Source organism: Ovis canadensis, chromosome 3 (assembly GCF_042477335.2).
Source record: "Ovis canadensis isolate MfBH-ARS-UI-01 breed Bighorn chromosome 3, ARS-UI_OviCan_v2, whole genome shotgun sequence".
NCBI lineage: Eukaryota > Metazoa > Chordata > Mammalia > Artiodactyla > Bovidae > Ovis > Ovis canadensis.
Window position 1 is genome coordinate 217,468,275 of NC_091247.1, and position 70,702 is coordinate 217,538,976.

Here is a 70,702-nt window from a genome sequence, read left to right on the forward strand (position 1 = left end):
TTTTAAGAATCCACGTGGAAGAGATATCATATGGTATTTGTCCTTCTCTGTCTGGTTTACTTCACTTAGTATCATCATCTCTAGGTCCAACCATGTTGCTGCAGATGGCATTATTTCCTTCTTTTTCATAGGTGAGTGATATTCCATTGCATATATGCACCACGTCTTCTTTATCGATTCAGTGACTTTGAAAGAGACAAGAAACTAGAGCAAATGAATTTTCATAGCAACAGCAATGGGCATGACCCATCACTCTTGGGAAAGAGGCTAGTCTGAGTTTCTGAGGTCATGGAGCCACTGGCAATTCGTTTAAGTGTGGCCATTCCCACCCCTTTCCCAGGCTCTGCCTCACCACCCTTTCCTCCAAGACAGTGGTGGTGTAGTCCTCAAGGAAGGGATACAGAGAGAGAGAATCGGGAGTCAGGTAAGGGCCATGAAGAGCGGGAAGCAACCGGAAAAGATCCGGTGGTCTGGTTCTCCATGGACACGCCCCACCCAATCTAGAGATGGCTTCCCTGGTGGCTCAGTGGGTAAAGAATCCGCCTGCAGTGCAGGAGACCTAGGTTCCATCCCTAGGTTGGGACGATGCCCTGGAGACAGGAATGGCTACTCCAGTATTCTTGCCTGGAGAATCACATGGATGGAGGAGCCTGGCGGGCCACAGTCCATGGGGTCGCAAAGAGTCGGACATGCCTGAGCACACACACACAAACAATCTTGAGATGGCACCTCAGAAGCCAGAAGATGCTTGCTCAGAGCCAGGAGTGAAGAGCTGGCAATAGTCAGGGGATAGCGTCTGAGGTCAGTCATGATAGCAGTGACTGACGCACCTCTTGAAGGTGGTCTGAGGCTCCGGTTTTTCACAAGAGGGTTGCCTGGGTGATCCTTACGGGTTTTGTTTTGTTTTGTTTTTTTTAAAAAAGGCCATCAATGGCTTGTACCCAAGTGACACACCTAAATGACCCTTCAAGTTAGGATCCACATTTTACCCCAACACCAACTATGGCCAACAGAGTTCTGACCTGAGAAGGCTGTGCTCCACATTGAGGACTGCTAGTCTAAAAAATAAGTCAAAGAGCCAGAGACCTTAGGTCAAGGTGAGTTTATTGTCCAAATAGCATAATCTAATTGCATCCAGAACCATTTTCAAATCCATCTTTAAGCTAGTCAGAAAAACAGGTTATTATTTTTAAAAATCACTTAACACTGAAAAGATAGGACCTCAGAAAAGGCAGCTTGACTATACCATGCCACCATCATAGCCAATACAACATTTTTTTTCCCATACTTCCTAAAAACCTTCCATGTATACTGATCATGCTACTTTAGCACTTGCTCGCACGCCGACCAAATAAACACCCACACCTCTTATAGAGTACATGGTGAGAGATTAACATTAACTCGATATGGCATCACACTCGTTTAAAGCAAAAAAAAAAAATTATAATAATAATAAAAGAAAGTCCAAGATGAGCAACTGTAACTGAGAGAGAGAGATCTGAGGTACATGGTACAAGGGTAATGAACATAATGGAAAAAATCCAATGGCCCCGTGACACGCTGGGGATTTCAGAGGTGGTGAGCAGTAAGAAATAGAACCAACCAAGAAAGAAAAAAAGAAACATGAGAACTGTTTAAAAAAAGGATAGGCATCTGTGAAAATACACTGGCTACTGTAATGGCTACAGTCAGTAAGGCACTTTTTCCCCCCCAAAGAAGGCTGCAGGCAAAGGGATAAATGTGGCAGCAAGAGCGTGTGTGTATATGTCTGCCGAAGGCTTCCGGAAACTTAAGCCAAGAAACAGGTCTGAGGGTCCACGCAAGTCTAGAAGCAGAGACACCGGGGTGCAGAGCAGTGGTTCTGGAGGAAAGAGATTGTTCTGGGTTGTTTAGAATCCAGAACCAGGAAAAGCCGGGTGGGATGAAGAAGCCATAAACATCCTAACGAATTTCCCGCCTCGTTTCACACCAACGGGTGACGGGAACCACGCCGAGCCCACAGCTGAGGAGCCTGCGTTCGTTCTAAAGCTACAGGGCACGTGCTGGGTAAGGGACTTCACCGTCTCAGCACTGATTTCCCTTTTAAAGCTATTCTTGGGGTTGGACTGTCTCAAAGATAAACACGGAGGAACCCTTTTGGCTTAGAAGCCAGCTGGCTTACTCAAGATTTCCTGCCCATTCTTATCTCCCGTTCCCACTCTACCAATAATTCTCTCTTCTTGAACTAGAAAAATCAGTATATTTACATGACATAAGGTGCACATCTATTTCTTCTCCCAGCCCTGTCCCCCTGTGGCCCGTGGGGAGAACAGTTTGCTGCCCTCTTTGAGAAAAAGTCATCCAGTCCTGCCGCCATCCTCAGCGGGCAGTCCCAGGGCTCCTGGGGCCTTTGTGGGTGGATGGCAGGCTCCTCGGAAGGGAAGACCCCGATGCCTGCAGCCAAGGGCCGCCCCACCTGAGTCACACGTGCCCGACTCAGGTGAGGACAGGAGGCAGAATGGGGCCTCAGAACAGCCCACAGACCAAGGGGGACCTGGCTGGGGAACACTGGCTGCTCAGTGGGGTGGGGACAGTTCCAGAGGACAGCCTCCGTGGACAGAAGCCCCTTCTCTCAGCCTGGAAGTGGGGGGGTGCAGTCTGCTGAGGCACCCATCCCCTGCCCCCACCTGCAGGCTTCTCAGCTGTGATGAACAACCCACATGGAACTGACTTATGCTCAGCATATATTTTTGGCATACGAGGATTTTCACCCCCTAGGATTTGGCCAAAATACAGGAAGGAACAAAATTTGGCCGGTGAGGGGAACAATCAGTCCCCACTGATGGAGAAAAACACACAACCAAAAAAAAGAACAAAAAAACATAAAAGAGAATAAAGTAAAGGAGAAATACAACGACTACAAGGTAGGGAAAAAACAGAATAGGTTTGGAACCTCCTTCACGGGAGGGAAAAAAAAAACAATGCACCTGAACTCCTCTGGGACAGAAACTCCTACGGAGGAAACCAAGATCCAAGATCCGAGAAGAGGGCACAAGACAGTTCAACAATGCCTGGGGCCCGTCTTTTGTTTAAGGAAGGAGCAGGCAGGAAAGCAGAAACTACCTAGCACCCTTCCCACCTGCAACCCTGCACCTCCCATCACACTAGGCTAGAAGGTCCCAGGGACCCTCAGGGCTCCGGGGAAAGTGGAGGAGAGACTGCGGGGGGAGTCTGTTGGCCTGTCTCCTTCCTCGTTTCTCTCACTGGCTGCTTCTGTTTGAGCTGAGCAGCTGGTCACTGTTAGAGGGATCTGTACTTCCCTTTCTCCTTAGGTTCCAAGATTCTCAAGAACTCTAGGGCCCATGCTTTTCTCCACCACGCAGACTCCCCCCAACCCCGGGGCCCAGAAGAGTGGCCTACGCAGAATGGCCTCTTGATAAAACAGGCCGCTCGGCCTTTCTCCCCCAAACCTCAGAATTCACCACCCACTGGCCCACCAGGAATCCTGAGCATCTCAGGATCACATAACTCACCGAGTCCTGAACCCTTCTAACCCACGTCAGCGGAGCCTGACTCACCTGGGATTCCATCTCTGGACAGAAGCAGCCTGCCCACCTGCCTTCAACCACCGATCCGATACTCACCCCGACCCGTTTTCCCGATCATGCCAATTCAGCGCACGATTTAAAACCTGAAAACCATTCAGTGCCACTCAGCGAGGACCACGCCCTTGCCCCAGCATTTTGCCTGTCACAGGCCAGACAGGTGGGAGCAGTTCCCATGGCAACCTAGGAAACCCTCTGAGATGGTCCTGAAGGGGGGGCCCAAGGGGCTGCCAGCGTCCCGGAGAGAGAAACTTGCCAGAGAGAGAAACATGCCGAAAGAAGGGAAGCTTCCCAGGTGAAAGGAGAACCGGAAGCAGATGTGCTTTAGAAAGGCCCACCGGACGAGGCTCTCTGAGCAAACGGCCTGCTGGAAATGGCTGGCACCCACGTGCAGATGCTGCGTGCCCAGCACACGGCATCACTCAGCGCTGTGTGTCGGCCTTGCAGGGGGAGGGGAAATCCCTTGGTCCAATTGCATTTTTTCCATCATGATGAGGATACCGGAGTCAGAATGGAAGCCTGATGACCTTCACCACTGAAGAGGTCCCTGGGCATGAGACCCTGGGGTTAAGCCCCCCACCTTCCATTGGGGAGAGGCTGTGGGCCCCTCCCCCCTCCGCCTTCCCTAACTGATGGGCTCCCAAGCAGAAACTGTACGGTTGTGAGGTATTAATGAGAACAAAAATGTGAACCATTTTCTTTCGTAGCTATTGATTTTGTCCAGTAAACCTGAGGTAAAGAATACTCTGTCGTTGAAGGATGTGATCAGAGAGGGAAAAAAAAAAAACAAAAAACCATGAATATGCAACCAGAAGAAAACACACTATGTATGGAAGAGGGCTTTTCCAGTACGAAGAACTCCTATCTCAACCAACTACTTCAGGACTTGGAAATTTAAGCAGTAAAATAATATATTATAAAAATGTTTATATAATAGCAGCACACTCGGTGAAACATTACAGCTAGGTACTGTTAATGTGGATAACGATGAATGATCTTAGCTTCTTAGCAGCGCAAAAAAAAAATAATAAAAAACTGAACATAATAAAATGAAAAATAAGAGACCCTTAGATTTTTCTCCATCTTAAACCCTCAATACTATGAAACAAGGCAGAATCTGCGTATAAAATAATTCTTCAGAGTAGCCCTGTTCTGATCTTTTTTTTTTTTACTTAAAAAGGCAAATATTTTAATAGCTTCATTACCTGTCAATTATAATTGTGCAAAAAAAAAAAAAAAGTTGGTGCTTCAACCTCTCTGCTAACTGAATGCCTCTAAGACGTGGAGAGGAAAAAAAAGTTCAAGTACGCTGAATGCAACTTTGCAATGAAATCAACAACAAAAGAAACAAAACGGAAACGGGAACAAAATGCCACACGGATGACCCGCTGTCTGTCTTTGCACCAGCAATCATGTTTCTTTCCATGTCCAAAGGGGAAGTATAGAGGTGGGAATTAAGATCCTTGTGTGCCATCAAAATGGTTACAGATCTCTGCTTTTAGGAATGTTGTCATAGGGATTTCTGCGGAAGGGGATGTGTCTTTGAGTCCCCGGAGGGGAACCCAGAGAGTATCGGATACAGGACAGCAACCTGATTGGGGGGCAGGAGGGGAGGGGGCACAGGAGAAGGAAGGAGGCCTCTACTCTGTATGATTTGCATAAACCAATCCATCTACCCCCTCGGGAACAATTTTTCAAAGTGCTTTTCGAATGGAATGGTTTATACCAATGCTCACCTGTGGACCAGACATGCCAATCAGCACCAAAAAAAAAAATCACGTGTTTTTTTTTTCCTAATGAGGGATGCCAAGGTCACATTACTCTCTTGAACACCTCAGGAGAAAAAAAAAAAAAGTTCCAGATCCCACCCTGGGGCTCCGTCTGCCTCCATTTCACAGAGTTTGGGGGATGGCCCATAGCTAGATTGCCCCTTTAAGATAAAAATGGGGTGTGTCTGCAACGAACCGAGTTTGGAAGAAGAAGCAAGGTATAGAAAAACATGAAACCCAGGATCCAATCACCTGTGTCCAACGGGCAAAACAGAACATCTCTTTTAGGTAGCAGCTACGGCAGGCAGCAAGACTTGTCACTAGAGACCCAGCATCGCTTAGCAACAAACAGGTGGTTGGGAGTCAGGCGCTTCTCCACCCAAAATGGTTCGATTGCGCTGAGATCGTTTGTCACTCCCTCCCCATCCTGTCCCTCCTTGATTCCTAATTCCTTCTCAAGTTCATTGCTTCACAATCCAATCCTGCCATACGTGGCATCCGCAGTTCTTCCAAATTATCCAACAGGGGTATATACGTGCTAGTTCATAACATGAAAAAAAAAGAGTCTCTAATTTGTTCCCATAGTGCAGGCGTACATTTTTCTCTAGCTACTCTGCAGGTTTTCCTGTAAGCATATTACTATGACTTTTAACATCATCAAACAGTAACTTGGCATATATAAGGGATTCCCTTCTGTTGTACTTCAAATAGGCACCAAATGCTTGTAATGATTTTGTTTTTATAGGACCTTTATCTCTCACTTCTAAAAGATCTTTCAATAGGATCTAGGTGGGGGCAGAATTTTTTTTTTTTTTAAGTTTCATCCTAAAATGTAAGAGAACCAAATACAACCAGAGAGAAGGAGAGAGCGGATTGGACGCACCCCTCCCATTTGGCCCGCCCCACATCCTCACAGGTCGATATCCCGAACATCCGTAGGGGTGCTGGCTTGGTCCAGCTCATCCTCCGACTTGGATCCGTCGCCCTGGTCCTGACGGTACTGCTGCAGGCTGTTCAGCAGCACCACCTCAATCTGCTCCTGGCAGGCTTTGAGGCAATCCTAGAAGGGAGAAGCATCGAGACCAGGGCCGTTAGCAAGGGCACCGGGGCACAGCAATCAACAGAGAGCACGCACGATTCCAGCCCGCCTGACTCCACATGCCAGCAGGTGGTGGTGGTGTAGTTACTAGGTCATTTCCGCCTCTCGCGACCCCCTGGACTCCAGCCCGCCAGGCCCCTCTGTCCATGGGATCTCCCAGGCAAGAATCCTGGAGTGGGCTGCCATGTCCTTCTCTGCTTCCAGTAGAAAGAAAGTCAACATGGAAGGAGGTGCGTCTTCCTGGTGGCCAGGGAACCACTCCAAGCGGGGTCCACAGGCCAGCAGCATCTGCAGCATCCGCACCACCCGGCAGCTAGCTAGAAATGCGATTCTCAGCCCTCTCCGAACCAGCTGCATCTCAGGATGTGCATTTCATCAGAAGCCCGGGCAGCGCTGGCCAAGGCGAGGGGCCATTTGCGGCCATGCAGCACCTGGTAACTCAAGGGCCAGCGGGATGCTTCCTGCTTGGGGCCACTGCATGGAGAGTGCGAAAAGGGGAAGGTGAGCCCTCCAGACAGTGTGACAGAACTAGACGACCTGAGGGGCAGATATAAGCGAAAGGACTAAACTACACTGAGCCTCCCAGCCACTGCAACCGCACTCAGAAACAAGCAGATTCGCCTCTCCACTTGTTTACCATTTCCTTAACTCTCACAAAAAACACAACACAGAGTGTTTACAACGTTCTGGACACTTAAGCCGTCTAATTTGGGAGAAAGCAAAAAGAAAAAACTGCAGCACTGCTTTGAGATCAGTCTATATTTGGTAGGGAAGATTCAGGGTGTGTCAGCCCCACGCAGAAGCTCCTCTAAACTGGGCGACATTGACGCAGCAGGAATTCATGGGCGTCGTCAGGGTGGGACGGTGGCTGGCACTAGCAACCGGGGCGAGAGCTGAAGTAACTGCTCACAGCAGATACTGGGTAGGCCAAAGGTTCGTTCAGCTTTTCCTGTAAAATGTTGTGGAAAAATCTGAATGGACTTTTTGGCCAACTCAGCATCTCCCGACCTCTCTACTCATCAAGACTGGTTTCCTGGCACTCTCGTAAACGTATGGAAACTATGTGAACTCCACTCTGCCTGGGTCTTTTCAGAGTTTCATGTATGTTCCCCTTGTGTTTGCTCCACCACGCAATTTTCATTGCCCAGAGGTTGCAGTCTGCCAAGCACACAAGCATTATCTCTATTTTCCAAAGATCTAAAATAAAGTTGGAACTCCCAGGAAAGTTTCCATGCCCCCACATTTTCCTTTTGTATCTCTCGGCCACCGTACACTGTTAAACCACAGCTTTTTAGGAAAATTAACATCTGGACCAAGCGCTGAGAGCAGATACGAAATACCACTCAGAATGAGTGAAGAGGGACAGAGGGAGGTGGTATCTGCTGTCCCCACGAGCAGACCTGTGGGCACCACTGAGTTATTCTCCTTCTCTGTCCTTGGTTTCCCCATTTGTAACGTAAGACTCAGGAGACGCTCACAGAGGGAGGATCAGTTGAGATGTCCAAATGAAGCTCTAATCGTTCATCACAAAGTGGAAGTCTTGGAATCTGAACAAATTCCTGAGGTTTCTCTGAAATGAGGTACGAGTGAGCATTTGCTCAAGACAGGTGAGGGGCACAGAGGAACGCGCACCAGGGATGGAGCGTCCAGCAGGGATGCAGACTCTTTGCGAACCCACGGACTGCAGCACGCCAGGCTTCCCCGTCCTTCGCCATCTCCTGGAGTTTGCTCAAAGTCATGTCCATTGAGGTGGTGATGCCAACCAACCATCGCATCCTGTTGCCCCTTCCTCCTCCTGCCCTCAGTCTTTCCCAGCATCAGGGTCTTTTCCAATGAGTTCACTCTTTGCATCAGGTTAACAAGGCAAAAACTGACGACAGTCAACACTGCTCTGGCTGGTCCCCTACGAAGCTCTCCACCAACCCTGTCGACTTTCCTTCCTCCAAGACTCTGTTTCTGCGTCAACACAACTGCCACCCAACAATACGATGAACCCAGGATGCCATGACCATTTCTGCATTAGCCACACCAGCGGCTGAGATGGGTGGTCCTCTGAACATGGGGATGGGGCTCCAGAGAGCTAAGCAGCTTGATAGGGGGTCATGGACAGTCTCCCTGCAGGTCACCCAGGTGCCTGATCTTCCTGGTATTCAGGCTTCCCTCCCAACAGCCTGAGACCCTAAAAGGAAAGTTTTGAGAAAGTCCTTCGGGGCGGGCTGGTACACCGGGCAGTCACTTCTACAGGACTTCAAGATAACACAGGCATCGAACATCACAAGTACATAACTTGCAGCCACATCACAAGTACATAACTTGCAGCCCCAAACCTTCAAGCTTTCCTGAATAAAATGAAGAAAGATATCACACAAAACACAGACTCTCCTTCCTTCAGTCAATGTAAATCATTTTTGACAGTGACCAGCTCTTCCTCTTTGATACTTCTTGCTTTGAGAGAAAAGGAAGGACCGTAGCAGTTGCTGCAGAAATGAGGATGGAGCAGGAAGCAAAGGCTCTCAGCGGCCAATTTTCTCTCCCATTCCTGGGAAGCACTCTGAGGTCCAAGTCTAACCCTCCTCTGGTTCCACTGCTGACAGCATCCAAGTTTCAACTGTGGGATCTGTTGCTATTGGTGGGATGAAAACCTACCTGAGGGCAAGAGCTCATTTTGCATAAAGGATGCTTAAGTTCTCCTCTGCTGGAGGCACAAAGGTAAGAAATCAGCCTCCTTCTTCCTGGAGAACAGAGCTCATGCCTCACATTTCTTTCCTATAATTTTTTTTTGGCCATGCAGTATGTGGGATCTTAAGTTACCAGACTGAGGATAGAACTGGTGCTCTCCACAGTGGAAGTGCAGAGTCTTAACCACTGGACCTCCAGGGAATTCCCCACTCCCTGCATTTTAACACCTTCCTTCAGCATCGCAGGAGCCCTTCCCCTCTGTGGACTTCCTACGACTGTGAATTTCCTGTGAGCTGCTGGAAAGTGAGGCTGGAGGGAGGGTGGGCTGGTGCCCCTACCCGCAGCAGACCGGCACCCCCACCCAGGCCTGCCCAAAGGGCTCTCAATCTCCCCAGCAGGGACCAGGGTGGAGGGTGTGGCTCCGAGGCAGGTGGCGGCCAAGCCTATAGACGGAAACGAACAAATAGATGGGGGAGCAAGCTGTGGAGTCTGAAGGAACAAGAGGCAAAGCTGGGGAAGAGTGACGGCAGTGTGTCTTCAGGTGGGGTTCTTAGGTGGACACAGGTAAGTCCTTACAGAATCTGAGAATACGGGCTCTGGGGCGGGGGGAGCTGTAACAGCCAGTGGCCCTCACTTCCCAGCTTAGAGAACCGAACTAGAGCTGGCTCATCCCCCAGTCACATGTAGTCAGACGTTAACCCTGGTTTTCAGAGGGCAAGCTTCCTATTCCAGAACCCTCTTCCCTGTGCGACTCTCTGCTCCTTCCAGGCTCTAAGGAAAGACAGACCAGAGAATCTCCAGGAAAGGCAGACACAGCCCAGGAGCGGCCTGGAAACCGCCCCACCCCAACCCCACCGCAACAGCGCCTCGGATGCAAAGATGCCCCAGGGCCCTCTGCTCCTCGGCAGCCTCCAAAAGCACCAGCCATTGTGTCGAGATGCCCCAAATTAAGCTGATTAGAAGGAGAGCCATAATGCTCGTCTGTCAGCCTGGACAGGTGGCACTCCCCAGCGCTGGGGGTCGGGCAGGCCTCCAGCCCCACGAGGCTGGGCCCCCTCCCCCCCGCCAGCCCTGGCCCCCGGAGCCCTGACAGCGGCGTTTGTGATGCCGGGCTCCGTCCCCCGGGCCCCAGCTTCCTCCGCTTGCTGGCTCCAGCTCCGTGCCCTGCACCCTCTTCGGCCTCGGTGAATGGGCTGCGGAACTGTTACCATCGGCCCCCAGTGTCGCTGCATCAGGGCATTGTCACCACACACGCACTGCACTCAACGGGGGGACAAAGGGCTGAATGAGCCCCAGACCCGCGGCCAAATCAGGCACAGACAACTTAGGAAACTATCTCATTCTTCCTTTCTTCGCAGCCTGTTGGGCTTATTTCCTTGAATACCAAATGAGGCCCACAGTGAAAATCAGGCAGGCACGCGGGGAAGCGTCAGCTCCAACTCTGCTTCCTCTGCCGCCCCGCCCCCGCCTTCCCTTCCTCCAGCCACCCTTCGGGAGGCCCCTGACCATACAGACCGGGTCCTGTCCACGAAAGACAAGCCTGGGGAACACAGGGGTCTCCAGGAGAAGGTGTGCTTGTGAGGGCTCCGGGGACCAAGATGACATCAGTCGCGTCCAACTCTGCATGACCCCATGGAGTGTAGTATGCAGGCCCCTCTGTCCATGGAATTCTCCAGGCAAGAATACTGGAGTGGGGTAGCCACTTCCTCCTCCAGGAGAATCTTCCCGACATCTCCTGCATCGACTGCACTGGCGGTGGGATGCTTTAACACGGAGCCACCTGGGAAGCCCAGTCTTAATCGCATCTCCCCCGGCACTGCAGCTGCAGTTTTGTAACCGCCCACTGACAACAGGATTCTAATATGCCAGGACGACCCTAGGAGAGTGGTGTCCTGGAACTTCTCCGGGAGCTAGTTAAGACTGAGACAGAGGGGCTTCCCTGGTGGTCCAGTGGAACCAGAACTTTGAGACTGAGACTTTGCGTCTCAATTGATTGAGACTTTGCCTTCCAATTTAGGGGACCTAGTCCAGGAACTAAGAGCCCACATGCCTCACAGCCAAAAAAACCGAAACAGGAAACAGAAGCAATGTGGTGACAAACTCATGAAGATTTTAAAACTGGGCCACATTAAAAAAGAAAATCTTAAAAAAAGAATGCAACAGACTTTTGGTATAATCTAGGTACAACAGGGTATATACAATGACAAGATGACTTGAGTCTATACCTGTTCTGTTCACTATCTTCCGATAAATTCACATCTTCAAGGCCTGTGAGCCCCATTCTACTCGCTCACTAGGGATTTAGGAAACTGGTGTCACATGACAGCGAAATGACTCGCTCTAAGAGAAAGCCAGGGAAAACTCGAGGGACCCTGACATGCTAAGTCCTCTCTGCCTTTCCAAGAGACCTGAGGAGACCAGAGCAGGGGAGAAACACTTGACATCCACCTGCCAGCCCTTTGTTCCCTTCCCCTTCCTCCCCCCACCCCAGCATCATTCCCCGATGACTCTGCCAGGGGATACGGAGAGAAAGGATTGAGTCAAAGTTGGGTCTCGTTCAAGAGTCTATAGACAAGTGAACAAGGAGATAAAGGCAGGCGCCAAGCAGAGCAGGATGCCGAGGGGACGGAAGAGGAACCCCGATTCTGCCAGGGAAGTGGCCCAGTCGGTTCTCCCTTCGCAAGCAGACCCCTGGCAACGGAAGCCCCGGTGGACCGTCCCCCAACGCCAGCACGGCCTCTCTGGCTGGTGTCTGTTTTTAGCAACCCTCATGAGTGGAAGGAAAGACTACTTAAAATACACCACCCTCTGAGACTTTTATTCCCTGTAAAACCGTCAGCCTTCTCACTCAGCTTTCTCTTTGGCATGAAGCGTTCCGGTTTATTTTGGCAACCAGAGCGAGCAACAGAACACGGCTTTCTACGGCCGCGTGTGTCCCTCCTATCAAAGCTCACTGCCACCAGCCAAGGAGCCGGAGAGGTAGGTCTGCTATCCTGGGGTAGGGGAGTCAAGGAGACCCTCTTTCCGCAGCCTGATCCCTGACAGTCCATGGGGAGAGGATACCCTCAGCTGGTCCAGGATCTCCAGGTGCACAAGGCTGACACACAGCTTCAGGGACTCTGGAGTCAGAGGCCAGCGTACCCCGATTTCCTAGCTGTCTGAGCATCAGGGCCAGTGGGACACAAGGTGGTCGAACACCTGGCTTCCCTGTGGGAGGACTCAGTGCAAACCCTTGGGCCCTTCAGTGTGGTCCGAGGGTCTACAACTTTTTGTGAAGGCAAAACATTGGGTTGGCCAAAAATTTCACTCAGGTTTGTCCATACGCTCTTACAGAAAACCCTGAATGACCTTTCTTGGCCAACCCAGTATACACCACCTACCACTGACCATCTTCAACTCTTTTAAATGCAGTGTGTTAGCTTTAACTTCCTTCGCTGGGTTGTGTGACCATCATCCTCTCCAGATCTTTACATCAACAACCACTCTCCCCCGCCCCCGCCCCTCTGGTCCCTGGGAACCTCTATCCCACTTTCTGTGCTTATGGATTCGACTACTCTAGGTAAGTGGAATCACATTTGGTCTTTTTGGTATCTGGCTTATTTCACTTTACATGTCCAAGGCACATCCACGTTGTAGCACATGTAGGAATTTCATTTCTTTTTATGGGTGAACAATAGACCATGGCGTGTACACACCGTACTTTCTTTCTCCGTCCCAAGGGCATTTTCTATCATCAAGTGATGAAACTTGATGCTCTTCCCTGAGTTTCATGTTAGGCCCAGAGAGTCCTGCCTGCGGGCTGACTGCCCGCTGCGCCTCTAGCTCCTCACACCTGCTTAGTGCCCATTCGTTGGATCTTCATCTGCCGGGAGTTTAGGTGCTTCACTGTTGATTCTGCACACACTCGCTGAGTTCCCTGAAGACAGGAAGCTCATCTTTATTTTCCACGTGTCACCCACCCCCGGACGTCTCCCACGCTTGTCTCGGGTCTGTGCCTTGCTCATTCATGTTGCCTTGCTCACAAGGTGACAGCTTGCACCAAGGGCTCTCCAGATTATGACTCACAAGGTGAAACAAACAGCATTGTAAAAAAAAAAAAAAAAAAAGCTAAAGAAAACCCAGAGCTGATGATCTCAGTTTGCAACCTGGGATCGTGAGCGGGAGCCCTGAAAGCAGGAATCTAAAGCCTCACCCGTAGGGTGCAGGCTCCGCCTGGGACCCTTTCCCAGCTGGGACTCCAGACTGCAGTCACTCGGGACTCGTCAGTGCTCTTCAAGGCTGGATGTGGGTATCAGCCCAAGTAGCGGATGCATTTGCTGTTACTTCTCCCTACTGTTTCTATTTCTTTTAACGACTATACGTTGAAATTCCCTAGAGAGGGAAATGGCAACCCACCCCAGTATTCTTGCCTGGAGAATTCTGTGGACAGAGGAGCCTAGTGGGCTACAGCCCACGGGGTCGCAGAGAGTCAAACGCGACTGAGCAACTAATATTTGAATACTTAATACTGCAATTAAGTCAAATATCCTCTATTAAATATTGTTTTAAACAAGAGCCCTCCAGAGAATCGAGACTGATGGGAGAGAGGACTCAGTGCCCAAGGACGAACACACACAGCAGCTGAGGCACAGAAGACAGACACGGCCCAGGAGAGCGGGAGCCAGGCTCCGGGGATCCACGGTGAAGCTGGGAAATTCCTGAGGTCTCCATCAGCTCTCTGAAAACTTGGTCCACGCATGCTCGGGATTTCACATCAAACTGTTCCACCCCCAGACCCACCGGTGAGACTGAAGCACGCCATCTCCATCAACAGCTGCCGTTTTTAGAAGGAACCTTTAAGCTGGGGCTGTATTCAGTTGACGTGGTCTGAATGGCTTGGCTAAATAGTGTCTGAAAGAGGCCAGCAGCGTCTCTAGTATGAAGTGAGAGACTGGGTCGCCGGCACAGCCAGGCCCAGCTCACGAGCTCCAGTGACACCCTGGGAACAATCTGTCCATCTGAAGCCACTAAGGGGGTGACAGAGAGATGGGGGGAGAAGGCTGGAGACCCTGTGGGGCCATCAGACCGTCACTGACATGTTTTGTTTCTGGGGGTTGAGGAGGGGCTGCTCTGACGCTGGCTGGGAGTCCTTTCGGCAAGGCAGCCTTAATAGGAGACGTTCAGAAAAGGAAGGAAGTGTATCGTTTCTATAAAATCCTAATAAATTCTGTCTTAAGATTTGCCTCTAGAGGATTCGAAAAGCATTCTGCCTGGGAGGGTCTTTATGATCTACACCTCGGAAACCATGCTTCAAAACCCTGTTTGCCGTTTCTTCCTCCAGGGGATTTTCCTGACCCAGGGATCAAACCCTCATCTCCTGCATTGCAGGTGGATTCTTTTACCCACTTTGGCATAAATCACAATTCTGTAAAGCAACTATCCTTCAATAATAAAAAAAAAAAGCCTGTTTGGAGGCAGCATCTGAAAATCAAGCCTAGGAGAACCCCTTTCGGTGCCATTTCCGTGAGATGGTAATAAAGGGCCGGGCAAAATCTAAGGAGGGGCTGGGGGAGAGGGGAAGCAAGAGAACTTCAGCCTTTGCTGAGCTGACATTTACCCCTTCTGCCCAGCATTGCCAGAGGAGGCACCGGCCTCAGGCTGGTAAACCACATTCTCCCTTGTAACTCAATATATTCTCCCAGCAGGGCGCTCAGAATCCCCCTGACCATCCAGAGGGGGTCATCACGAAGTCCCCTGCATTCTTGAGCTTCTCCATGGTAACTCGAGAGGGCCTCGGAGCTGACACCCCTCTCCCGGGTTGCTTTAAGCCAAAGGCCTTTTTCAAACAAAAAGATCCCAGGAGTTGCAGCCAGGCAGGAATGCAGGGTTCCCAGGCCTGGGCGTCAGAGCCTCTGGGTTCCGGTCCCAGGCCAGTGACCCCGGCCTCTCCACCTCCCTGACCTTGTAGAATCACCCTGGCCTGGACCTTCTAAGGACTGTCATTTCCAACCAGCTGAATCAGAGCCTCCCTAGACCCTGGCTTCTCCTCTAAACCTCTTTCTTCTATGGAGCTTCAAATTCTGGCAACCAGAGTTACAGCCTCTGAACTGTCCACGGGGCACCCAGAATGGAAAAATCTATAGCTAATAATAGTTCCTTGCGTTTGCATGGCACTTAACTCTTTTTAAAGTGCTTTTTAATCCATCATCACAGTGAACTAAAGGGAAATGAGAGGCAGGCGCAAGGGCTTGAGAGGTCAGTGGAGGCGGACACCTCCTCACGGGAGTGGGGGGGCCCTCCTCTCCCACGCCCTATGTTGCAGGGGGGCCCCCCGCTCCGGCCCTGCCTGCCAGCCTCAGCGGGTGTGAGCAGGCGAGAAGGCTCCATGCTGGAGGAGAAGCAGGCTGGGGATTGTACATAAATGGAAACAAGCAACAAATCAGAGCCGCGGAGAAGCCCGGGCCATACAGGAAAAGCAGTAAGCGGCCTCCCTCCCGCCTCAGATCTGCCTGCTAAGTTCTCCCCTCTATCTTGAGGGCACACGGGCTGCTGAAACCTGAAGAGGCAGCCTCACCTGCTGAATTCTGTATGACGTTAGAGGCCGGGGTCTCGGCAAAGAGATGCCAGCCAGCACAAAGAACCTCTGACACATCACCATCCCACCAACTGTCTCTTTCCCGGAGCAGACAGACAGGATGCCTGGTCTCGGCCAGGAGGAGGGACAGGGGCCACCTACCACATCCGTGTTGGTGATCTTTGCCAGGAGATCCACCAGGGCGTCTCCAGTGAGCGAGCTCACGTCCTCATCCTGCTGAAGCCCACAGATGGCGGCCCCAACGCTTCCAGTTGCAATCATCGACGGCGGGTACATGGCAAACTTGAAGTCTGCGGGGACGAGAGGCGGGGAGGTCAGGAAAGGGTGGAGACGGGTGCTTTCCCGCTCGGTAGACGGATAGCACAAGTGCAGCCTGGTCCCTCGGAGGCATCAGAACCCGTGTGATTCACCACCCAAAAAGTGGAAGGCTAGGGTAGGGGCTGCTGGGGAGGGAGGACCTGCATCCCAATTCAAATCCCAGCACAGGGGACTTTCCTGGCGGTCCAGAGGCTAAGACTCTGCACTCTCAGTGCTGGGGACATGGGTTCGATCCCTGGTCGGGGTACTAGACTGCACCTTACTGCAACTAAGAGTTCACGTGCCACAATGAACACCAAGTGCAGCCAAATAAATATTAAAAAAAAACAAACAACACCCAACCAAAGCACTGAGCTGAAGCCACAGAAACAGTTTGATCTATGGCTTCTCCCTCTTGCTAGCATATCAACAGTGTCCATGGAGGCACTCTTATCGCTGACTCCAAGGTCTACATCGAGTCACGGGCGTCCTTAGAAACCATGCTGGGTGGCTCAACAAGGCACCCACTCCCCAGCCCTCCTGGCCGCATGCCTTGAGCACGGCAGGCCTGGCTGTCTGTCTTTCTCCTTGGCCTTCTTTTCTTAGCCTGTGCACCATCTCCACCTCCTGAGGGATGTACATTACAACATCCCACGCAGAGCCTGCTGTGCGTGGACTTGTGCAGAGCCTCCTCTGTCCCCTGGATGGTGACAAAGCCAGCCTCTCTCCCTCCTCTCTGCTGTAGGTCTCTTCACATGGGATCACAGCAGTGTTTCTCTGCCTAGAAACCTCGTTAGCTTCCCCCACCCCACCAGACATTCACAATGCACAGGAGGAAGCCAGCTCGTGGCCCTGGGCCCACGGGGGCTTGGGGTGGGAGCAGCTGGCAGGGAAAGGTTGGGCAGGAGGAGACCCCACCTCCTTCCCCCCGCCTCCCAGTGCCCAAGCCTCAGTCCAGAAGCACAGTCCACATACTGCTTATCTCTGCATCCCGCTACCTGTACACCCAACCCCTACTTCTAGCAAATTAACCAACTTCTGGAAGCCAGGGGGTGCGGGTGGATGGTCCAGGGGGCGCCCAGAGGACTGTACCTCCCTTGTTTAGGGGGGGAAATGCTGAGAGACATGTCCCCCTGCCCCGCCCCACCATCCCCTGACCCCCGCATGGCTGCACCTATGAAGCAAGGGAAGCCAGGCAGGCTCTGCTGAGCAGCAGGACTCTGAACAGCTGCTCACTCTCTTCTGGGTTAATCCAGTGGAGGCAACGTGAGTGCTGCAAAGCCAGGTTCAGCCCCCTGGGGGTCCTGGACCAGTCATGCCCTCCCTTCCACCCTGAAGTTTTTCTAACTTCCCTTGCAACTCAGTACCAGTCACCAAGTTCACTCCTGGGTCGCGACCTGCCTGTTCCGTTGCTGCTGTTGTGCGGAACAAAATAAAAGTGTCAGGAAGGAGGGCATGTGGTGGAGAGTCAACACTGTCTGCAGAAACTCTTGTATCGATTTGAGGTACCCTGATGAGGTGTCCCAAGTGGTGTTATAAAATGTATTTCTTCCTTTATGGTAGGTCAAAAGTTGAAAAGCAGCAGGCTGGTTCATCTCCCAGGGGCCCCTCCAGGTCTAACCCACTTTTACTTACAAAAAAATTAGAATGTAACTGCTTTACAGTGTTAAGTTTCTGCTGTGCAATGTAGCAAATCAGCTCTATATATACATGGATCCCCTCTCCTATGGAGAGCCTCCTTCCCACCCACTCCCATCCCACCCCTCTAGGTCATCACAGAGCAGACACCCTGGCTTCCACCAGGCAGCTAAGTCACAAGACATGTCTCTCCATCCGGCAGTTCTGCATGCCCTCAGGGGCTGCCCCAAGACTACACCCAGAGACACTCCTCTCTCTGCTGATAGGGGAAACGGCAGAGAGGAAAATACCTAATAAAACACCTGGTCTCTTCTTTGTCCTAGCTCCTGGTAGCTAACCTCCACTCAACCGTGGAAAGTTCCACCCAACCCATTCAGCCATTTCTGAAGACCTTAAACTTTCAGCTATGGAACTGGATGAAGAAATATTCACAATACCTACCTGGGTGAGGAAGGGGGCAAAAAAAAAAAAAAAAAAAGCCACACACCTATATGAGTGTGTGCTATGATCAAGATTACAACCACCCATAAATATATAAATAGAAAGGCATAAACGTGCATGCATATAGGAAAACTAGAAGATACAAAGATATATGTAAACTTCCCCACCACTGGGTGGGGAAAACTTCTTTTAGCAAAAGTTAAACATCACGAAACAATCTCCCCTGAATCTAAGTCTCTTGCTTAGAAATGCTGACAAGTTATATTCTGGTGCTGAAGGCATGATCAGGGAAAGCATCTCCCTCCACCCTCAGCTTCCTACCTGCAAAGGTAAGGTGTGTGTCACTTCCTGAGCAACCCGACCCTCAGCAGACTGAGAGGTAGTTAGCTGAGCAGGGACCCATTCGGATCATGTTCCCCCATGCCCCAGGCACCAGGGATGGTCCCCTGCCCCAAAAATATAGGACATAAAAATACAACGCAGGGGGTTTCTTCTAAAGATACATCTTTAAGGAAAGAGATGCCCCCACGTGGATAGGAGCGGCCACATGGAGCCACACAGGCCTCCCCTAGAAGGTGGGAAGGGTTTGGGCCACGCAGCCTCAAGCACTGGAAGGTAGAGGCCATGGAGGCTGGTAACCCACTGCTCACCAGCTGCCTGAAGGTCTCCAGGGCCAGTCACCCGACCGCTCTGAGACTCCGTTTTCTCACCTGCAAATGAGGATATACCCACCTCCTAGGGTAGTTCTGAGGCTTCAACCAAGAGAGCAGTGCCCTGCTCACAGTCAACAGTCCACATCAAGCGCCACCACCATCACCCCCATTATTCCTAACACTGGGACTTGCCATGGGATTGGGGCGGGCAGTACCCTTTTTTGGCCACACTGCATGGTTTGTGGGATCTTAGTTCCCCCTACCAGGGCTCGAACCTGTAACCCCTTGCGTTGTGGAAACACTTAATCTTAACCATTGGCCCGCCAGGGAAGCCCCTGGGGTGGGCAGTTCTGACTATCAGAGATTCTGTTCAGCATCTGCAGTGATTCAGGGGAAGGTGCATGGCGAGCCCAGAGAGAACGAGGAATCTGCTCTGGGCCTGGAGGCTCTTTCCCAATCGTGTGTGTGTGTGTGTGCACGCGTGTGTGTGTGTGTGTGTCACAGGAACTCGGCCTCATGGAGTCCCCACCACCTCCTGCTGCTCTGTCGGGGCAGAAGCTGAGAACCCATGGGGACGTGGGGATGGGGGGACAGAAAGACGATACAAGTGTACAAGCAATGAAAGGGAAGCTGGATGGACCATATTCATTCCTGCAAGAGGGGCACCCAGAGCCAAGGAACAGGCCCACAAACCTGCAGCCCCAACCTGACCTCCGCCCTCCCAGTGAAGCGGGGCAGGCAAAGGGTGCGTATTCACCGACCAGCCCTGATGGCGTTCCTACAGTTTGCTGACTTGGCCAAGTGTTAGCAAAAAACAAGGTAAAATTCACCTGTTTCAGGACACTGGCTTTTACGGGTGAATCAGTAAAATCTCCAGAGGTTAAGCGGCTTTGTCTAGCGTCTGCTGCTGGGTTTGCAGGCGCCTAGACTTGTCACCCAGTGTGCTGGAGAACTCCTCAGAAGGTAAAGAGAGCCTCAAAGGGACCCCCCCGCCCTCCAGCCCTACTGAGAACACAGGGTCGTCTCTCCCATCAGAAGCAGGAGAAATGCCCAGAGGAGGGAGCCTCAGCTTTGACGTCCAAGAGACAAGAACCCGTTCCATCCTCAGCCGTCCCCCCACCACCAGCCCTGCTCTTGCTCTGGGACCCTGCAGAGATCCTTGCCACGTCTGTCAAGGACCTCTGGGGGGGCCCCTTAACCCAGGCAAGGGCAAGAGAAGTGCTCCACGTTCATCAACTCAGGAAGATGTCACGGGAGGAAGCGTTCTGAGCTAAGCAGGTTTGCAACCACAGATTCCAGGGCCCTGGCTGGTCGCGTTATCCCTGTTGTTTAGACTACGGCGGTGGAGGCCTTGACCGGATAAGCATGACTGCTGTGCTTCTGTTCACCACTGGGGGGCGAGAGAGGCTCTCTCTGAGGTGTCAACCAAAAATGCCTTCCTCCATCTCTCCTGCAACCTGTTGTCAGTCCGTTGGGGGTTTAAAAGGCCAGGATGGGGGTGCTCACTGGCCACCGAATGATGTCACCGGCCGCCCCCAGAGTCGGCTCCCACCACGTCCTTGTGGGGGCCTCGATGCCAATTTAACTCCAGCAGCCTGGATGGGAGCAGGTGGCAGGAGGGCCCTCAGGCCGTTCCTCACAGCAAGATGGGAAGTGAGCCAGCCTTGCCAGGCTGCCTGAACCCACACAGGGAAGAAGGGAGACTCCAGGTCAACGGGCCACTCCCCCTGGGCCCCGCGACCTCAGCTCTTGGAGGACAGAAAGCGGTTTCCATTCTTCCTTCCACTTTCCAACCACCCAGGCAAACCTCCCTTCCTGGCTCAGGCGCCAAGTGGTAGATCCTCTCTGGGCCATCACTCTGCGTGTGTGTGTGTGTGTGTGTGTGTGTGTGTGTGTGTGTGTGTATGCGTGCGCACGCGTGCTCAGTCGTGTCCGATTCTTTGCAACTCCACGGACCGCAGCCCGCCAGGCTCCTCTGTCCACGGGTAGAAACCAACGCAACACTGTAAAGCAAGTATCCTCCAATTCAAAATGAAGGGAAAAGGGATACTGAAGCGGGTTGCTACCATGTCCTACTCCGGGGGATCTTCCCCACCAAGGGACTGAACCCACATCTCGCCTCTGCCTGCGCTGGCAGGCAGATTCTTTACCACGGGAGCCACCTGGGCCATCACTATCTGGCTATAACCTGGGGATGAACTGACACAGGAACACCTGGAGGCAAAGCCAGGAAGACAGTTGGAAGCACGGGGGGTGACACCATCACCCGGGCCCAGGCCTGGAAACTGGGGGGACACTCATGTGCAGGAGAGCTGAGGCAGCACCTTGGGGTGGGGAGCACCTAGGCAAAAAGAGGAGAGGCCGGGCGCCATGGGTAGGGAGGCTGAACACCTCCTCTCCCCACCCCCCGCGCCAAGTTCAACCTCAATGCCATTGGCTCTTCTAGACGTAACTGGAATCATCTGTTGAGCATGATATCATGCGTCAAGAATCTCCCATGCAGGCGTGCAATCCTGAGTCATCCCAGTGGTCCCCTTCCCCCTTGGCAGACCTGGGGGGGCTCTGCCATCAGGACCCGCCTGCTGCCTGGCAGCTAAAGCCCACAGGAGCCAGTAGCTATAAGGGCTCCCCTTGCCCCATGGCCTCCACCGACCAGGACCAGCCTGGGGGAGTCTCCGCCCCAGAGGCTGTTCGGGATTGAGCAGGGGAGGAAAGGGGGTACCTCTCCGTCTCACCATGTTATGCCTCGAGCCCCAGGAACACTGACACCCCCTACCCATCCTGCCTCCCATCTCTTCCCCTTTCACACACAGGCACTCTGCAGACAGTGGGACCGAGGCCAGCTCTTTCACAAGCAGCTTTCCCCCTTAACTGGCCACAGCGCCCCAGGGTCACTACTGCCGCCTCCAGACCCGCGGGGCCTCTGCAGGGGCCTCCGAGCCCCTGGCTGCCAGAGCTCAGAGACAGAACCGGCAGGATCCACATGAGGTGGGGGTGGGGAAACAGGACCTGAGCTCCTGGGACTTCCCACCTAACTGTCCCAGATACACACGGGGCCCCAGGGTGTGGAATCTCATCTAACCGGAAGGTGTTTCCTCCAAGAAAAGCAGCCCCAGGGCTCTTGATCCATCATGGACGTAAAGCCCCGGCCAGTGGGATGCCACGTGACGCAGCCTTGCAGACACATTCAAGGGCGGATGGGGCAAAGAAAAGCCTCTGGAGACAGGCTCCTTCCTTCAGGAGACACAGGAGACCCTCCCTGTGCTCTGAGCAGACCACACCTGCGGCTTACTGAGTACCCGACCAGAAGTCTTTTTTCTCCTATCCTTCCCCACCCCCTGCCCCGCACTAGCAAGGCAGTCTTCCCAACTTCCTCCACCTCCCCTCAGACCTCTGTCCTCAGTCCCTGAATCCCAGGCTCCCTACTCTGGCCCCAAACTTGGCAGCTGCCCCAAGGATCTGGCCAAGAAGGCCAGGAGTGGGGGATGGGATCCCCAATTTTAGAGAATGGGCCTTTAGAGAATGTGGAGACCTGTTCTAGGCCTGGGGGACTCCCCCCGCCCTCCTATCCGAGTCAGAGATCATCGAGGGGCGGGCAGACGGACCCAAAGGTACATCAGTTAAGAGACAAGGTCAGAGCAGCGCTCTGGCCATCAACAGCTGGGCAGTGCGGGAGCGCAGGGTCAGGGGTCAGCTGTCCGAAAGAGAAAAGGGCTGGCTGACCCCCTCCCCCAGTGACCCGCGACCACGGAGAAGAAGGGACAGGCGGGGCCTGGGAGACAAAGTGACAAGTCAATGAGGGGCTGACCTCGAGGGCTTAGGCCAGACAGCAGAAAGGGAAGCAGCTCAGAATGGCCACGGCCTGCAAGGTAGCAGGAATCAATGGCTAAGAGTGGCCCTCGGGGCCGCAGGAAGGGCACAGACTGCATCTGGGAAGCCCGGGGAGGGGAAGCTTGCCCTGGGAGGGGAAGCTTGCCCTGGGATCCACGGAGGGGGTGCCCGGACCCTGCATCTGAGCCAGCAAAGGCCGAGCATGGCGTCCTGCTGGACTCAGACGGCACAGCAGGGTCAGCGTGAAAGTCACTGTATCCGCCTTAGCTGGAAGAGTCAGCATCGGAATCACGTTCACAGTTAGTACCAGGGCCCATCACCTGTACCTTGCCTGCATGACAAAGGGCCTCCTCGCCCTTCATCTCTCTTGTGATGTCTGTTTTCCGAACCACCCTGAAAGGGTTGTAGGAATGTTGCGGGTCAGTGTTTTGCAGATGAAGAAGCTAAGGTTCAGACAAAACTTAAGCACCCGGAGGTCACCCAGTGATAAGTAGCAAAGTCTGACCTTTTGGCCGCAAACAGGGCACGGACTCTACTGCAACCAATGTGTTCATCCTTGGGCTCTAATATAATATGTAACAAGATACTGAAAGAAGTCAACCCCTAGGCCCACCTTTGCAATGCAAGTGCAGACTCCTGGCAACCCTGAACCACGCCCCCCCCACCCCACCCCCACCCCCCCGCCGGCAGGAGAAGATCTGCCCAAACAAGTTCTTTCCCTGACACTTCTGCTTGTGAAAATATGAACTCCTGACGCTCCACCCTAGATGATTGCGGGTCCGGAGTTTCTTCCACAGCCACTACCGTTGGAGGGCGGGAAGTGGGGATAATGTAGAAACTGGCCAAGGTTCAGTGTGATGAGACTGTATCAAACTGCTGCCTTTGGTGTATTAGTTAGTGGCACAGGGGCCAACAAGATTATGTACCAATTGTGGCATCAACAGGGTGGATGTAGTGCTTTTTAACATGAAAAGGCAGTTGCAACTTGCAGGCTGCAATCAAAACCTCAACACGTTGGGGGGGGTGGGGGGGCGGGTAGCAAAGCCCAGGCTTAGGAAGTGACTCCTGGCTGCAAAGCCCACAGGTCCACCCCCACCCTGCCAGAGGGAGCAGCCGGGAGGCAGTCAGTGCCTGGCAACCAGTAGAAATCCTGAGGCCTCTTCCCTTCCCAGTATCAGGGCACGCAGTATTTATCTTGACAGGGTTCCTTAACCTGTATTTGCCTCCACCCCCCAAATTTCCTCTTGGGCTTATCTCCAAGCCATCCTTTTCCCTCCAAAGATGAAAGATTTAAACACGACCAGAGAGCAGTATATATAATCTTCAAAAGAGCACTTTAGACACCATAAAGAATATTTTAACAGGCGCTATTTTTTTTTCTTCCCCTTACCACACCTGTCCTCATAAACCATTTATGAGTTTGGCAGAGAGAGAAAATATACCAGCTGAGATAAAGGAAGGAAAAAAATGCCCAGGAAGGAAACCTTGGATTCTAGAGACTACTTGGGACCCCTCCTGTAAACGCTCGAAGTTAGGGCTGTGGTCTGCCTCCTCTTGCAGCCCTCTCAAAGCCCTTCTCGGCACCCAGCCGCCACCACCCCTGTCCCCCAGGGCTCCAGCGGTTCCTACCAGTGGCGCACAGAGCGATGAAGGTCTGAGCGTGCTTGCGAATCAGCGACAGCTTCTCGCTGGGCTGAGGCAGCTTGCGGAGGATGTGTTCGATGAAGTCATGGGGGGTGACAGCTGCCAGGTTCCATTTCAACTTGCCCAGCACCACCAGCTCCCACTCCTGGGGAGGGAGGGAGGCAGAGAAGAGTATAAAACCCACACAGGCTAACCCAGTGTCCCGGACGGGAGGCTTGGGATCTAGACCAGCCTTTTGAGGATGTTCATTAGGACGAGGCTAGACTGCAAGGTGGGACCATTTATCAGAGTGGTCCTAAAGTTTTGAAGTGGATGATGGCTCTTAAGGCTTCAAATGTCAAGCTCCCCAGAAACCTGAGCACCCAGGTGGCCCCTGCCTCGATGGTCCTTTCTGCTATTTCTTCAGCCTCTCCAGCTGCACACCCCACCTCCCCACCCAACCCTGACTTCCAGAGGATGCTCTCGCCCACCCACCCAGGAGGTTGAATTCACAGTAAAATACCGCCAAGGTTGTGGTGGCCCTTTGGTAGGAATTTATTGTATATATCAGTGACTGGATTAATGAGTCTTTTTTTTTCATTCTCCTGGAAAAATGATGTACACAAAAAGAAGCTCAAATTTAGGTTTCTTGGCCTAAATTCTTGACAACCAATTAGCTCGTCTGCCGTCGATGCCAAAAAGTACCATTTTCCTCTCTGCTGCCAAGACTTTCCCCTGGACACACAAAGCAGAAGACCTCAGGAAATGACACCCAGACACAGCACACCCTTCCACATTACAGGTTTTCGCAGTTTTCTGTTACCATGACTAAAGGACCGGAGGGTCACTGGCCACCCCCAGCCCCCCACCCCGTTTTGCAGCTAGAGGGGATTCAGGAGAGGATTAAAGTGCTTGTTCGAGGTCATAGAGAAGAATGCAGCCCAAATCCTGGCACAAGGCTAACCCGGTGTCTGTGGGCCTCTCACCAGCAGCCCACCTACTGAAAAAACCTTGTTTCTTTTCCTCATGGAGGTACTTCAGGGGGAATTATGCTCAAGGGAAACATGTCAAAAAGAATGCCTTAAAAAAACGTGCAGTCAGAGGGAAAACAGGTCTACCGATAGATCATCGTCAGAGGAACGAGAGGCTGAGAGCAGCCTGCCAGTGCAGCTCGCTCCCACATTCACCCGGGGAAACTGACTCTCTTCCCCCCAGCCACCGGAGCCCCATTCTGCCCACGGCACCCACCGGCTGTGTGGTCTCCCCCAAAGCCCTCCCCTCCCTGGTCTTAGCTTCCTCATTGGTAAAATAGGAGGACCCCTCTAGAGCTCAACTTCTGGGATAAAGAGACTAGGAACAGACACGTGTGTCTGCAGAAATACAAATTAGCTTGGCAGACCCTCCAAAAACTTGGGGTGCTCTAAAAGATCTGAGCCCCCCATCATGATGAAACAGTGATGCAAAAGGAAGATTATTTTTCCTGGTCTTCCTTGGGGAAAACAAATAATAACTGGATCTTAATTCTACCCATTTGTTTGTCTTTACTGGCTTTAATGTCGGCCTTTGCTTTTTTCCGGAGGTTGGGGGTAAAAACACAGATAGCCTTCTAAACAATCAGGGTCTTCCAAGACGGCTTGAAATTCCAGCTCTCCTTCTCACCAGAGAATGTGAGTATAAACCACTCGACTTGTACCATTATTAAAGGAAGCAGATCTCCCAGAAGAAAGCACCTTTCTGGGCCTCTCCGACCAAACCAGAAGCAGCTGAAATCTGGCAGCTGTTCAAAGGTGAGGTCATTCATGCCCCTCTGCATTCTCGGAGATTCCTCCCCGTCCTTGCACATGTCTGCCGCTAGGTGGCAGCACAGCCTCAGGGAGGACGGCCTCTCACAAAGAACTCAGTTCAGGCAGCCAGTCCAGGCCCTCTGGACTTCGGCGCAGGCCTGGCCAGCAGCGAGGGAGGGTGGAGGTGGGGGGGCGCTCTTCCAAAAGAGTTGGGAGATGGGTGTGCAGATCACTGAAGGTGGGCCTCTGGGGCTACTCAGCCAATGCCACACTGCGGCTACATGGACGTCTTAAAGGTGAAGCTGCAGAGGCAAAGGGTCCTTTCTACTGGGTGGGGAAAAGGTTTGCTGGCAGAAAACCAGAGCCCAGACAAGATCCCCATGTCTGTACAGAGGTTACAGCCCCACCGAAGACGGGAATCCATGCCTCCGAATCCTCCCACAAAGGGCCAAACTTGACTCTGCTCAAAAGCCAGTGAGTTGGTGTTTAGTGAACAGCTGCTATGTCCAGGTATGCCAGAGAGACTGAGAGATTCCCTAGACGCTACCTTTGAACTCCTAGTTCTTAGGAGACACGTCACAACGCGTCTGGATCATGTTGAGGTTGACGACTGTCTCAGAAGTCAGTGATTGAAAACTGGGAATTTGATTAAAATATTATCACTGTGTTCTATACCTCCACTACACACACACTCTCTCTCTCTCTCTCTCTCTCTCTCTCTCTCTCTCTGCAAATGAGTGTCACCAACCCAAAACTCTGTGAAGGAGAATCTTATGCATGGGCGGAGCCTGAGTGCTTTGTATATACAGTCCAGCACACAGTAGGAACACAAGGAGTCTCAATAGGAAAAGTCAGAGTTCCCCAAAGGGTGGACATTTCACAGATGGGTAATTTGGGGTCCTAAGAGTTTGTTCTGGGAGCGGTGGGTCAAGGCGGATTAGGCCAGGGCAGAGCAGAAAGGCAGGCAGGCAGGAAGGAGGCAGGCATTACCAGCAGCTCCTGAGGCTTGATGGAGTTGTCGGTGTAAATGCACAACTTCTCAGCGGTCAGCGGGATGGTCTCTTTGAGCTTGGACGCCAGGAACATGCACACGGCCCCCAGCAGCTGCAGATGGGTCTTCGGAGTTGGGACTCCGGCCAAGAAGCGGTCCAGGTAATTGATGGCGAGAGGAAAGACCTCCTCTTCGCACTTCTGCTCCTCACAGACCTACGACATGAGTGGGAAGGGGTCGGGGTAGGGGGAGACCATCATATCAGGAAAGGAGGAAGAAAGGGAAATCGCATAATCCAGGGAAATGACAAAAATGTTGAATTTGGGGGGAGGGGAGGGGAGTAGAATAAGCGATAAGAATGAAGACGAGGAAACTGGGGGCAATTTACATGGCCATCCGCGCGGGGGTCCTCCCCGGGAACTTAAAATCTCAAAGGAGAGGGGGCTTAAGGACCCCGAAGCCGAGGGCGCAGCAGCGCCGGCCCCGCCGCCCCCGTGGGCCGCTCACTACTCCGGGCGCTCGCACTCACTCACTCTCTTTTTTGGATTTCGTCATCTTTTCAAAAAATCAATAAAAATATTCTGGAGGCTCCAGGGGTCTCGTTCTTGGTCTCATTCGGATCCCCAGACCCTGCTCTATCATTCCCGACAATTGAAAAAATTGTCTGGAGGGGTCCCCGCGGCCCAGGCGCCGCATTTGGGGGGGTGGGTGGGGAGAGGTGGGGAAGCGGGGGGAGGGCGGAGGGAGCGAGCGCCGCGCAGCCTGGGCGGCCGGAGTCGGAGCAGGGGAGACGGGTTCAAAAAATAATTAAAAATCGAGGAAATATCCCAGAAAAGCCCTTTCGCCGTGAAAACCCCGCAGAGGACCCAGGCTTCCCGCAGCGGAGGTTTGAGGCGCCGGGAAGGTCTGGAGCGCGACCCCTGGGGCTTCGGATCCCGAGGGGAAACTTGCAGGGGAGAGCGCGGCGGCGGGAGTGTCCGGCCGCGGCCCACAAGGGCAGAGGCCGGGGACGGTGGCGAAGAGCTGGGGGACGCTCGAGGACGGGGAGCCGCCGGGGAGAGGCGCGGGGGGCTCCGGCCTCTCCTTCGGGGGGGCCCCGCTATCCCCCCTGCACACACCTCCTCCCCCTCCCACCCCACCCAGATCTCCGCACCCAGGAAACTGAAGGCCGAACCGTAAGTAACCTTCACGAGGGGGCGGGGTGGGTGATGGGGGAGAGAGGGCGCCATCAGAAGTGGGGGGACCGGGGTCGTGGGGTGCGAGGGGGAGCAGGCGACGCGTCCAGCCGCTCCACCCCCGAGTTTACAAAGCAACATGGCGAAACCACGGCAGGTCCGGAGCCGTGCAGACGTGGGCACACGGCAAGGGTTCGGAGCAAGGGGAAAGAAGTGCTTCTTCTGGGTTCCCCGAAAACACACGTTTCTTCAGTGTGACTTCCGGGGCTCCTGAATTCCCCGTTTCTCTTCTCCCTCCGCCCTCTCCCTCCCCCCTTAAGTGCCAACGCGGAGTCCCGACCACATGCGGGGACCCGAGGCTAGGACCCATTTGCTCTGGCCTTTGCGCGGGAAGGGGGTGCAGCTGACTTTTTAACTTCGGGGTTCACCCTCCCATTCTCTTCTTCAAGGCACCGCAAGCAGCCTCGGCTTAGCAAAAGGTCGCGGCGGGGGTGGGTGCCGGTGGGAAGAGGTGGCAGCCGCATGCAGGCACACGCGCTCGGGATGCTCCCCCACCCCCAGCCCTGGGACAACCTCGCTGCTCTCCCCCTCCCCCCGCCCCGGGAATCTTGCACCCCCCGCAAGGAACCGAGAGGAAGCCACGCGTCTCGCCGAGGGCGCGGGGGTAAGCTCTGGCGCAGGAGTGGGGGGGCGGGCTCCCGAGGCTGCCCTCGCCCAGGTTCCGGGACCCGGCGCGGGCGCCGACGGAGCGCCTGCCTGCAGCCCTACCTCCAGCATCCAGGTGGCCACCATCCTGCGCATGTAGGGCTGAATGTCCTTCTGCACGCACTTGAAGTAGGAGCACTGGGGCAGGTAGCGCTCCTCGATGGTCAGCAAGTTCTGCAACACGCGGTCGTCGTGGAGCAGGTTGGCGTCCGGCACGGCCCTGCGGACCGGCTCCACCTCGCCGCACAGCAGCTCCATGGCCAGCTGGCTACTCACTCGTGCCCCTGCGATCTCCGGACTGGAAAAGTTGGGGTTTTTTTGGGAGGGGGAGGGGAGAGGATTCCCCGTACCTCCTTCCTTTGGCTAAATAAGGGTTTTTTTAGAGGGGTAGAGTTAAAGGCAGAGAGAGAGAGAGAGAGAAGCCGGGGAGGAAGAGTGGAAAGGGAAGGATGGGCGGTGGGAGAGGAGCGCCCCGGGGGCGGCTGACTCTCTCTGCCCTCCCCTTCAAACTTGTCTGCTCTCCCCAGCTCGCTCGGCTCTCTGCTCGCTGAGGCAGTGACGCAAACTGGCTGGGCAGTTACTTCTCCTCCCTCTCGCCTCACCCCCCTCTCCGGTTCCTCCTCCCCTTCCCTCCCCTCCCGGCCCTCCCCTCCTCCTTTCAGTCTCTCCCTCCTTTCCCCTCTTGTTATTAAGGAGAACAGCAGCTGGCCCGACCAAACTTCAAACGCGGTCCCCCGCGCCGCCCCCCACCCTCTCCCTTAGCTCTCCGAGGCCCTCTCCCTCCACCAAGCCAGGGGCCCAGGAGAGGGGAACCCACCAAAAAAACCACAAAACCCCACCGATCCCTACTTATTCCCTGTAATTGCAGCCCATTCTGTAGGTGCATCCCGCCAAAAATACGACCCTCCGACTCTGGTTTCCTCAAACATGATCGCTACACTCCAGCCCACGAATTTAAGATCCAGGAATGACGGGTGGGTGAGCTGAAGATGAGGTGGGCTCAAACGACTGAGAAATAAGATCCCTTATATGAGCCCGAAGGAGGGTGATTTTGGAAAACAGTTAACTTTGCATACCCAGAGGGAAAGGGTATGTATGGCCCTGAAATGTACGTTCTTAATCATTTTCAGCCTGTTTCCGAAACCCGATTATAGGGACCAAAATACACCCCCCCACTCCGCCCCATGCCACCGCCCCCCCCCACGCAGATGTGTGGGGAAAGGAAGAAGGCGGAGGGGTTGGTGTCCGGAGGGAGGGGGCGCTTCTTCGACGTGGGAGAATGTGACCTAGGAGCAGAAACCCTCCCGTTCTTGGGGCGCCGCAGGCGCCACTGGGAGACGCGGGGAGGCGCCCCGAGCCGCCGCAGGCCGGGGGCAGGGCTACCAGCGGTTCCGCCGCGGCCAGCGGCCACGCAGGAAAAACCCGCTTCCTCGCCCTGCATCTGCTGACAAGCCGCCCGAGGTGTCTGCGCCGAGCGTGGCCACACTGATACAGCTTTCTAGGAAATAGCCCGGGGCGGGGGGGGGGCGCCGGGAGGGGGGCGAGAAAGGGGGGTAGATTGGGCTCCCTGTCTCTCCCCCAGCGCCAACGACACCACTCCTTCGTTTCCTCCGAGGCCCAAGATCTCCCACCCCGGGTCCCTCGCCGGCACACTCGCGGACCCTCCGGGTTCACGCCTCCATCGCAGCCAGGGCTTTCTCCTCGAGAACTGGACTGCGGTGGAGACGCGGTCGGCTCCGACACGTGCTCCGACGCATCCTCCGGTCAAAGCAGCTTTGGGAGGGGATCCGGGGGCGTTTCCTCACCTCTTTCCTCCCGCCACCCCCCTCCCACCCTGCCCTCTGTGCTATTTCACTCCGAGGGGGAAAGGAGCGGGCCCTGCGTCCCGGGTGCTGGCCGAGCTGGCACGTGCGGCGAGCGCCGCGTGGGTCGGGCCTCTCGCGACACCCCGAGGTCAGCCCAGCACCTCCCTCCCGGAGCAAGGAGGGTCTCAGAACCGGGGCACGGAGGGCGAGCGTGGTCGGGGGGGTGCGGGATGGGTGAACCGGGCGAGCGGTTCCCTGAAAGGAGGGGGAGGTGAAAGGGAACGCGGGGAGCGCGCAGAAAACCAGAGGTGCGAGCGATTAACTCCGGCCCCGGGGCCAGCCCCTTTCCACGAGGGTGGGGCGGAAGGGGTGGGTGGGTGGGTGGGTGGGTGGAGGGGGCTATCGCTTTAAAAGGGTGAGTAAGAGTTTGGGGCGCCGTCTCCCCTCCCTCTATTTGCATAGCCAATAGCTCTGGGTCTCCTGCTACTGCGCGCTGATTGTTACCGGGCAGATTACTTTTTTTTTTTTTTTTTAGTAGGACGCGTTCCCCGCTACATCAAAAGGAAGCCAAGGAAGGGAGGGCGGAGGGAGAGCGGGGATGGGGCGGGCGGGGGCTGGTGAGAGGCCGGGGCGCCCGCGACCTTATCAATAGCCGCAGGAATTAGGATCCTATCGACTGTACGTAAAGAAAGGGGAGGGAAGGGGGCGGGCGAGGAGAATGTCTAATTACGGTGGAAGCCATTAGCTTTCGGGAAGAAAAAAAAAAGCTCGCTGAAAAACCCAAGTTGCAAACTCAAAATGAAACAGCCCCGCGCGGCGGGTGACACCCGGGGCCCAGGAGCGTGTTCCTAGGAAAAGATCGGGTCCCTAACAATCGCCTATTGATTTCAGTCAACGTGGACTTCCCGACTCAGGCCTTGAATCACTCCGGATAAATACGTTAACTTACATTTTAAGACCCCATAAAAGACCTACTCAAACTTCAGTTCAGCCACCTTTGAGCGGATCAAAGAAAGCCTGCAGGAGTTGAGGGTGGAGTGGGCTGGGGGCAGTGGGGGCGAGAGAGGTATTTTTAAAGTATAAATCTGCCCCGACAGGCAAGGACAGAAGCCGGCCAGGGCCCCCAGCCTCTTGACATCACTTGATAACTAACGCAGCACGGTCTTTTCTCCACCTCCCTGCAAAGAAAGCATCCTGAGCTCGGGGTCCCCTGAAGAGGGGCAGCGGGGGGCGGAGGGGGGGTGGGGAAGAGGCGGGTGGTCGTCCTCCGGGCCTCGCCCACCCTGGGGAGAAAGCCTGGGTGGCAGGGCCTCAAGTCTCCGGAGCGAGCCGAGGGGCCCCCTCGCCCCTTCCCTCCCCCCAACCCCAAACCCGTCTGGCTTTACTGAGAAATTCCGGCGGGGAGCGGGGCCGGGGGCGGAGGGGAGGCGGTCGTGAAGGGGAGGGGCGCAGGCGGGTGCCCCTCTCCCAGCCGCCCTCTCCGTCCACCCCGATCCGCCAGTGCGGGCGCTCCCCGCGCGGCAGGCTCGCTCCTTCCAGTTCCCCGTTGACTTCCCCTTCTGATCACGGACTCTATCCGAACTGCAACCTCGCGGCGAATCCATCCCCCAGTGGTTCGGGCTCCGAGGCTCGGGGTGGGGCGTGCGAGGGTGCGGAGGTTGGCAGGAATGTCTCCGGGAGGCTTGGACTGGAAACTGAGTTTTCCCTTTTCGTCGCCACTCGGACCATGTGTTAAAACCTTAATTTTACTTGTTAAAAAGCACACCGTCTCGCACGCGGGAAAAGGAACGTTGCCTTCTGGGCAAACCTGCGCATTTTCTTTGAATGTAGACGTAGGTTTAGAGGGGAAAGAAAAAAAAAAAACCAAACTTGTGCTCTAGCTTTTAAGTCAAAACTGGTCACTGTTGGGGGCGGGGGGTAAGGAGAATGTTGGCTCTTCCTTATTCCTTTTCCATGCCTCAAGGGGAAAAAAAAATTCCTACCCTTCGAGGGATCAGTGATAACCTTTAGCGAACTTCAGTTTTATTGGACTTTTATTCCCTCCCGGGCCGGCTCACCACCTCTCGCGTTGTGCAGTTTCGGTTGGAAAGTGTACAAAACCCTGTAGGTGTAGGGTGTTTATAGGCACATTTCTGCAGGAACCTGCAACGCTGAGCACACTTACGCCCCAGCTCACCTGGCGGACGCCGCCCAGCCAGGTGATCCCGCCGTCGACGGGAAGCTGCGTCCTCAGAGGGGCGCTCAGGCGGGGTGGGGGGAGGGGAGGGGAGCTCGGGCTCAGGCCCTCCCCCCAGCCCTTACTGCCCCCCCTAGAGCAGAGCTGTGTCGGGGTTTTCCCATTTAGGGATGGACAGGCAGTCAAAACCGAAAACCCGACGGTGGCTTGAAAGTAGATGGCCGAGGGTCCGAGCCCCGGCTCCGGGCGCCCGGGGTACCAGGGAGGAACCGGACGGGGTGCAGAAGCAGCGGCTGGAGTGGGAGAGTGGGGGGTAGCAACGAGTTAGAAAAATGTGCACCAGGAGAGGGACAGGTCAGGAACTGGAGAGCACGGGGACAGAGGGTGAGTGGGTGGGGATGAGCCGTCGGGAGCCCCACCCCACCCCAGGCCAGGCCCAGGGACACCAGGTGCGAGGGCGCTTCCGGGACTGGGCACGGCTGCCCCCTGCCCGCGGCGGCTCCGGGGCGCCTGGACCCTGCGGGGACAGAGCCGGGCGGGGGCTTGCGCTCTCCAGCCGCCCTGGCGAGGTCCGAGCTCGAACCCGGGCTGCGTGCCTGGGGCGGCAGATGTGACAGGCATGGGTCTGGAACGCCTGCCGTCCGTTCGCCCACCTCACATCTTCCTCTTCTCCCTTGGAAAAAAAATAAAAAGTAAAGAGACCCGAACTTTCCCCCTCTTCCTGTCTGATTCAGCTGCTGGACACGCCTTACGCGGCCGAAAATAGCCCTGGAAATGTATTCGCTTTATAAAAAAAAGTGACTTTTCCACTAAGATTTGGGGCGGGGGGCGTCTGGCCCGCGGCGTCGGCGGGCCCGGCCTCCGGGAGGAAAAGGAACCGGCCGGCTCACTGCTTCGCCCTCCCCCACCCAGGCGCCCGGGAGGGGCCCGCTGGGCGGCGGAATCGCGCCTCCGCTGGAGGAGCCACCACGCGGCTTTTTCGCGGAATTTTGACGTCACCCACACGTGGGGGAAGGGGCTGGGAGAGCGAGAGGAAGCGGCGGGGGAGGGGGCGGGCGGCGGCGGCGGCGTGGCCGGCACCTCGCGAGGGGCGCTCCTGCCGCGCGCCCCCGGCCGCCGCGGTCGCTGGGACCCGCCGTGCGCGCCCGCCCGGAGCCGAGCGGCGACCGGCTCCCGGGCCCTCCCCCCGCCCCCGCGCCCCCGCGCCCCCGCATCTTCCACCCGGAGGAGCTGATTTTCAGCCTTTGGAAGCCGCGAGTTGCTCCTAGCTCCGGGAAAAGCTGATTTCTTTGGGTTGCGGTCCAGTTGCGCTCGTTGGCGACATCAGATTGAATATCGCGAGTGCTGGTCGCGACGCGCCGCCACCCGGCTGTCCTCCGCCTCTCCAGTGATGGAGACGTGGGTGTGCTTTCTGTTCCCCGGCAGGGAGTTCGGCACATATTTTGACACCAGGAGTTTTTCACGCGTGACTTTTCCTCCCTGCCACCCCCACCCCCGTCACCCGCCCCATCCACTACTTCAATACCGACTGGCTGATGCCCTGAAAATGACATGTGACATCTGCGTAAAAGCAGCTTGGGACGAATTTTACTGTGTTAGGAGCAAATCCAGCTACAACTATATACTTTTCAAAAGAGTTCACAAATCGATGGGTGAAAGTGTAGGGCGACTCCCCTCCCACCCGCTGGGTACCCCCATGATGTCCGAGCTCCGGGAGAACCTCCTAGACTCCCAGAGCTAAACACAGCAGCTGCAGAGTGAGCCCAAGTGCCTTCCTTTTCCCCTACATTTGGGCAAAGTCTTTAATCTTTCCGTTTGGGGGGGTGATATCTGAACTGTGCCATTCCTGAAACCCAGGGTGATAATGCTGCGTTTCTGCTGAAAGTTACAAGGAGTTTGTGGGAATTTTGGGGAGAAAAATAGTCAAACGTGAACTAGCTTTTAACCTCAGTGAGGTATAGAGACTGTTGCAGGAATCAGATGTAGAAAGCTAGGGGCTTCTTAGAAAATGTGGATTGGAGGTGGAATTATTTGTTTCAAATGTAAAGGAGAAGCTTTCTGTTTGAATAAGATATGAAGTGTGGAACTGTTTCTTTTTGAAGATGTCAGACTTTGGTTATGAACCTTCTTCCTTCGTTTGAACACATTCCCTCTATTTTTAACTCATTATTTCTTTCTTTTTCGTTTAATGGTTGTTGCTGTGACCCAAGAGACTTTGTTTTGTTTCTTCTGAGGGGAAAAAAGAGTTAAAATTAATAAAAAATGTCAATACTTGCTGCTGAAGGTCAGTCTGAGTGAACTGTATTTGAGTTCCTGCTTTTTGGTGCCTGATTTGATGGGTGCTTGGTTTGTATGTACAAAGGTAGAAAAATAGAATAAATTATTGAAGAAAAAAAAAGGGAAGGAGCCAAAGAAGTGTTTAAGAAACCAAAAAAGACAAATGTCTTTTAACTTTTTCTCCTGCTTCTCTTTAGACATTTACGTTCTGGGAGGTCAGAGTAAGCATTTTGTACATTTAAATCCTTAGTGAAATATCAAAACTACCCTTACCAGAAATTTTCTTGGAGCAATGGTCATTTTTATTTGTTTTATAAACACTTCAATTCTGCCCAAGTTCAAATGTTCATTTGCCTTGAAAATGTCCACTTTTCTAGTATGATTGAATATTCTTTCGATTTCGTGGCTTTCTTTGGCTGTGTATTAGCTACAACCAAATTGAAGCAATATAAAATATTTCTAACAAATAGTGCTTATTTCATATTTTATTTTTCAATTTTTAAACACAAGGATTGTAAACATTTGTTAGTCTACTTTATAGCATAGCTGTACAACACCCTGAATTCACATTCTGCAAACTTTAAAAAAAAAAACACACAACTAATTAATATAAACCGGAGACATAGTTTTCTTGTTGAGGTTTTAGGTTTGGGGTTTTTTTCCCTAGTAGCAAAATTCAGGAGGCAGATTGAAAATTTTTCAAAAATTATTTTCTTGGTGGTCTTTTGTTGGCATTTTTAATTTGAAATGTGGAATAGAGCATGTTTTAAGTTTTATAATCTTCAAAATGTACACCTCTGGAGAGAGATGTTCTTTCTATTTTGGGATTGACTTGAAAGCAAGCAGTTTGCAGAAGTATGCTGGACAATCCCAGCTAGGATGGATTTACACTCCTACTTAAGTTAGGGCATTTGTTCTTATATGAACTCGAAACAAAGTCTGTGCCTATGCATTATATAAACAACTTTGAAAAGCACAAATTCAGAGGACAGGGGTTCATGTGGAAGGTGAAATTAGAACAGAAAGTCCTAATTTATTTCTGCTGTTAGCCCTCTCCAGTCACGCTTTCATTGTGATTCCATCAGCTGTAAACCAAATAATTTTTCTTTGTGACATACACAGGTATGTTCTTTCAAGCCCTATTTAATAATGATGATGATAAAAATAAATAATAATCCACCTATCTCCTCTTCCAGTGAATGTGTGTGAGCCTGCACTTTAATTTTCTATAAAAATTGTGAGCATGTTGCAAAGAAATGCATCCCAAAGTTAGGTTTTTTTCCTGGGAAATAATAGCAAAAGCACTCGATTTTGTGCTTTTGAAAATAAAAAGTCACCAAAATTTAGTAGTCATGTTGCTTAAGAGGTGGGGGGGAAAGGCACTGGATTAAAAATGAACAGGAAAAATCCTTTGCTTAATTTACAAATCCTTTCCTTCATCGTGCCCACGTATGTTTCCATTTTTGAGAGCAGCCAGGCAGTCCGTTAGGTAAATGCATCAGGACCTAAAGTCTTTTCCGGTGTCTAGGAAGATGTGCTAAAGTGAATGGTATGGTTTACAAGATGGTTTCGGATGAAATGTCTTACATCTGGCATCTCACAGGCACCAATTATTTCAGGATAATGAAATATGATTTTAAAGAAATATTTTGAGAGAGAGGGGACTCTAGCTCACGCATCACATGTGGGCAGGCCATTTTGTGTGTGGGGTCTTCCTAAAATCTATTAAACACAAGAAATTTAGTTGTTTCACATAGCAGCCCATGAACTCCCTTTTGTATAATTTCAATAAACTGGTAAATAGCCTTTTTTTTTTTACCCCCTACTTCTGAACATATATTCTTGTGATGTTTCTCTCTTTTTTAAATAAAATGGCAGACCTAATTATAAATTTCCCTAGCAGAATATAGACTAGGGCTTCAATTTACTTGCCTTTATACAAGGAGAGTTCAGATAATTACTCTTTGTAGTGTGATTACCAGCAATTTTATGTCATCTAGCAAATGATTTAAGTTAAGTCGGTAATCGAACTCCAGTGAAATCTGCTGCACTTGGGATGAAAACCATACTTTACCTTGAGAAATCGAGGTCTGACCCTCCATTGAGACACTTAAAGCTTTACGTTGGCTGTCTGTGTGTTTCACTCAGTGGAGCTCTTTAAGAAACCTGGCTCTCTGCTATAGATTAGATGTAGTCTTGCTTAGAAACAGGGGAACGGATGATGGACCCTCATGACATTTTGGCCGGTCATAGAATATGCCTTCTGTGTCTGCGAGTCTGCAGTTGAAATTCTATATAGTATTCATCAAGGTTATTCATGCTGAGCGATCACATATGTGTTAAACTGATAACATCGCAGGTCTGTGCACAAGTACAGCAGAGCATGTCGGAGGGCACGCTTCAGATTTGTAAGACAGAATTTAAGTGGTTTTAATGAAGGAGTCAGATATGCAGAGGTTTCTATGCTTAGGAAATTGCCTTTTGTGTTTTATTGTTTCATTTATTTGATACAAACTGAGTCCTTACCAGGGGTCAAACAATGTGCTAGAAATCAGGGATGTGGAGGGTATGAAGACTGGACACTGAATGAATGTTTTGTAAGATTTGCATGGAGAAAAAAGTATTGGATAACATAGTCCCTGTCCTTAACAAGCCCATTGTCTAGGGATCAAGCCTGGGAAAGAATTAACATCCCATACATGAACGCTTTAAGAAAGTAATAAAACCTAGAACAGAAGGCATAGAATGAGATGCTGTGTCTTACCTACCTTATGCCACCCACCTTAAGGCAGGGGCGTGGAGATTTATATTTTCTTTAAAATTCAGTCTACACAAGTACTTATTCCTTGGACTGCATAGTGTTTTAAAATTATTTTTCTTAAGTTATTCTTGAGCTGTGTTCTTAATTTGATAATACTCTATTGGAACTTGTTGGTTGGATATATGGGTTACGTGTCTGGGGTTTGATCAGTCCTTTTAAAGCACCCAGACTCCTTTCTTGGTCCATCGGTCTGCAAGCAGTCCTTTCTTGGAGTAGCTGCTTTTCCCAGACCATCTGTTTCTCGTCTCCATGAGCCTTCCCTGAATCAGAGTATTGATTAGCTTTTCACTCCTTTGGTTAGGGAAGTTGAGGTCAAAAGTAGATCATGTATTAATACTCATCCTGATTCATCCAGATGTTGAGAGAGCAGAGTGTAGACCTCTTATTATGAGCGCCGATGTCTCCTAAAATGCATAAAGGAAACATCTGTCCTTGGCACCATGTTGGTGAGATGGCACCAGCCTAGAAGTCAGAATTCTCATCTTCTGGTTCCAGCAGTGTAACCTGGGGATAGCTTAAGTGCTTCCATTTCTGATGTTCCTTTCTCATCTACAAAACTAGCTGGCTGGTGTAAAGGATCATGAAGTTCCCTTTCAGCCCTAAATTTCTCAAGTTCCTGTGGCTTTATCATCATCATCATCAAAATAGGAATTATATCTTACAGCGTCTTTTATGTATTTTATGTTTAACATTAAAAAAATCTTAAATTGTGAATTTGGATGGATGTATTCTCACTCCCTAGGTATCTGGGAGATATTAACTCCTCATAGATTGAAATCTTTTATTTACTTTTTATTTCTTAAAGAAATATTTGTTTCTATTTATTTGGCTGTTCTGGGTCTTCTTTGCAGCACAAGAACTCTTAGTTTCAGCATGTGGGATCTAGTTCCCTGACCAGGGATTGAACCCAGGACCCCTAGCACTGAGAGTGCAGAGTCTTAGCCACTGGACCTCCAGGGAAGTCCCTTGAAAGCTTTTAAATTCAGTACATTACATAGGCGAGCATTTGCTATGTGTTGTTAGCTGATGAAAAGACTACTTTCATTGGCCCAAGTCAACAGAAGAAGATGGCAGCCTTTAAACTTCACGGAGTGTAAAAATATATGGAATATAGGAGTGTTCTGGTGCTTAAGAAAATTCCAGCACAAAATTTAAACTCACCTAGTGTGTACTCCTGCATCCCGAACACAGCCCCATCACAGCATGTGTGGATGTAGAGTTTCGACTGGATCCTCACTCACAGACCCTTCTTTAGGTAGCCTGACTAAGTGACCGCTTAGAGCCTTGTGGGCCTCTTTTCAGCAAGGCTTATTCCGAACTCGATGGAACTCCCAGGGCATCAAGTGACTCCTTTGATTTCCAGCATTGCAGTCTTTAGACTGGACATTCCTCCTTGCATCCTAACAGCTAAGAGTAAGCAAGGAGAGCTTTCTGCTCTGTCCCACTTTTCATTGCTTTGAACATGTGAGAAATGTCATTCACTGAGCAAAATCCACTTAATGTAGGTTATTTACCATATAAAATTATGTATTTTTTAGACTATTTCCTTCTTAAAAGTGTGGCTACTGGGGAACTTCCCTCTGGCAGTCCAGTGATTAAGATACTGTCTATCAGTGCAGGGGTGCAGGTTCAGTCCCTGGTTGGGGAGCTAAGATTCCACACAATACTGTAACAAATTCAATTAAGACTTGGTCTTAATTGAAATGGTCCACAACAACAAAAGTCTTTAAAAAAAAAAAAAAAAAAGCCTGGCTGCTGAGAAGGAAAAATTTGTGGTCCTGATGCTGGCTAAGACTGAAGGCAAAAGGAGAAGAGGGCAGCAAAGGATGAGATGGCTAGAAAGCATCACTGACTCAATGGACATGAATCTGAACAAACTCCAGGAGACAGTGAAGGACAGGGAAGCCTGGGTGCTGCAGTCCATAGGGTTGCAAAGAGTCAGACACGACTTAGCAACTGAGCAACAAACAACAACAATAAGCAGTTACCTTTGGGAGAGTTTCTGGACGGTTCTATATCATTTTAAGGTATTTTTAAATTAACTAATTAATTAATTTGGTTAACTGTGCCACAGAGCATGCAGGATCCTAATTCCCCAACCAGGGATCAAACTCATGCCCCCTGCCATGGAATCGCACAGTCTCAACCACTGGCCAGCCAGGGAAGTCCCCTGTAGTTTTTTTAAACATGGTGTATGGTGTCATGAAGAAAGCACTAGGCTTGGGGTTATGAGAGGTGAGGTCAAGTCCCCATAATATAGTGGGGTGTCTCTACCCACTGTTTACACCACTATGGGTCAGTTACTCAGTGGCTTCTGCCAACATGGTTTAATCTCAAACAAGTCAGTTCTAAACATCCTGTTACTTCATCCTCAGAGAGACATGTACTCAGAGATAATCCTCCAACCTTCATAATCTTCCAACTTGTGCAAGGGACAAAGGAGAACACATTTACACAATCATAAAAGTGGAGAGATCCTTACATATCAAATCCACTGTTTACCAAAGTGAGGTAGTTGGTACATGGAGGAGCATTTTGTATTTAAATGCTTTGAGGTTTATTTTAATGAGTAGCAGAAAAAAAAAGCAACATATAGAACTCATAGTTACACAAATACTATAGTGGTATTTAAGTTTTAAAAAAGGATCCATTTTTTAAAAAATTAAGTTGAAGTAGTGATATAGAGATACAGTTTTTAAAAATCAGGAAAGTTGTATGCAAATTATTAAAATTTAGGAAACACACTCCAATTCTTCCTTAGAAAACTGAGGGAAAGCGTCTCGCATCTATAATCTCGCAGCCCCTCGGTGGTAGTCTAGGACTAAAATAGCACACTTCACTTCTGAAATTAAAGAAGTTAAGTCTTTGGATTAACTTTTCATTTAAACTGTATCGTTACAATTTACCCATTCTGCTTGTTTCTTCCTCAGTATTTTACTGTGACTCACAGATGGGTTGTGTTTTCTGAATGGCTTTAGATACTTCTTACTGTCCATTTCTGTTTTAATGATTTTCCCTACCTTTAACTTTTGGGCCAGGTGCCTTGCTTTTTTACCAGACCACTACTGCCTGTTACTTTTGCCTATCTAAGTAGGTTTTCCTTTTGTCCTGTCGCCCTTCCAAACTTATCTGCTTTTTTAAGGGTAGAGAAATGTCACTATTTGACTTATCTATCAGTTTTCTGAAATAGCTTCTTTCTCAAGGGTTTGTCATTATCTGACCTGACTCAGAGCTTGCTCGGTGAACAAGCTTATCCTCAGGGTGTTTGCCCAAAACAATCAGCGGTAATTGTTTAATATTTCAACCACCTGAGATGGTGCTACCCACTGGAGCTAACAAGAGGCTGGCTGAGAAAAGGAAAAGGAAATGCTGGAAAATGTGCTGTCCACATGGGCTTTGAGCAGTTCTGACATATTCTTGGGAATCTAGAAAGTCGCACTGCGTGTGCATGGCTTTCCATGTACACAGGCATGACCTGAGAAAGCCCTAATTACTCGCCACCAGCCGACCTTGAGCCTCTGTGCAAACAGAAAGTGAGAGTTAAGAGCTAAAAACTGTCTACTACTTGCTGAAGGCAGAATCTCCCAACACACACACCGGGTCTCTTGGTAAAGCTAAGAGACGTTGGTTCAGGGCATTTGTTGATAGGCTTATAATGCTTAAAGATGTAATGTGCGTGACAATAATAGCAGAAAGGAGTGAGAGGGAATAGTGTTGTAATAGAGTAAATTTTTTTACAAACTATTGAACTTTAAGTTGGTATTAATGCATTGTTTTAATTGTAATCCCCAGGACACCTACCAAGAAAAAAAAAATTTTTTTTAAGGAAGTAAAACAGGAGAATTTAAGTGGCACACTTAATAGTATTATTCAAGACAAAAGAATCTAGCAATGGAAAATAGAAGAACAAAAAAGACATAATATATACAGAAAACAAATAACAAAATGACAGATGTCCGTTCTAATTTAGTAATTACATTAGGCATAAATGAACTAAACAGCTCCGTCGAAGGAAGTGGTTGGCAGAATAAAAGAAAACATGATCCAACTATATGCCATCTGCAAGAGACACACTTTAGATGGAAAGACATAAATTTAAAGCAGAAAGATGAAAAAATATGTCTCATGCAAACACTAACCAAAAGAGAGCTAAGGTGGCTATTACCAACACTAGACAAAATAGACTTTAGGACAAAAGCTGCTGCTAGGGACGCAAAGAACAGCTGATAGAAGGGTTAGTTCATCTGGAAGATGTAATGATTATACACCTTATGCGGCCCTAATAAATGAGCCCGCGAGTATATGAACATAATCTTGTTTTGTATTGAGCAAGAATCTGTTACCAACGCGTTTACTCTGTGTGCTTATTTCTGCCTCTGGAGCCTCACAAAGGAAGTCTAACCCCTATGTGACCAGAGCGTTCTCCAAATATATGAAGCCAACTCTCGTGTCCCCTCCCACTTTCAATTTCTGTGTGACCTTTGCCTTATACAATTTTTCCCTAGAACTCAGTCATGATCTCGTATAAAGATATCCATTGCAATGTGAAGAGCAGAACCTACTTCCATAACATTTCAGAGTTGAAAGGAAACCGAGTTTATTTTTTTCCCCCAAATCTCTAATTTGACAGATGAGTCAACTGGGGCTCAGCTGGATAGGTCACTGAGCTGGTTAATGGCAGATCGACATCCATAATCTTGGCTTCCAAACTCCTTGTCTGGCGCTTGTTCCTATATTTTCTTTCTATGATAGCTTTCCCCCACTTTGGGTACTAAGGAGGGTTGCTGGCTTTGGGTGAAAGAGACTAACCCCTCACTTTAGCGATACCTGGCATCCTGCATCTTGAATTTGCCACAGAAGAAAAAAGCTAAGAAGAATGGAAGGCACTGCACTGGGCATTAAGAGATATGGATTCTCATCTTTTTTTGGTCACTAACCAATTTCTGATCCCTTGGATAAGTCACTTCAAAACATAATGAGAAATACTATTAATATCTATTGAGCACCCACCGTTTACCAGGCACCGTGCTAGGCACTTTGCCTACAAACCTCGATATGTGTTCAGATGTGTTTCTTTCGTATGTATAAGATAATCGGATTGTACCAAATGTTGTCCGTTGTCCCATCAAGGTCCAGAATTGTGTGGCTGTAAGGAGCTGTCTATTAGGATATCCTTATAGCTCCTGAGGGTTCATCTTGATCCCCTTCCTTCCTGTTTCCTGTTTCCCTGATGGCTTAGACTGTAAAGAATCTGCCTGCAATGTGGGAAGACCTCGGTTCGAAGCCTGGGTTGGGAAGATCCCCTGGAAAAGGGAGTGGCTACCCACTTCAGTATTCTTGCCTGGGAAATACCATGCAAAGAGGAGCCTGGTGGGCTACAGTCCATGGGATGTGAAAGAGTTGGACAAAACTGAGCAACTAACACTTTCACTTTCCTGTTTCCTAGCTGGCAGTGGTGGGGTTGCTATAGAATAATTGCTTTAGACTTGTCTCTACAGCAAGCCCATGAGTTGTGACATGGTACTTTGCCCTCCCAAGAGACTTTCCATTTTACGATTTGGCTGGACTCTTACTGGTTCCTTTCAGGGTTTCCGGGACTGTATTCTTTGCTCTCTTCTTTTTTAAAAATTTTATTTATGTGTTCATTTTTGGCTGTGCTGGGTCTTTGTTGCTGGGTGTGGGCTTTCTCTAGTTGTGCTGAGCAGGGGCAACTCTAGTTGCGGTGTGTGGCCTGCTTCTGCGGCGGTTTCTCTTGTTGTGGAGCAGTCTCTAGAGCACGTGGGCTTCAGTAGCTGTGAACCACCGGCTTAGCTGCCTCACAGCATGGGGAATCTTCCCAAACTAGGGATCAAACCGTGTCCCCTGCGCTGGCAGGCGGATTCTTAACCACTGGACCACCAAGGACGTCCCCCTTCTCTCTTGAGCTTCTCCCCATAGGTCTTTGATTTACCTGTAGGCTCAGAGAGTCAAAAGCAAAGTGTTAGTCGCTCAGTCACCTCCGACTCTTTGCAACCTCATGGACTGTAGCCCGCCAGGCTCCTCTGCCCGTGGGATTCTCCAGGCAAGAATACTGGAGCGGGCTGCCATTCCCTTCTCCAGGGGATCTTCAGAGGAGTCAAATAATTTTTAAAAGTTCACTCAGCTTGTATATAGATGGCAGACAGCAGCTGTCTGACCCAACTGCCTCTGTTATTCCTGGTATAACAGGATTCTTATCTCTGAAAGTTCACTGGATCTGATTTTCCCGCCTTTGCTTAAGACCTAGCTCAAGCCCTCCCTTCTCTACCAACTGAGCCTAGCCAGCAGTCATTCCTCTCAGTTTACCCAACAAGTGTCTGCAGTGCCCATCAGGCACCACCCTGGGGCTTGTGTTTTGGGAGACTCTAGGGCTTAGTGGTTATGAATGTGGGGCCTGGAGTCAGAAAGCCAAAGTAGGAATCCTGGCACTGCTGCTCCTGAGCTGTGCAACCTTGCGAAAACTACTTAACCTCTCTGGGCTGGGTTTTGCCACTATAAACTAGAGAGGCTACTAGTACTTACCTCCTAGGGTTGTTATGAAGATAAATGTGAATCCATTCCATCACCCTATCTAGGGGTAATCCCTGATTGGCCCAAGCCAACTGACATAATCCCGTCCTTCTTGCCGGAGGGATTGAGTTGGCCTTGGGTCCATGAGCTTGACTAGGCCAGCGCAACCTTCGGGACTGCAATTTGACAACATGGTCTCAGATGTGAGGTCTAGAATTGCTAGAGTCAGGTTTTTGTTTTTTTTTTTAAAACTAGCAGGAAGCCAGACTGAGAACAAAACTAACAGAGGGAGCAGGGCAGAGCTGAGAAAAACCAAAAAGAGATGGAGCTAGAAGTCAGATCAAGCATCTCCTGAAGTCCCTCCGACCCCCGGAACTTTCCATTGCAACTGAAAATACCTAATCGATACTTATTTGTTGTTGTTGAGTCGCTAAGTCGTGTCGGACTCTTTGTGACCCCCACGGACTACACCACACCAGGCTCCTCTGTCCTCCACTGTCCCCCGGACACTCGTGTCCATTGAGTCAGTTATTCTAACAGTCTCATCCTCATTATTATTGCCTTCCCATGTATATACGATGTTTTGTTATTAGATTGAGATGTCCCTTGGAGCAGAGACTAACTTGCTCAGCTCTCTGTTGCCACACCCCCTAGCACGGTTTTGTCACACATCATCTGTGCTTCATGCCACAGTCCTCACTGCCCCTGGGTATCTCTGGACTTTGAATATGTTCGAGGCAGAGAGAGAAGATGGCCAGAGTCCCAGGTAGAATGGTCCCCTGCTGGTTCTTCATCATCTTACTGTGCTAAGATAGTAGGAAAGTAAAATACCTCATAGATCAGCTAAACCTTATTGAGAACAAGACATTGAACAGAGAATCATCTTTTTTTTTTTTTTTCTCGGTTACTGATGGTTACTATTACCATGCCCTGTTTTGTACAGATGAGAAAAACAGGCTTACAGAGTTTACTCAACTTGTGCTGGACACGCAGCTTCTACATATCGTGATTTAGGGACCCGCACCCAAATGACTGCATTCTTGTCTCTAAGTTCTCCCTCTACTTCACAGAAAATGAAACTAGCAGTCACAGACAGTGCTTTCTGGGTGTGGCTTACCAGGAAAGATGATGGACCCATGCTGAAAAATCAGTGTTGTATTGACATCAAGAGTTTAGTAAATAGGCACTTCCCTGGTGGTCCAGTGGTTAAGACTCCACGCTTCCAATGTGGGGACATGGGCTCTCTCCCTGGTTGAGGAAGATCCCACATGCCGCGTGGCACACCCAAAAAGTAAAAATCAAAACAAAGCAACAATAAGCAAAACCACTAAAACCTTTAAAAAGATTAGTAAATAAAGGTACATCCACTTCAAATAAATGTTTCAGTTCAGTTCAGTTGTTCAATCGTGTCTGACTCTTTGCAACCCCATGAATCGCAGCACACCAGGGCTCCCTGTCCATCACCAACTCCCAGAGTTCACTCAGACTCACGTCCGTCGAGTCCGAGATGCCATCCAGCCACCTCATCCTCTGTCATCCCCTTCTCCTCCTGCCCCCAATCCCTCCCAGCATCAGGGTCTTTTCCAATGAGTCAGCTCTTCGTATCAGGTGACCAAAGTATTGGAGTTTCAGTTTCAGCATCAGTCCTTCCAGTGAACACCCAGGACTGATCTCCTTTAGAATGGACTGGTTGGATCTCCTTGCAGTCCAAGGGACTCTCAAGAGTCTTCTCCAACACCACAGTTCAAAAGCATCAGTTCTTCGGTGCTCAGCCTTCTTTATAGTCCAACTCACGCATCCATACATGACCACTGGAAAAACCATAGCCTTGACTAGATAGACTTTTGTTGGCAAAGTAATGTCTCTGCTTTTGAATATGCTCTCTAGGTTGGTCATAACTTTCTTTCCAAGGAGTAAGCGTCTTTTAATTTCTTGGCTGCAGTCACCATCTGCAGTGATTTCGGAGCCCCCCAAAATAAAGTCTGACACTGTTTCCACTGTTCCCCCATAATAAATGTTTAGGTATGTATAATTCATTTTTAAATGATATCTCATTTTCCTGACATCTTTAGATAACCCAATACCTTCCCAATCACAGCAGAGAGATTTTTCTTTTTTCTTTTTCCAAGCATTGAAATTGTGAAAACCCTAACTAGGATCACGCCAAACATACTGTCCTGCAGCTTTATTTTTTTCAGTGAACAGTTGGTATGGATCTGCTCCATTCATTGCAAGTGCAAAAGGTTTTTTAATAGTCGCTCAGTCACGTCCAACTCTTTGCAACACCATGGACTGAAGCTCTCCAGGCTCCTCTGTCCATGGGATTTCCAGGCAAGAGTACTGGAATGGGTTGCCATTCCCTTCTGCAGGGGGATCTTCCCAACCCAGGGATCAAACCATCGTCTCCTGCATTCACAGTTAGAATGTATCATAATTTAATCATTTCCTACAATTAATGGACGTGTGGGTGACTTCCCGAACCACTCTTTTTTGCTATTATAAATGATGTGCCATCATTGTGCTTTGTTTCTTTGTGCATTTCAGTGTCCGTGGGAGGAGAAAAGTCTTGAGACCTTAATGCTGCAACCTCAAAAGTGGTCCCAGATAGAAAACGAACATCTTGAAGTCCCTATTTTCAACAATTCCACAGTCTGTAGAGAACAAATGTGTTCACACATGACTTTCCCTTTAATATAAGAGCAAGGGAAATACTTTGGCCACCTCATGGGATGAGTTGATTCACTGGAAAAGACTCTGATGCTGGGAGGGATTGGGGGCAGGAGGAGAAGGGGACGACAGAGGATGAGGTGGCTGGATGGCATCACCGACTCGATGGACTTGAGTTTGAGTGAACTCTGGGAGTTGGTGATGGACAGGGAGGCCTGGAGTGCTGCAATTCATGGGGTCGCAAAGAGTCGGACACAACTGAGCGACTGAACTGACTGACTGACTGAAGGGAGATAAGGATCCCCTCAGTGTTACAGGAGTACAGGAAGAAGGAGATTGAGGGGCTCTGTTGAGTGAATAGCCAGGAAGGCTGCATGGAGGAGGTGGCATTTGAGTACAGCTGCAGAGGATGGGAAGGCCCTGATGCTTGGTCTGCCCATCTTCCTATCGTGGCCTGGCAATGTGTCTGTCATTTAGTTGGATTCTTTTTTAGGCCATTTGGTTGGATGACTAATGGTGAAGATGGATGGGGAGGATGCTTTGAGCAGAGGGGACATAGCCCTGGATCTAAAGTGAAGAAGTGTCCTGTTTCTCAGAGGGCCAAGAACTGGCTGCTGCGGCCAGGGCACTCAGCACAGGCCGCCTCTGAACAGCACGGGGATAGAAGGCTGTGGCGGGGGACAGGGTGTGGGAGTGGACTAAGAGACACCCAGGAGGCATTTTGATGAGTCTGGAAAATGATTTTTCTTTAATATGCATGCTGCAGGTCGGGCAGAAAGAGTAAGGCCAGAGCAGCCATCTGATGGGATGATGGGAGCCAGACAGATGGGTCAAAGTTCTTTATTTTATTATTACTATTATTTTTTTTAAACAACTGATTATCGATTTATGAAAAAAGGTTGATTTACATGAGTTCCCAATCCTGAACCCCCCTTCCACCTCTCTCCGCATATCATCTCTCTGGGTCATCCCAGTGCACCAGCCCCAAGCATCCTGTATCCTGTATCGAACCTAGACTTGCGATTCATTTCTTACATGATAGTATACATGTTTCAATGCCATTCTCCCAAATCATCCCACCCTCTCCCTCTCCCACAGAGTCCAAAAGTCTGTTCTATACATCTGTGTCTCTTTTGCTGTCTTGCACACAAGGTTATCGTTACCATCTTTCTAAATTCCATATATATGTGTTAGTATACTGTATTGGTGTTTTTCTTTCTGGCTTACTTCACTCTGTATAATCGGCTCCAGTTTCATCCACCTCATTAGAATGGATTCAAATGCCCTTTTAATGCCTGAGTAATACTCCATTGTGTATATGTACCACAGCTTTCTTATCCATTCGTCTGCTGATGGACATCTAGGTTGCTTCCATGTCCTGGCTATTATAAACAGTGCTGCGATGAACATTGGGGTACACGTGTCTCTTTCTATTCTGGTTTCCTTCGTGTGTATGCCCAGCAGTGGGATTGCTGGGTCATAAGGCAGCTCTATTTCCAGTTTTTTAAGGAATCTCCACACTGTTCTCCATAGTGGCTGTACTAGTTTGCATTCCCACTCAACGTTCTTTATACATGACCCCAAGCCCCAAGGTTTCCTGAGTCTGTTACTATGATGCCTCTCTGCTTCACTGTGTCTCTGCTTTGAATTCAAGTGAAATCGCCTTGTGGAAGACAAACTGCAAAGTTTTAGGGGGGAAAAGCCCCCCACCAACATTTAGCTGCTAATGGGTCTGTATCCTTAAAAATTCCCTCTGTGCTTCATGAATTTCAACATGTAGTTTATCTCTTTTGCTCCGTAAAACACGAGATGCGACTTTAATGGCCTAACCCCAAAAAGATAACCGCACAGCCATCAAACATTCAGCAGCATTCCAAATAACCTTTTGCTGCAGCCTGCCTTCTACGGGGCCGTGTGGATGTCAGACGCACAGAACCGGAGTCACGCTGACATAGCTGGCATGCCTGGACCGCAGTGGAATCTCGGGGGTACCAATCACAGGCCAGAGAGAAGCCATTGGCTAGAGGAAACAATGCCAGCGTGTTCACATCTCTACAGAAGGAGCGGTGTTGATGGTGACGGGATTGACAATTGCAGCCAGAGGGGGACCGTGACCCCGGGGCAGGATGAACACACACGTCAGCGGTGCTGGCACGAGGCAGAAGCCTTCTGGGGCTCAGGTCACGGCCCCATCCTTCTTCTCCTGATCCCCAACTGGAACAGTTAAGAAGACAGCAGATATGCCCTAAAAATACTTCCTGCCTGGAATGCTCTTCTCTCTTCAGGAGTTTGAGAAATCCAGAATGGATAATAATGAGCCAAATTCATTCAGCGCTTATATCTACCAGACAGTGTGTTGGGCGTTTAACAAATAATTCATTTACTTCTCCTTACTCCGTGGTTGGTAGAGTCTGCCTGAATGCAGGAGACACAAGAGACAGGTTCGATCCCTGGGTTGGAAAGGTCCCCTGGAGGAGAAAATAACAGCCCACTCCAGTATTCTTGCCTGGAAAATCCCATGGACAGAGGAGCTTGGCAGGCCACAGTCCCTGCGGTCACAAAGACTCTGATACAACTGAACAACTGAGCATGTACTCAGTGGTGAGGGGTGTGTGTGTGTGTGTGTGTGTGTCCAACTTTTGCAACCACATGGACTGTTGCCTCCCATGTTCTTCTGTTCATCAGATTCTCCAGGCAAAAATAACTGGAGTGGGTTGCCATCCCCTTCTCCACGGGATCTTCCCTACCCAGGGATCGAACCCTGATCTCCTGCATTGCAGGCAGATTCCTTGCCATCTGGGCCACCAGGGAAGCCTATGATGAGGTACTTTGCATAATCCCCACTTTAGGAAGGAGGGAACTGAGGCTAGGAAGGAGTAAGAAATTTACCCAAATTCCATAACCAGTAACTGGCAGAGTTGTGCACTTGAACCCAGTCTTTCAAAAGCAAAGCCCAAGCTCCTGACCCTGGCACCCAAAGCCACGTGGCAAGTCCACACATTCTGTGGCACCCATGAAAGCCACCCTCCCTGATGGAGGAGGTCTGTGTATTTATCGGGTGGAGAAAAATCCTTCAAGGGCTTCTTTTTCCTCCCCTGGGTTCCTGGGGGTCAAGCAGGCATGCTTCAATATGCTGTTGCTTGAACCCTGGTTTATTTCAGGACCCCTGGGTCAGCCTGGCAAGGGGTGCCATGGAGGGGGCCACTTCTGGGGTGAGGGGTGAGTTACAGACATTTTACATCTCTCTTGAGTTTGGTCATCGCGCTTCTATCCCTTGATCAGCCTTTCTTTTTTTCTTCCTTTCAAGATTCTTCTTCTTGGGACTTCCCTGGCGGTCCGGTGGTTAAGACTTCACCGTCCAGTGCAGGGGTGTGAGTTTGATCCCTGGTCAGGGGGCTAAGATCCCACGTGCCTCGGGGCCAAAAAACCAAAATATAAGACAGAAGCAATATTGTAACACATTCAACAAAGACTTTAGAAATGGTCCATATAAGAAATACTAAAGGAAAAAGGTTCTTTTTTTTTTTTAATGCTATAAACTTTAATGTAACTTCAGTTCAGTTCAGTCGCTCAGTTGTGTCCGATTCTTTGCAACCCCATGAATTGCAGCACGCCAGGCCTCCCTGTCCATCACCAACTCCCGGAGTTCACTCAGACTCACGTCCATCGAGTCTGTGATGTCATCCGGCCATCTCATCCTGTCATCCCCTTCTCCTCCTGCCCCAAATCCCTCCCAGCATCAGAGTCTTTTCCAATGAGTCAACTCTTCCCATGAGGTGGCCAAAGTACTGGAGGTTCAGCTTTAGCATCATTCCTTCCAAAGAAATCCCTGGGCTGATCTCCTTCAGAATGGACTGGTTGGATTTCCTTGCAGTCTAAGGGACTCTCAAGAGTCTTCTCCAACACCACAGTTCAAAAGCATCAATTCTTCAGCGCTCAGCCTTCTTCATAGTCCAACTCTTACAACCATACATGACCACAGGAAAAACCATAGCCTTGACTAGACGGACATGCCAATTACGGTGCTACCTCACTAACACAGACCCTTTAGCAGGCAGCATCTCCTATGGTTGTCCAGCACTTTAGGGAAGTAGGTGCTATGGTTATTCCTACTGTAAGAAGATGAAGAAACTGGAGCTCAGAGAGGTTAAATGGTGTCTCCAGGAGGCCTGATGCAGTCTCCCACCCTGTTAACCACCATCCCAACCAGACCCCACACTAACAGGGCCCTCACTCTGCACAAGGCACCATTCCATGCTTCCTTTATAGTGACCCCTCCAGCTCTCACTACCGCGCCATGTAGGGGCACTGTTATCCCCTTTTCACAGATGGGGAAACCGAGGCTCGGAATGCGCATGTCACTTGCCCAGGCTCACCCTGCTGGTGAGTGGTGGGGTGTGTGTTTCACTCCTGAGGTCTTGTGATGCAATAGGAAGATGTTCCTCTGTTTGGGTTTTGTTTCTCCCTGGAAATCTCCTGCGAGGGAGGGCCCAGGGTGGGATGCCAGGGTTCTGAGAATAGAGTCTCTGAGCTGAGCTGGGACGGGGTGCCAGGGACAGCCGCATCTCTGCAGCTCCGGAGATGGGGAGGGCGGAGGGGAGGGTGATGAGACAGCAGCCACAAGCCTGGGGTTGCGCCAGGGAAGGCCTCAGAGCCCACTGGTGGGTTGGCACCCCCGAGCTGGGCTGAGCGCCAAGTGTGGCTTCGAGGGGACCAGACGAACATGGTCCTTGGAAGAAGAGAAAGCCAGCGGGGTGGGCTGGCATGACCTCAGCCTTCAGATCTGAGAAGGGCTGTTCTGTGGATGAGGGGATGTAGGAAGAGGCTCTCCCAAGAGCCAAGCAAGAAAAAGTAGGTTTCTGTTTGGGCAGCAGCAGTGGGATTTCAGGGAGCAAGAGAGACATCCCCGACGGTGTACAATGCCTGACTGTGACAGAGGGTGGCGGTGGGACCTCACCCAGCGAAGTGGCCTCTAGACAGAGGAGATGGGCCACCCCAAAGCTGGCCTCTTCGTTGTCTCTGCCTCTAACCTTCTGAAACCCCATCCATTCTTTCAGGCCTCGGTTCCACTGCCACCTCCTCCATGGAGCCCTTCCTGACTGACCAGCACCCGCACACCCATAGAATTCACAGTTCTGTTCTGAGGGTACAAAGCCTAGGTTCTCTGAGGTCCAGGCCAGTCCACACTCCTTGAGGGCAGGGGTCCCCAGAGGGCTGAGGTTCAGACCAGGTGATAAAAGCCTCAGACACTCTGGAAGCCAGCCCAGTCAGTCCAGGGACCTGTCTCCCCATTAACCCCATTCTTATGGCAAACATACCCTCCCTAGTGTCCATCTGGCCTTGGGCATTGGAGTTCTTGCTGGTGCGATGTCTCCTGGCCATAGCAGCTTCTTACACTAACGCACCTCTCAGATGTTCGCAAGACACTTACAGAATACTTGGCATGAACCAGGCACCATTTCCAGGGATTAGCTGGTTTAATCCTCCCAACAACCCTACAAGTCTGTGTTACTATTACTGGCGCATTACATAATAGGGACTGGAGGCCCCAGTCCTCGGCAGCTAAGGACCCAGCTGGTACTGGATGGACCACAGTGTTGAAACCCCGGGCAGGTGTCAGAATCTGGGATTTGTCTCCGTCTTGTTCTCAACAAGACATTTTCAAGGACGTTCTTGTTCCTCTGTATCTCCTGTAGCACTTAGCAAATGTCCCTGCAGAGTAGTTGCTCAAGAAACATCGGCTTACTGATTGTTCCAAGACTCTTCTGGTCTGCTTTTCCAGTGATCTGTGAGTTTGGGTGCTTTTTATTTTTATTTGTTTTGGCCATGCTGTGTGATTTGTGCTCACTCTTAGCAATATAGCCTGGAGTCCTAACCACTGGACCACCAGGGAATTCCTGAGTTCAGATGCTTTTGAGAGGACAAAATAGTATTGAGTCCTTGCTGGACAAAAGCCAGGCACTTCTTGGGAGAAGTGAGAGACTTCCATGCATTTTATTCCAAGTCTTCAGGGTAACTGTGACACACACACACTATATACATGTATTTGGTCTTTGTCCCCAGTTCCCAACCCATAGCTTCTTATTTCCTTGGAATTTCCCAAGCGATAGGTGTGTCTTTTGTTCTCATGAGGCCACTCTCGGGGGGAGGGGGGTCCCTAGAGAACTTCAGGATGGGGCTAGTCACCAAAGAGACCAAGGTTAGAGGGTTGGAACTTTGGGTCCCATCCCCCCTCCTCCTGATGGGGAGAAGGCTGGGGATTGAGTTCATCACCCTTGGCCGATGACTTAATCAACCACGCCTGGGAAGGCAATGCAACCCAGCTCCATGGGGACAGAAGGTTCCATGCTTGGGACCCTTCCAGACCACACCCTCTGTACATCTTCATCTGGTTGTCTGTTTGGATCCTTTATCATATCTTTTATATACGTGCTAAATCACTTCAGTGGTGTCTGACTCTTTGCGACCCCCTGGCTCCTCTGTCCATGGGGTTCTCCGCGCGGGAATTCTGGAGTGGGTTGCCATGCCCTCCTGCAGGAGAGCTTCCCCATTCAGGGATCAAACTCAAATCTCTTAAGTCTCCTGCATTGGCAGTTGGGTTCTTTACCACTAGCGCCACCTGGGAAGCCCAGTATGGTTTATTAATAAACCAGTAATAGTGTGTAACTGGTTCCTGAGTTCTGTGAGCTGTTCTAGCAATGATCAAACCCCAAGAGGAGGCTGTGAGAACCACTGAATTTATGGCCAGTTGGTCAGGAGTCCAGATGGCACTTGAGCTGGGCAAGTCTTGCTGGCTGAGCTCTTCACTTCAGGGTCTGTGCTAAGACCCTGTGGTCCCTGTCAGAACTGAATTGACTTGTCGGACCCCCAGTTGGCATCAGGAGAGTTGGTTGGCGTGGGGGTAAAGCCTGCATATTTGGGGTCACAGTGAATGAACGCAGTCCGTCATGGCAGAGAAAAATGGGAAGACAGCCCACGTCAGTTGACTGATGGACTCAGCCAAACCAGAACATTGTGTTAATTGCTCTCCTGTCCTCCGCTTGTAGGAGGGTGAAACTGGCTCCTATGAGGATGGATGTTGGGCTTCACTCACCTTCCAGAAGATGCCCGGCAGACTGGACTTGATCTCTACCCGCTCTGCCTACATCTCCAGTCCGGGGCAGTCAGACCTGATGCTCGGCGGTGACCTGAAATGAGAAGAAACCTCTCGCCAAGCTCACCAAGAAGGTAGTATTTGTTCCTCCGTGGTGGTTAAGCTAGGAAAGCAGACGCCTGGCTTTGAGTGCTTTGTTTTGTTTTTGTAATGAGATTTGAAACCTAAAGGATTTTTTTTTTCAGATTATCCGTAAGCTCTTAGAAATGAAGTTTGGAAGGACTTATCCAGACTCTGTAGGTGTTGGTCAATGGACCTTAACACACAGATCGAAAAGCCAGGAGGAAATTGAGGCAGAAGGCACACCCTTCACCAAAATATTTGTTATACTGACCCAGACACTTTCCCGTGGTGATTCTTTAAATTGAGAGCTTTGCGGATACATTGTAAATGGCTTCGTTCACTTGAAAGTGAGATTCATGTGTTCCATTCAGAGAGCCTGGTGAAGTGTAATTGATTTTGAAATCCTCGAAGAGCGTAGCATGTTCAAGCTGAAAGGAGCATTTCAGGCTCCTGTCCCCCGTTTACAGGAGAAATGACACAGCAGCCCGAGATGTGGAGGGATGGTGGCTGCACAAAGCTTTGTCCTCTGCAGGCCATCCAGTTTCCAGCACCCGCCCGAAACTGGGTACCTTCTTTGCATCCCAGCTACCTGACTGTCCCGGTTAGGACTCTCTACATGGTCCTCAGCTGCCCTCATGGATGCTTAATCGTTGATCCCCTTCTGGAATTGTTTTTGGTATTGTTTTTATGGAAAGTTTTCAGACATAAAGGTAGAGAATACAATATAAATAACTCCCATGTGCCCTCACCCAGCTTCTACAATTATTAACATATGGCCAACCTTCTTTTATCTATACCCAGCTCCAGATTCCACTCCGGCAATGAAGATTTTTAAAGCAAATCCAAACATCGTGTGATATCATCTGTAAACACTCCACGTGCACCCATGGAAGAACTCTGTCATATGTACATACTTACAAATCTGGAATACAACGATTATAACTAATGAAATGAACAGTAACTCAGTATCCAATTTTCCCCACTGTTTTCCTGTCACTCTTTAGTGATGGATCTGTTAGAGTAAGGATGCAGTGGAAATTTGGGTCCCAGTACTCCTTCAAAGTTCTTGCATGAGGTTGTTTGTTGAACAAGAGGAAATAAATTACATAATAAAGACATGCACTCTGTCCTAAGTCGCTTTAGTCATGTCTGACCCTGTTGACTACAGCCTGCCAGGTTCCTCTGTTTGTGGGATTCTCCAGGCAAGAATACTGGAGTGGGTTGCTATGCCCTCCTGCAGGGGATCTCCCCATCCTAGGGATCAAACCCACGTCTCTTATATCTCCTGCATTGACAGGCGGGTTCTTTACCACTATCGCCACCTGGGAAGCCCTTAATAAAGATACTTTGTCATAATGATAGATCACAGTTACCTACGCCTTTAATTGCAGCCCACGCCAGTGTTCTTGCCTGGAGAATCCCAAAGACAGGGGAGTCTGGTGGGCTGCTGTCTATGGGGTCACACAGAGTTGGACACGACTGAAGCGACTTAGCAGCAGCAGCAGCAAGCTTCTCTGACCCCTGACCTTCGTGTCAGATGGAATAGATGAGTGTCATTTGCCTCTTGCAGAGATAACCAAGGCCTGGAGATGCTTCAGGATCCAATTAGTGGTCAAGCTTAGACTACCTGTTTCCTGATGACAACAAAGCCTTGTGATTACCTCCATCTCATTAAAATTTGAGCCTCTACTTTTAAAAGGGGAGGCTCAAGAGATTCTCACCCTCTTTGAAACACATTTTATGGAGAAGCTCCTGGAACCTTCACAGCAACCCTGTGATGTAAGGGCCTTCATTATCGTTCCACTGGAGAATCCCAGGCACAGAGAGGTTGAGACATTTCCTCAAGGTCACACAGCACCATCATTTAAACCTACCTCTGTCATTATCTAGTATGGGCTTCCCTGGTGGTTCAGATGGTAAAGAATCTGCCTGCAACTGCAGGGGACCCAGATATGATCCCTGAATCAGGAAGATCTCCTGGAGAAAGGAATCACTACCCACTCCAGTATTCTTGCCTAGAGAATTACGTGGACAGTCCATGGGGTCACAAAGAGTTAGACACAACTGAGTGACTAACACTTACTTTATTTTTAGTTGATTACAAGGCAACTGCAATTTTCAGTATTGAAAAGGCAACTCAATGAACTTTATCATTTTTCCCTTTTATTTTTTAAAAAATAAAAAAAAATATTGATTGATTGGCTGTGTTGAGATCTGTGTTGCATCTTAAAGACCTTTCTTTGTGGCACGTAGGCCCAGGAGTCACAGCCTGCAGGCCCCATTGCCCCGCGGCATGTGGGATCTTAGTTCCCAGTCCAGGGATTGAACCTGCGTCCTCTGCATTGCAAGGTAGAGTCTTAACCACTGGACCACCAGGAAAGTCCCTTTTTCCCTTTTAGAATGTGGCTTTGATTTATGAAATAAAGTGCCATTTAATGTGATGTCGACTGTTCGGACATTTCATCAACGCAGATATGATTTTTCCTTTATCCAAGTTTTATGCGACTCCCGACTCAATCATCAAGAGCTGAAAATAAATCCTAGACTGGGGACCTGTCTGCCCCCACCTTCTGCAGCCATTGGTAATGTTGCAGAGTCTCCACCATGGCCAGGCACGATTACTCTGTCCTGGGCCTTCAGGAGCAATCAAAGCCCTTTTTAGAAAATATTTCCTGGTCGTCTGTGGCCTTGGATGGACAGAGTTTTCCACTAGGCCTTTTTTTTTTTTTTCCAGCCACACTGGCCCTTAAGAAGATGTTACTCAAGACTCCACACCTACTTCAAACATTTTTAGGGGCCTTGGCTGGGGCTTCGGGTGCGGCTGCCAGGAACCCGACAGGGGGTGGAGCCCCGACTTGGGGCCTAGCCTCTGTCTCGGGACTCAGCGCCTGGGGGCCCACTGTCGCTGGGGGGACTTTCTCCCGGGGCCCCCACGCAGCTTATTCTGGTCAGGCAGCTGCCCTGGCTGCTTCTCCCGTGTTTCTGTCCCTGGTAGGATAAACCCCTCCTGCCCTTCCCCCCTTTTTAAGGGCTTTCTCCCCAAGTCTGTCTGTCAGGGAACAGCTGTGCTCTGATATTAGAATGTTTTCTGTGCTCACCGCGCGCCTAGGAACAAAAGGGTTTTAAGAACCCTGATAAATGAACAAGGTCCTTGGGAAGATGAAATGTTACCAGCATTGCGAACAATTACAATCCTTGTGCATCTCGGAGGCTTTGGCCTCTGCAAAGCTGAGGGCCAGCCGGGCATTTGGTGGTGGAGCCTTGGAGACTGGGAGTTTTTTTCAGCCCCGTCTGGACCCGACATGGGAAAGTTGCTCAGAAGGTGGCCTTTTCACTGGCATCAAAGCCCCCAGCTGCTTTCTCACCGCCGCTTGTCCGGGGCTGAGGCCCTACTGGGTGTGGAGCGGGGCAAATTCCAGGTATTCTGTGAGCACCGAGGCCATGGCTGGGCTCTCTGGTTTCTGAGATCTTCCAGGTGGAGGTGTTGGGTTCCTTTCCTGCCCTGAAGCGCGCCCAGCATCCCTGGTTACACGCTGCCCACCTGTAGGTACCAGGCTGAGCCCTGGGCGGTGGCCTGTTCCGTCAGCAGAGCAGCTGGTGACATCTGAGTCCCCGCCCTTGGCTTTCCAATGTGGAAAGTGAACCTTGGGGAAGTTAAAGGATTGACCCAAGGTCCCAGCAAGCAAGGGGCTTTTAAACACATATTTGGGGGATTCCAGAAAGGACAGGGAAGCCTGGTGTGCTGCAGTCCATGGGATCGCAAAGAATCAGACACGGCTTAGGCACTGAACAACAAAAGAGCCTTGGCTTCTTTGATAAAAGCGGCATTGCCGGGTGTCTGGCCAGGGCGGCTAGACGGGGAGGGGTTCCTAGGCTGTTCTGCGGTCTCATTTCCACAGAGGACTCCTCACTGGATCCTCTCCTTTCTTTCTTTTAAATTTAATTTTTCAAAGAAATGTTTGGCTGTACTGAGTCCTTGCTGCTTTGCACAGGTTTTTCCCTATCTGTGGCAAGCGAGTGCCGTTCCTCACTGCAGGCTTCTCATTGCAGTAGCTTCTCCTGTTGCAGAGCAGGGCTCTAGGGCACATGGGCTTCAGCAGTTGGGGTGCACAGGCTCCATTGCCCTGTGGCATGTGGGATCTTCCGGCCCAGGGATTGAACCCACGTCCCCTGCAGTGGCAGGCGGATTCTTAACCACTGGACCATTAGGGAAGCCCCTCTCCTCTCTTTAAACCTTTCTCTTCACCCCACCTGCCTCCATCCACAGCCCTGAAGGATGTATTCTGGTCCTTCACGCACCCTTTCAAGGTTATCTGACCCCAGTCTACTTGCTTAGGTTCATTTGCTCCCTAGTCCACGGCCCACCCCAGACACTCACTCCCCAGCCCAGGCTTCTTCCTGGTACCGCCCCACGTGGGAACAGAAAGGTCAAGGCATGAAGTAAAATGACAGATGGAGAGAAAAGCCGCTCCCAGCCTCTGAGCCCCATGAAATCCTTCATTATGGGATTTCCCTTGTCCGGGCTGCAAGGAGAAGCCCGAAGGCTCACGGCAAGAATCTGTAACTGATAAGGGCACCGTCCACATAGGCGCTGCTCATCACAGTGGGGCATCTGATAAGTTGCCCCACGGGTGGGGGCCAGCGAGGTGATGGACTAGGAGGAGGAGAGGGGAGAAGAAAGAAAAGAGGGAAACCATCAGCCTCCTGATTTCACTTCCTACCTGTTGGCATCCCGCCTGCTGTCTCTTCCACTGAGATTTGAAGGTCTTGTAAAACTGAAGCAGGAGGGATTTAGGCTAGACTCTAAGTAGAACCTGAGACTGGAGAATTGATCAAGGCACTCCCTTTTCTGGAAACATGCAAGACCAGGGTGCAGATTCACCACTGGCGGAATTTAGGACTGTGCTGGACCTGGTGACTTCAGTTCTGTGGATTCAGGAATGAGCCTGCTGCCTTGGAGGGGTCTCTTCTCAAGCCAGGTGGGGTCAAGTTAACAAGCACACGCGTGAAACTGCCAAGAGGTGGACGCATCGCAGGAGCAAGCCCTCACAACTGCTGTCTCCAGGCCCGCAAGGGCACATCTCTTCCTCCTCTGCCCTCTTCCTCCCCCAGTTCTCTTAATTTCCTTTACCCTCTGAAGCTTCCTGTTCCTCCTATGGAAAAACACAGGCAAAGCATCTTTCTTTGGGGGTTTATCACATTGATCAGGAGATTTGCCCAGGACACAGAGCACGTATTTCCAGCAAGTGGGGGAGGTGAGGGTGGGTCCTGGTGCCCAGACGTGGTGAGGTTGCCCGAGAGGAAGTGAATTATTGTCTCCCCACTGCCCTACCAGCTCCCTACATGGGGCACCTCCAGGGTCTTTTCTGCAAAAAGGAAGCTGTGAAAAATGCAAAAGACATTTTTGCTGTGACTTCTGGGAGTACACTGTGTCACCCAGAGAGGGTATGGGGCTAACGACATGGCCTGGGGAGGACTCCAGGGGTTCCCTGCCAGCGAGCCTAACGTGGGACCTTGGGCAAGTCATTTCACCCTCTTTGGTCTCACCTTCTCCTCTGACCAGACAGCATCAGTCTTAATTATTCTGGGAACCAATGGGGACCATGTGGAATAAAATTTTAGAAAGTTCTTTGAAACGTGGAAGTGGACCCTTTAAGGGTGATGGCTTGCTATTCGGGATTTCGGGGAGGAGGAAAAGGAACCAGCAGTAGGCCACCCACCCCTCGGGCCAGGATCTGCCAGGCCTCAGTCCAGGCAGTGGCCATGCCCGCCAGAAGTCGTGGGAGGAAAGGGGGTCCCGAAGCCAGCAGCCTTTGGAACCGCGGCCGCAGACACCGCCCACCTCCCTCCTTGCCGGGGCTGCTCCAAACCCCAGGAAAGTCAGAGTTTCTGTGGCAACTTAAGCCGTGCCTGCTGGACCAGACTGGGCTGGAGGTGGGGCTTCGCTCTGCCCAATGGTGGGCTTGGAGGGGGAGCGACAGCTGGAGGGTAGAGAGCCGTGTGGGGGTGTGGGGGCGGGCTGGAGCCCTTCTCCTGCCAGCCCTGCCAGGCCCAGGCACTGCTGCCTGCTCTCAGCACAACCCACTGGGTGGGGGGACGCTGGTGGGGGCAGGGTGGGGCTGCGGGAGCCTGAGTAGGGGATGGCAGAGCGATCTGGGGACTCCCCAGGTGTGCCTGCCTGCGGAGACCAAAGGGGCGGTGGAGTCCAGCCTGGCTGTCCTGGTGACTCCTTCCTCCAGTGGAAGATGCTTCTCGCTTGGCTAGAGTCCCACGAAAGACCGTGGACTCGCCTGCTGCTCCCGGTGTCTAAAGACCGCCCCCCTCCAGACACACACCCCCACACTCCCACTCCGGCCTCCCCAGTGCACATTCCCCCGCGGCTCCACTGTCTGGGGGTCACTCAGGGGAGAGGACTTTCCAGTTTGCCTGGTGGACACAAGCATGCTCTCTCTCTCTCCCCTCCACCCCCCCACCCGAGCCCCCATCCAAGCAGGAACCTCCCTGTGTCCCAATGACACGCATCACAGGGCAGGTCAGTGACGTGGAGGCCACAGAAATGTCTGCCCGAGATGTGACCACCGCCACTCAGGACTCTGGGCTCCCATGGCCAGCCGTCCAGACACAACTTTATCCTCCTAGACACTGGGGAACAGCGTTTAGATCCTGGCTCCTGACATCAACTGGCCTCTCATAATTTAAATGACACATACCGTGATTTTTAAGGCTTCCCTGGTGGCTCAAATGGTGAAGAATCTGCCTGCAATGTAGGAGACCCGAGTTTGATCCCTGGGTAGGGAAGATCCCCTGGAGAAAGGAATGGCAACCCACTCCAGTATTCTTGCCTGGGAAATCCCATGGACAGAGGAGCCTGGTGGGCTACAGTCCATGGAGTCACACAGAGTCAGACATGACTGAGCAACTATTGTCACAGAACAAGATAGTTTTATATTTAATCTTATTTTTAAGATAGTTTTTAAAACCCAGTAGATGGTAGCATCTACTTGGAGCCATTGAACCAAGGTCATTGGCTTCACGGGCCCAAGGAGTCCCCAGTACTTGTTTCAATTCCTCCGCTGGGCATTCCCACCCCAGCCCCACTCAGGGTCATGGCGGGGGGAGGATGGCTTTGCTTCTCTGAGCCTCAGGTTATTCACCCAGAAAAGAGGGAGATGGGCCGGTTTTCCATGACAAGAGGAATAATGATGCTAGGTCCATTGTGGTTGCTATGTACCCTGCATTTCTTTCCTTTAATACACACAAACACACACACACACACACACACACACACACACGCAGACGTATAATTTTTGTTGGTGAAGTCTTCACCTTAAATGCCTCTTGCCCATCACTCATCTTAAGTTTCACAAACTGTTCATTTTTCCTCCAAGACCCTCTCATCTGTTGACTTGCACCTTTCATTGGCATCCCTGCCCCCTGCCTCACCCACAGAGGATGAGATGGTTGGATGGCATCACCGACTCAACGGACATGAGTTTGAACAAACTCCAGGAGATAGTGGAGGACAGGGAAGCCTGGCGTGCTGCAGTCCCTGGGAGAGCAAAGAGTCAGACACAACTGAGCGACGGAACGGCAGCAACCCCTGCCATTAGTGGTTCAGCCCTTCTGGTGTTCTCCTGGAGGATTCTCATCTCCACCGTGGTGACCTTCACCCATATAGTTCTTTCTGAGGCCTTTTTCTCCTCCTTTGTGTGATACAAAGGACACCACAGCTGCCCCGTGCCCAGGCTACTAAGTGGGTGCCACTGCCAAACGATGGGTGATAATTATTGGGGGTGGTTGTCCTGTTCTCCTGCCTTTCTACAGATGAGGAAACTAAGACTCGGAGAGGTGGAGGTTCTTGCTTGTGCAGCTGGTCACAGATGGAGATGTGGGCAGAAGCCACGTCTTACTGGTGTCTTGCCCACTGCCTCTCCCTGCCCCCATTTGGTTGCTCATGCACTGTGGAGGCACTGTGATATTTATAGCCTCTGGTTTCTTACAAGATGTTCCTTGGGGCCAGCGAGATACCTGTCTTCCCAGGAAACGCCTATTCATGCTCCACGTTCTTGCTTAGGCATTTTCTCTTCTCCTCTGTGAAATCTCCCCAGACCACCTTCCACAGTTGGAGGTATTATCCCCCTGCCCGCGATTAACACTGTTCCTTTCAACCCTCTGTTATTCCATCCATTTCATCACACCGTCACCATTTAAAATTTTTTGGCTGCCCCACGTGGCATGTGAGATCTCAGTTCCCTGACCAGGGGCCAAACCACGAGCCTTACGTTGGAAGCGAGGTGTCCTAACCAGTGGACCACCAGGGAAGTCCCACACAGCCCTCACTGAATCTCCTGTCTGCCTCCTCTCTGCCTCTGTGAGCATTTGAGGATGGGGACCAGGTTTTGCTGGTCACTGGACCCCTAACCCCAGTGAGTACGTGCGTGCACACGTACTAAAGGTTTCCAAGTGCTGAGTGCTTTACATGGATTATCTTACTGAACTTATGCAATGACCTTAGTGGATATCGTTTCCTCCCTTTCACAGATGATGGAAACTGAGAATGAGGGAGCTGCAGTAGCTGCTGAAGTTTAATCATTTTAATTTACGGATGCAGGGGTACTGGGAGACTAGTCCTGAAGCTGAGTTTCAAAATACATTGTTTTCACTTTATACCTCGTGTGTTTGGGTGTGTGATAGAGTCTGCCTGACAACGCAGGAGACATAAGAGATGCAGGTTCGATTCTTGGGTGGGGAAGATTCCCTGGAGGAGGAAAAGGCAACCCACTCCAGTACTCCTGCCTGGGAAATCCCATGGACGGAGGAGCCTGGAAGGCTACAGTCCATGGGGTCGCAAAATAATCAGACGTGACGTAGCAACTGAGCACACAAACGCCCTTGGCAATTGTGAGGACTAAAGCCTTCCCTTGGTGCCACCTACAGACGAACTGAGCCCTGTGGCTGGAAAGTAGCAGGGTCAGGATCTGGTGGGAGCCAGAGACCCTCAGGATGGGTGCTGGGGGCCGTTAGTCGGGTGTTACTAGGCGATGAGGCGTTAGCATGTAGTTTACACGAAGAAACCCAAATGAATCAGTAGTTTTCTAGCTTATAGGTTAATAGGAGAAATAAGTCATTAAAATGTACATAATGACACACACACAAAGGACACACCCAGCAGGTGCATAAAAATAGCAGCTGAGCAGAAATCAGAGCGTGGAGCAAAGTTGCTGTTGGGTGAGGGGAGCTGGGCGAGTGGGTTGGTTTCTGGGTAAAAGGGCGTATGAGTCAAAGTTTTAAAGAGAAGGAGGAGGAGACGGGCTGTCCCGCTAGGCGGGCCCTACCTCCCTGTGGGTTCCGGCTTCCTCACACAGAGCGGGACTCAGGCAGTGGTCTCAAGACCCCTCCCAGTGTTGCTAATTTATGACTCTGGGTTGGTTTTCAAAGCGGAGAAGATAATGCGCACACACAGCACTCAGACTCTCCGGCGATTCCTGTGATTTTTAAAAGATTTCTTGGAGAACAACCGCTCAGACTTGCTCGTGGCCAGCTCTCCATGAGGAGCCAGTTTCCCTCCAGCCCTGTCCAGACGGTGCGTGGCTTTTAATATTCAATAGATTCGGGAAAGTCAGCTGCAGGAAAAGAACCACCAGTGCTCCCAAACCGGACAGAATGGGTCTGAGATCCCTCACATGTATACTGTGATCGGTGGTGTCCAACTCTGCGACCCCATGGACCGTAGCCCCGCCCCAGGCTCATGTGTTCATGGGATTTCCCAGGCAAGAATACTGGAGTGGGTTGCCACTTCCTTCTCCAGGGAGTCTTCCAAACTCAGGGATCGAACCCGCATTTCCTGCTTGGCAAGTGGATTCTTTCCCACTGAGCCTTGGGGAAGCTTGACATCCTTCGTGATTTTATGTCACTGGAGCCATTCTTCCTTAGGATGGTGGAGATCCTGCAGGACTTTGATGAGGGGTGATGGGCGGAAACCTGTGTGGTCCACGGGCATGAGCTTGGCCCTTCTCAGGAAAGCAGGGAGCACTTTGTCCCATGCTACTTCCTTGCTCTTGGCTGAGTGTCGCATGGATTACTGGGCAGTCTGGGGGCTTCCTAGAAGCCCACGCGCCCCGCCCACCTTTGACGGGTAAGAGGAAGATGAATTAGATGATTCTGGTTCCAAGCCCAAGGGTCATGGCTGCACTGGGGCGAAGGTTGCCAGCACTCAGCAGTCCAGAGGAGGAGCAGCAGCCTGGGGCCTTCCGTCGGAGGATCCCAGCGGGGTGTGTGGTTGGGGGAGGCAGAGAGGAAATGGGGGAGGGGTGCCATGAAGGATAGACACTGGAAAAGGTTGCTGCTGGGGACCAGCTGTGCTGCGCCTCTGGGCTCCGTGACTTTCTGGGGGCCACTGGGTGCTTCTCTGGATAAATTCTGAGGAGGGATGAGGTAGACGGTGGGGAGGTGGTGCCCCAAGCCCTGTCTGACAGAACTGCTCCCAAAATCAGAATCCTCCTGGCCTGCTGCAGGGAGACCCTTCCACAGTAGAAGCAGTTATAAACATTGATCAGACATATCCTCTGTTTGTACCGGTGGACAAAGGATACATATCAGGAATGAAAGTGTTAGTCACTCAGTCGTGCCTGACTCTTTGCAACCCCGTGGACTGTAGCCGGCCAGGCCCTTCTGTCCATTTGGAATTCTCCAGGCAAGAATACTGGAGTGGGTATTCCTTTCTTTCTCCAGGGGATCTTCCCACCCCAGGGATTGAGCCTGCGTCTCCTGCATTGCAGCCAGAGTCTTCACTATCTGAGCCAACCAGGGAAGCCCCGTATAAGGAATGGCGAATATTAAACGTGACTGAGCCATGGGTGTCTGGGGAGCTGGGTGAGTAGAGTCAGGATTAGAGTGAGAGTGCAGAATTTGGTAACGGAGAGACAGAAGGCTCCAGAAAAATGATGGAGGACTAACTTGACCCTAACGACTTTGGATTTTTATCCTCCAGGCACTGTGGCCCCACTGAGTGTTAAGGGTTTGAGCACTGCTGTCTGTCCCCAAGTGCACCTTCCCTTCTCCAAGGAGGCTGCCTGGAGCCAGGGCTGAGCCTGGTTGAAGCTAACCAGCCCAGGTGTTCAATGGCCTTGTGGCCACAGCTGTCTCTGTGAGCCACAAGTGCTCTTTAGCCCAGGTGAACCAGCAGAGGGACGGGTGTGGGTGTACTTGGGGTGGAGGAGCAAGGTGGCTGGCAGAACCAAAATGCAGCCACATCAAGGTCCAGAAGCAATTTGGTAACTTGGTACCATGAAAGGAATAGCAGGACCCAAGGCTCAGGGTCCCCAGGCCTTTCCTGGTTCTACAATAAATGACTGTAAGCGCGTTTGGATGGACAAATTGTCTGACACACGGACTGCGCACCAGGCCCTGAGCTGGACACGGAAATGCAGAGGGAAGGGACCCAGTCCCACCTCCAGGGATGCACACAGGTGATGACGTTGTTTAGGAGCCACACCGGTCATCCTTACGTCCCTACCTATCTGTGGTCTTGGTTTGTACCCGTGTCTATACCCCAGGCCTATGTGATGGCCAGGGCGCTCAGCCGCTGGGCACAAGTCCACGGGCTCGTGTCTGTCCAGATGGAGGGGACCCCAGGGGCTCTGCTTCTGGACCTCCTCCGGAAAGTCACGGAAAACCTGGGGATCAGAATGTGGACAGAAGCCGGCAGTGAGTGGGTGAGTACGGTATGTCGTGGGTGCATTCTGTGTACACGCGCCAGAAAGGACTTGATTTCCCCAGACAGCTCTTATCTCATGGCCTGAAGAGGGGAGTAGGGGGTCTTGCTACAATTTTCTTCTCCAAGATCGTGGCTGTCCTTCAGATATTGGGCTGGTCAAAACTTGTTTGTTCTTCTGTAAGCTGTTATAGGAAACCAGAACAAACATTTTGGCCAACCCAGTACCTGGACTCCCAAGGGTCAAGGAAAACCCTGCTGTTTTAACAGGGAACCAGTACACACAGGGGCTTCCCACAAGGTGCAGTGGTAAAGAACTGCCTGCCAATGCAAGAGATGCAGGTTCGATCCCTGGGTTGGGGAGATCCCCGGAGGAGGAAATGGCAACCTACTCCAGTATTCTTGCCTGGGAAATCCCATGAACAGAGGAGCCTGGGGCAGGGGGGTGGGGGGTGGGCTAGAGCCCATGAGGTCACAAAGAGTTGGACACAACTGAAGAAACTAAGCACAGCACAACACAGCACGGGACACAGAGTTCAGCAGAAGAAACAGAACCTTGGGCTCAAAAGAGTGCAGACAGGCTCTTAGAGCAGGAAAGTACCCAGGACCCGGGCCTGGAGTCCACCACCCACTGCCCTGACTCAGACCAGCTCTGTGTCACTTGCCCGGCCACGCTCCTCACGCGAACCAGGTTCTCCCTCACTGCCACCCCCTCTGCTCTGCTCCTGCCTCCCCTGGGGTCTGCACCGGAGCTGCTCTCCACCCTGGAAAAGCCACACCCTTCTCTCTGGCAGTCTCTGACCTCCCCAGCTAAACCCAGCTTCCAAGATGCTTTCTGGACTGATCCTTGGTGCTGCCAGTCACTCCATCTCTGCATATCTGCTCAGCATTCACACTCTTGACCTCCCTTCACCTGGTGTCCCCTCTTCGCCTCATTTCTGAGCTATCTGATGAGCAAGGGGACCTCCTAAACCAACGGTCACCACTAGGGCTACCAGACACAGGGGGTATGCCACAGGCATGGGGTTAGGAAGAAAAATAATAAGCTTCTATTTATTTCAAAAAACATCATTGTGGTCTATGGCAGTCCAGTGGTTAGGACGCTGAACTTCCACTGCATGGGGTGTGGGTTCAATCCCTGGTCAGGGAACTAAGTTGCTGAATGCCACACATGGTGTGACCAAAAACCCAACAAAACAAAACACAGTAAAGCAGGGGCTTTAAAATAATCATAACGAAATCAGTATTAGTTCATAAATTCCACTACTATGGAAGATGTTAACAACAAGGGAAAAATTATTTAATCACTGAGTCTTATCCAGTTCTTTGAAACCCCATGGACTGCAGCACGCTGGTTTTCCCTGTCCTTCACTATTTCCCAGAATTTGCTCAAACTCATGTCCATTGAGTCGGTGATGCCATCCAACCATCTCATCCTTTGTTGTCTCCTTTTCCTCCCGCCTTCAGTCTTTCCTAGCATCAGTCTTTTCCAATGAGTTGGCTCTTCACATCAGGTGGCCAAAGTATTAGAACTATATAGAAGTAGGTAGATACACTGGTTCCAAATAGGGAAAGGAGTACGTCAAGGCTGTATATTGTCACCCTGCTTGTTCAACTTACATGCAGAGTGCATCATGTGAAATGCCAAGCTGGATGAAGCACCAGCTGGAATCAAGATTGCTGGGAGAAATATCAATCACCTCAGATATGCGGATGACACCCCTTTATGGCAGAAAGCGAAGAGGAACTTAAGAGCCTCTTATGAAGACAAAAGAGTAGAGTGAAAAAGCTGGCTTAAAACTCAACAAATCAAAAAACTAAGATCATGGCATCCGGTCCCATCTCTTCATGGCAAATAGATGGGGAAGCAGCAGAAACAGTGACAGACTTTATTTTCTTGGGCTCCAAAATCACCGTAGATGGTGACTGCAACCATGAAATTAAAAGATGGTTGCTCCTTGGAAGAAAAGCTATGACAAACCTAGACAGCATATTAAAAAGTGGAGACATTACTTTGCCAACAAAGGCCCGTCTAGTCAAAGCTATGGTTTTTCCAGTGGTCATGTATGGATGTGAGAGCTGGACTATAAAGAAAGCTGAGCACTGAAGAATGGATGCTTTTGAACTGTGGTGTTGGAGAAGACTCTTGAGAGTCCCTTGGACTGCAAGGAGATCCAACCAGTCCATCCTAAAGGAAATCAGTCCTGAATGTTCATTGGGACTGATGCTGAAGCGAAAACTTCAATCCTTTGGCCACCTGATGCAAAGAACTGACTCATTGGAAAAGACCCTGATGGTGGGAAAGGTTGAAGGCAGGAAGCAAAGGGGACGACAGAGGATGAGATGGTTGGATGGCATCACCAACTTGATGGACATGAGTTTGAGCAAGCTCTGGGTATTGGTGATGCACAGGGAAGCCTGGTGTGCTGTGGTCCATGGAGTCGCAAAGAGACACATCTGAATGAATGAACTGAGTACTTAGACTGAGGCCGCTGCTCAATTTTCTAAATTAATCTTTATTGGAGTATAGTCACTTCAGAACGTTGTGTCAGTTTAACCACTGCTCAATTCTAAAAACTGGTCAGGGTGTGCAATCAAAACTGTTCGGGTCACCATCTAAGATGCTAGCGAGGCCGCAGTGTGCATCTCTGGCCCCGGCTTCTGGGACCCTGCCCATGACTTTGTTCCAAGGTCCAGTCAGGTCTGGTAAACACGGTGTAAGTTACTGCTGGTTAGTTTCAGATCCCAAAGCCCCCTGTCCTTTGGGTCTTCATACCAGCTCCCCTTGTGCGCTGGAAGCCAAGCTGCTTCTTAGGAAGATCCTTCCAGTCCACAAGGCTGAGGGAGTAAGGAGGAGGGGTGGGGAAGGACAAGGACAGCGTCTGAAAGAGGTGGGCAGACAGAGAAAGAAACAATGCCAGATAAAGGCGGAGGGCGATAAGGAGAAAGAAAGAGCCTAGGCGTTGGGCCTGGAGCCCAGGAGAGGGCAGCCGAGGAGGAGAGAGGTGGCCCCAAAGGAAGTGGACTTTTATCTGGGGACCGGTGAGGTCACCTACCCTCCAGAGGTGGGAAGGCGAGTGGTGTACGTGCTCTTTGCCAAGGTCGTCTGCCCTGGAGGTCATCTGAGAAGGCAAGAGGGAGGGGCGACTTTGAAGGTGAGCAGAGGGGATGGGTCACCCACATTCTGCTCACCCTTGGGGCAGACTGTGTGTAGGTCCTGCGTTTACTTGTGCAGGACAATTACTTTCTGGGTCTGTGCTTTTGTCTCCCAGGAGACCACGGATGCCCCCAGACACATCCCCCTCGAGCTTTTGAAGAACAAAGTTTCAAGACAGGTGAAATGGGGGTACGTAAGCGCCCGGGATAACTTTCACATGGGAGAACTGGGGAGGAATTCCTGGAGGGCTTCCCGGAGGGCTTCCCGGAGGAGGTGGCAGCCTTGAAGGACAGGAAGAGCAACTTAAACAAGTAGAGATTAGATGAGGAGGAAGGACACCCGGGTAGAGGGAACCCTGTGATCAAAGACAGGAAGCATGGAAGGAGGAAGGAAGAAAGTGGGAGGGAGGAGGGGCCTGGGGAGCTGCCGGCACTGGAAGCAAGAAAGCAACAAAGTGACTTCCCAGGAGTTACAGGCGATAAACGCAGCTCTGTGTTGCGTTTTCTGTCTACAGAAGATAGGTCGGGACCAGGTGTCTGGGCTCCTGGTCTGACAATGGGCAGCATTCTGCAGAGCCTCTGCCCCAGAGGCCCTGGGCGTGGGGAGTTCACATCTGCACGATGACACTTCTTTCTCGTCCTGAGGATGAGAGTTTCCTGAGTCCTGGACACCCAGGTCATCCTGGCTTCTGTGGGGCAGCTGTCCATTGTACAGATAGTCAACTGGCAAAGAGTGATTCCCCCCACCCACCCCACTCTTCCCATTGCTTTCTGCCTTCTTCCACTGTCATTGATTTCAGTCCACTCCTGTGTTACTTCTTCTGGACCCTTCCATCCCGTGGACTTGCGGGACACAGGCTCTGATTCTCTCCCACCCCCAGTGATGCTCTTCCTGTCTCACTGCTCACTTTCTCTCTCTAACTCTGTAACCACTGGCCTCCCCTTTGTTTTTTCTTCTCTCACACTCCTTGGCTTCATTGTCTGCTTTGTCATGGAGCTCTTTCTCTGCACAGGTGGTGTACTGGTTGAAACACTTAGTACAGCATGGATGGAGACCTTGACTCAAGGGGCTTAAGTAAAGACGACATTTATCACCACACGGTGAGGAGTCCTGAGCCTGTTTCTGTGGTTGGACAGTCTGACGGCCCAGTAGCATCAGAGAGCCAGCTTCTTTCCATCTTTCTGCTGTACCACCTTGTGTGTGTGTGTGGGGGGGGTGTGTATGTGTGCATGCAAACTCAGTTGTGTCCAGCTCTTTGTGACCCCATGGACTGTAGCCTGCCAGGCTCCTCTGTCCATGGGATTCTTCAAGCAAGAATACTGGAGTGGGGTGCCATTTCTTTCTCCAGGGGATCTTTCTGACCCAGGGGTCAACCCAGGGTCTCCTGCATTGGCAGATGAATTCTTTACAGTCTGAGCCACCAAGGAAGCCCTCTCTGCCATCCTAAGCATGTTGATTTTTGCCCTTAGGATTTCCCCCTCACGGTCACAAAGTGACTG

At 51.0% G+C, this 70,702-nt stretch overlaps 1 protein-coding gene and 1 long non-coding RNA gene across 3 annotated transcripts; one reads left to right on the forward strand and one right to left on the reverse strand.

Moving 5' to 3' along the window:
* Nucleotides 1-4,975: 4,975 nt before the first annotated feature.
* CCND2 (cyclin D2) lies at nucleotides 4,976-29,766 on the reverse strand. Its single transcript, XM_069581478.1, has 5 exons — nucleotides 28,907-29,766; nucleotides 26,963-27,178; nucleotides 24,195-24,354; nucleotides 15,847-15,995; nucleotides 4,976-6,413 (listed from the first exon to the last, which is right to left on the reverse strand). Exons 1-5 carry the CDS (start codon nucleotides 29,099-29,101, stop codon nucleotides 6,264-6,266), a joined length of 870 nt encoding a protein of 289 aa, XP_069437579.1. The 5' UTR covers nucleotides 29,102-29,766; the 3' UTR covers nucleotides 4,976-6,263.
* On the forward strand, nucleotides 27,687-55,451 carry LOC138436032 (uncharacterized). 2 transcript variants are annotated; one of them, XR_011255316.1, is made up of 3 exons: nucleotides 27,687-28,138; nucleotides 54,164-54,344; nucleotides 55,135-55,451. It is a non-coding gene; the product is annotated as an uncharacterized lncRNA (long non-coding RNA). The 2 variants fall into 2 exon arrangements; XR_011255317.1 differs by lacking the exon at nucleotides 27,687-28,138 and adding an exon at nucleotides 52,814-52,905.
* Nucleotides 55,452-70,702: the final 15,251 nt, after the last annotated feature.

What these genes read in the sequence shown, in the direction of transcription:
- CCND2 (XM_069581478.1), bottom strand. Translation starts at nt 29,101, where the DNA reads ATGGAGCTGCTGTGCGGCGAGGTGGAGCCGGTCCGCAGGGCCGTGCCG. An exon ending in TGGCCACCTGGATGCTGGAG is followed by an intron (nt 27,179 to 28,906) that starts GTAGGGCTGCAG and finishes CTCATGTCGTAG; the next exon opens with GTCTGTGAGGAGCAGAAGTG. An exon ending in AGATCACCAACACGGATGTG is followed by an intron (nt 6,414 to 15,846) that starts GTAGGTGGCCCC and finishes TCTCCCTTCTAG; the next exon opens with GATTGCCTCAAAGCCTGCCA.